The sequence below is a fragment of the Wolffia australiana genome, chromosome 7 (assembly GCF_029677425.1).
Source record: "Wolffia australiana isolate 7733 chromosome 7, ASM2967742v1".
NCBI lineage: Eukaryota > Viridiplantae > Streptophyta > Magnoliopsida > Alismatales > Araceae > Wolffia > Wolffia australiana.
The window spans coordinates 10,024,604-10,096,459 of NC_135841.1; the positions used below are offsets into that span (position 1 = coordinate 10,024,604).

Here is a 71,856-nt window from a genome sequence, read left to right on the forward strand (position 1 = left end):
AATACAATTATTCATGTGCATGAATTAAAAGAGGGGGAAAATACAAAGCTATCCTGAATTTGTTGAGGTCATTCCAAAGTTTGGACCCTGAGATATCATGTCGCGAAGTTCAAATGTTCATCGTTCTTAGATGTATTACTCTCTCTTCAATGCCACCACCAGCTACTTAGATTTTGTACTTTTTAGTCATCCAAAAATGATGTGCCCTGGTTGGCATGTAAATTCCCATTATTAAGCCCTGTAGTCATGAATCTCATGTGTACACATGTCCCTACAAAATTGGGTCCAAATTTGTTTGTGAATTAACTTAAGATACATTATCCTCCAATTGCAGTGTGATTCACGCTCCAGTGATTGGAGCAAATGGCACCGTATTACATGAAATTAAGTTAAAAACTTTCCAATGAGTCAGCATCATTACAGATTAGCATTCATTTATTTCAAAAAAATACATCTTGATTTGTGTGTTCTTATTGCAAAACAAATTATACAGTTTTTTTTTCCATTATGCTGCTTTGTCAGGTTTGTAGTTCCACTGAATGAGGATCTTTTCTTCCATTTACACATCCCAGCACACTTATTAACATCATGATTAGTCTTAGATTGGTCATTTGAACTTTGTAAATTGTGATGTTAAAATGACTTGCATCTAATAATCAGTAAAAACCAATCATTGTTAGAAAAAATTGCATTTAATCATGACACAAGGTGGCATGAGAATAAATCAAATAAGAAACCTAATAAAAAATCCAAAACCACTAGAATAATTCAATAAAAATATACTTCGACATACAAAAATCACTTCAACATGGATGCTTTCAAAACATTGTACAAAAATTAAGATAAAATCAGAGTCATCCTGAAGATACAATTTATCATTTATTCCATGATATAATGCATAAATAGTAATTTAATTTCATAAGTTAATTTAATATGAATCATTTACATAAGATGGATTGTATGTTATCGATGGGAAGCATGAGGTCAATAATAAGTATCTTGATGTTTCATGATTTCATATCTTGAAGGCAAATAGAAGGATGAGCGCACCAAGATGGAGAAAATGAATTTTAAGAACAATAAAGATGACCTTCATGAGCTCTTAGTGTATCCGTGGACAATACACTTTTAATGATAGTCGTATTTATTATATTGTGTGTTACAATGATGCTTCACATGCATTCATACACTTCATGGTGTACCGGTTTTGTGTTTTTTTAAAGTTTCATGGATCTTATAGACTAATACCACTTGAAATCCTTAAAGTAACACTATCGTAAATTTATATTTTAAGTTTATGTGAGAACTAAATGTTAAGGCTTTTTTGAATTATTTTAGCCACTTGGAGTGTCAATAGTAACTTGATGGCGAGGACGCCAATGCATCAGCCTGGGACACGTCACCGCAGGCAGTCGGGGTCAACACAGACGTTACGGATCCAAAGATGAAGTCAACAGAAGTCAACCCACCTCGGTCAACAGGAGTCAACGAAGAAGTCAACACGCCACAACCGTCGTCCGCCACGTCACCACCCGCGCACGTCTCCACGCGCGTCATGACACGACGCCAAAGGCAGATCCACAACTGCCCTTTGGCGTGACGTGATGCACGTTTTCCCTTGCGTCTTATTTTCTAGTTATTTTCTCTTTCCTCCAAGGCCTATATAAGGTCATTTGTTTCAAGAACTCATTAGGCAATCATAATTCAAGAATTGAGTTTTCTTTCTAACTCTTCTTGGAGGATTGCCTACCCTCATCTTGCCCTAACCTTCCCGTCGCCGCCGTCGCTGCCGTCATCACCGTCGCCGCCGCCACCACCGCCGCGCCACGCCGCTGTCGTCATCACCGCGCGCGCCGCGGTCACACGCGCGACCGCCGCGCATCGACGCCACCGCGCGCCATCGCCGCGTGCGCCTCCGCACGCCGCGTCGCTGCGCGCTGCGCGCTGCCGCCGGCGCGCGGCGCTGGCGCCACAAGGCCGCTGGTGCGCTCGCGGCACTCCAGACTCCGCGCGCGCAGCGCCTCGCGCGCTCGCACCGCGCTGTGCGCCTCGAGCTCCGCGCTCGCGCCCGCGCCGCGCTGCTCCGTGCTGCTCCGGCGCTCGCGCACTTTCGCGCGCCGCGCGGAGTTCGTCGCGCCCACCCGGCGTCCCGCTTCATAACGCCCACCAGGGCCGGACAACGCCCGAGCGCCTGCTCCAGTCACGCCTTCGTCGCCACGAGCAGAATTACCTGCAGCCTCTACACGCACCACGGTGCTGAGGTATACCTGAACCCTGTGGTGTCGACGTGTTCTCCGCTCAGTATTTTCTCGGGAAGTTTCCACCGCCGTCAGAATTAGACTTGGATTTCCTCTTCTTCTCTCCTTTTCTCGAGTGTTTCTTCGCGACGTGAATTCGAGGTATTGATTACGGTGCTTAGGCATCGTCGCGGTGGGGGAAGACAGTACTCCCGCCCTCGATAAGGGTCGGAGCTGCACCACCAGATTTCATCGGTTTTAAGTCCGAGAATCGACCGTGATTTCTGTGGATTGCTTCATCCCTTAACCCATTCCTACCCATAGCCTCGTCATCCGCCCTAAATCGTCCATCCCATAGTCGTCCTACGTCATAACTAGTATGAAATATGTAAGAAGTGCTGGCATACGGCTTATTAGGCCAAATGACAGAACGTGGGCTCAGATCCACCGGTAATGCACATGGAATGTTCTATTTTAAATATTTGAGGCTTTTTATTGTGCTAAAAATAATAAGGAAGCCCCAGGCCCTGTTAAATCCATTCATTAAATGAGATTTTATTCAAAACCACAGGGCCTATGCATGGACTACATGCACTAGCATAGAGTCAAAAAATTTAGTATCCTGAATTTTACAGTACATTTGAGAAATTATGTATGAATTGATATGGAAAATTGAGTAAAATAAGATATTGGAAATAAAGTTTGATTTTTTAGCCCTATAATATACATATGATGGATTTTATCATTTTAAATCAACAAGGTCAATTAAGTACTTTTTTTATCGTTTAGAGGTGAGGACGAGCAACAAAGTTACATCACATTCCCACTTCCCCTATTTCCTTCTATACAATTAGAATTCTACCTTCCTAACTTCAGTAATTTTCCCTAATGCATAATCTCATCTAATTTATCATCCTAATTCCATGTATATGTTGGGTTCTAAGGCTTTGAAAATAGTTTTTCATCTAGGGGAAGATGGGAATTTAATTCAAAATTTATCTATAAATAATTTGTGACCACATCGCCTTGTGTGGAACTAATTCTAAGCTTGGCTTGCTCCTTAGAAGATTTCCTTCAAGCAGTTTACTTCTTTGACCTCTAGATGTATCCATGTAATAGATGTGATCATGGATATCTTCTTATTCTTCTCCAAATCTTCTTCAAGATTGTATAGATCTCCTCACATCAAGTCTCACAAGTGGAGTGTGAGGAATGAGAAGAAACGAAGAAGGAAGGGGCCACTTAGGTTTGGCTTGTATGGGCACCTGAATAATTTTTTTCAAAATTATTTAGATAATTTTGAAAAAAATCCTTATAACTTAAAGTATATCCTCCGATGTTGATGGAATGTGCCCAAACAACATCGGTGAAATGTCATCGGAGCCATTTTTGCCATCATCAGCATCACCGTCTATCTGTGTCCAGCCCGACCGGCTCGCCAAAGCATCTGTAAAGACGCCCGGATTTAGATACCTCGGGTAGAGCACGTCTGTGTACATGTTCGCATTTTAATTATTTGTTTTTGTTTGTCCAATTTCATGTTCCGTGTTTGTCACGACGAGTTCACCGTACTTGTCGTGACGCATCTGTGTCATTGTGTTTTGTCTGTCATTTTATTTCAAACTGTTTTAAGATTTCTCCTGTGTTTTTCATTTTAAGTGTTGTAAAAGGGGTCCCTTATTGGGCCCCTTGTGTGAACTTTGTAATGGGCCCATCATGGCCCTATATAAGGCCATGATGGGGCACGTTTTACTCAGATCTGGTTTTATTGTGTAAGTTGTTGTTCAATTATCAGATCTTGCCGTGAGAAGAAGAGAGGAAAAAAGATAATAAAGGAGAGGAGAGAAGGGAAGAGAAGGAGCCATACCTCGCCAGAACGTTGCTTGCTTAGACAGTGCCAACGTCAGCCAAAGCCAACGTCATGATTTCTTCCCGTTCAATCGCATCAGTCACACAATTGAGGGACCCGCCGTTGGTTGCCGTTCTGATAAACAACATTCACCGGGCCATGCATTGATCATGTTCGGCCGCATCAAGGTAATCCTCCCGTCTAGGCCATTAGTTGTGCCTTGTGCAAACGGAGAGCGTGTGATCTCCTACAAAGCTGTTTGCACGCATGTCGTGAACAGCTCCAGAGCAGCGATGTAGTCGATTCTTCTTTGCTCAGCCACATAGAGCTGCATCACCGCGTGGTACTTTTGCCATTCCCCCGATTGGTCAATGCGGAAGTGGATGTGACAGTCGCTTCTGCATCGGATCGATTCGCGATCCCCTTCCCAACCTACACCGAAACAATTTGAGCGACACTCTACTACTTGCTCTACTTTGACCTAGCACGATTGCACGAAGGCGGATAGATAGCATTCATTAGCGACATCTATACAAGTCGACGGTTCCATTCATTGGATGATGTGGTCGACGGGATTTGTTGTGGATCTGCACCCTGGCCGATCTATAGATTGGTCATTTTCTATGTGGGAGAATTGCTCAAGGCCTGAGTTGCTAAGCCCTCGACGTGTGGGCAAAATCTGCAAGTGTCTCGACTGCACCTTTCCTGGTATCACCAACGGCACTGGGCCCGCGAGGCATTACTTCAAGTGTGGCGATTAGTGGCCGAGCCGCACCAACTCTCATGGATGATTCCTCCTGCTCACGCGGTCCGACCACCTGGACCGAGCTCACCGTGCTACGTCTACTTGCACATTCTCTGGCCATCCTCTCCCTTTTCATCCTTGAAGCTTTCGATCTTCACTGCTCTACTCCTGCCCCGGCCGGTAGTCAAACTACACTGGATTATTTCTCGACCCATCCCCATCGTCAACCCACGTTAGCTGCTGCATTTCTAAAGATCTTGACGATGAGCGTCACACCGACGAGGTACATTGTTTCCCTTGCTCTTTAGTTATATTACTTTCTTCAGTATATTTTTGACTATGCTCCACTGCGCTCGGGTAAGATTAGGTGAGAAAATATTATCAACGAAACCACAAATTTAGAAAACTCTTTGGTACGGGTCGAGCCCATCAGTTACGTGCGAGTCCATACGTAAATATTCTGTTTGGCATCGTAGTCACTTTTGTTGCTCCAACGACGGTCAGAAGGTCACCGTCATCGTCATCGGTTGATCACCTTGGAGCTCAGAAATTGGCAAACTCCTACAGGTCGGACTTGCATGTACATTCATCTAGGGATTCACATCATCACGTAGTTACATTCACCTTAGTGAATTATCCATCAAACGACACCATCGACGATGTCCAACATCATCTTGGTATCAAAGCCAGGTTGTGGACGCCCACAGCACGACTATGTACCCTCACATCATTACATCTGCATTCATCCGTTTTCAAAAACCCATCTAGGTACCCCCCGAGGAACTGGCCATGGTTGTCGAGACGCGATCTAGCACAAGGATGCATCTGGAAGGTTTGACTTGCCTTCGACAAGACGACTCACCGCCGCTCGAAAGAGTCAGCCCTATACAACTCTTAGAGCATCGTCCCCTCCCGCTCGAAGGTGGCACTTCACCATCTCCTTTGGAGCTCAAACGAACCGCACCCTTCAATAGGGGTGTCGACAGATCACTCGGCCCATGCAGACATGACCGTGGGGGATGTGGACGAGCTAGATCCCACCACAACGCCTCACGATCATTGGGTTCTACCTACCTTAGTGACGTCGAGGAGATAACGATGCCGAATTGTCGCCCACACGGGAAGGATCTCATGGATGAGCCTACACCCCAGGCTCCCTCCACACGTGGTCGAGGGAGAATGAAGCATCAGCATCAACCCCAAGAGGATTCAAACGAAGAATGCGGAGTGTATCTCTGCACCCTGACCATCGTCGCCAAATGCGTGGAGCAACTACTAGCACAACCCACGGTACTTTCGGTACCCATCACCGTGCCTCAGCCTGTGGCACTAGAATGAGCCCGCTATCCCCCTAGGGTTGCGTAACCCCTAGAGCGACCATGGATGCCCATTGAAGCCGATGAGTGCCCTAACGACCGATGGCAGGACGAGATGCGTCGGGACCGATGTCTCAACCGATATCCCACACGTGACCCACAGAACGTTCATGTCAAGGATGGACGATACCCACATGACGACTATGACCGTGGGTACGAGGCTGCCCTAACGGCATGCCAAGATAACTACGTCTGGCTCTATGGCCGCCGGTCCGACGAACCCGACGAGGTTCCTCAATACCCGCCGCGCATGATACTTGATCACTTCGCCCCATACGATGGTCAACCTTGAAGATTGGTTGATCACAAACGCTACCCGACCCCACCCCGATGACATGTCAGACTGCGATATGGAGGATACCCAGTACCTAAGCAATGCCCATATGACTATGAGCGCCGATGAGAGGAGCATCGTCCCAGGATCCAGAAGAGCATACGAGCCGACGTCTCCATCTTTGAAGGGTTGAGGAAGTTGAAGGAATTCATTGATAGGGAGTCGAGCATGAACTCCTATTTCTGATGGTACCGCATGGACGACGACTTATGTGTCGAATATGCGGAGACAAGACTTGGCAGACAGGCCAAGATTTTCTGAGAGAACGAGCGTGTCGTAGCTGAGCGACGAGGATGACTCATCACATCATGGACCAAGATGGCTCAGAAGCTGAGGAGAAAGTACGTGCCTCAACATTACCAAATGATGTTATTCCTTTCATGGCTCAACCTACGACATGGTCGACAATCCGTGACGGAATACATCGAGGCCTTTGAGGAGTGTCGGATGTAGTGCAGGTTCGTGGAGGACCCGTGAATCATCATCGTCCTGTTTGCTGAGGGGTTTCAACCGACCTTACACAGTGAGATGCTTAAGTGCAACCCTACTAAGGTCAACGACGCCTACCCCATCTAGATCACTTAGAGCATTCGAGAGAGGAGACCATTACCCATGCTACCCTAGCACCACATCGAGCCACACCTGCTCATACCACTCCGTCCTCGTTTGCTTGGACTTCATAGAACGCCGGAGGGCAAGGAAATACCCCGGCCACTTTAGGGGGATCAGCCCCCCCCCCCTCGGGCCATCACGATTGACACTACGACCCGTAGTGCTAACGTGAACCAAGCACATAACATGTGCTTTAAGTGCCAAGGGAAAGGGCATCGAGCCAGCTAGTGCCCGTCATCGGCACTATTAATCGACGTTGGAGATGTCGACCAAACCTGATGGGCGAGATGGAGCCCCTACTAAATATCGTGTGGACGAGGAGTTCACGCAAGAGTATGAAGAACCCGATGGACGAGTCAGGTACATTCAGATCATTGAACCTAGACCGACTCCACCACCTGCCCCCCAACCCACTGGTCGATAGTTGGCCAATATCATCGTAGATCGCCCCGGCACTCGAGGTAGTCGCCCCATCTACTCGACCTGCACCTATAGTGCAACAGTCCAACCTGATGGCTGATGCGACCCTTCACACCTTGATCTTCTATACCTATGTCAAGATCAACGACAAGGTAGGCAAGTTGATCGTGGACAGTGGGAGTTTCGTCAACACCATCTCTGATGTGATGATCGCTCGACTAGGGTTGGCAGCCATATCCCACTTGACTCCCTATAATGTGTCATGGACCGACGCTTCATCCTTGCCGGTGAAATGTCAATGTCGCGTTCCGTTGAAGGTGAGTTCCTATGATGAGAGCGTCCTATGTGACGTACTTACTATGAAAGTAGGAAGCATCATCTTAGGTCGTTAGTGGCTATATAACCACAATGTCACTCTAGCTGGAAGATGAACACGTGTTCGTTAATGTACCAAGGACAGAAGGTCACATGGTACCCATATACCATGCAACCGGTGAACAAGATGGTCTCAAGCAACCTGGTAGGATTAGTGGTCGTGCATGGCACCTTGTTCGTCTGAGACTTGGAACACGAGATCAATGACACGCCAGTGTGCCTTGCCATCGCTCTCAATGCCTCCCCAAATTCACGCAAAGTTCCTCGATGAATTTGAGTCCCTCATATCGGAGTTCAGTGACGTATTCCCCAGAGAGTTGCCCGACAAATTACCGCCGATGCATCACATATAGCATGCAATCCATCTTGTGCACGGAGTGTCATTACCGTATCTACCCCATTACCACATGAAGCCACAGAAGTACGAGGAACTGCTACGACAGGTCCAAGAGCTACTATCAAAAGCCCTCATCCATGAGACCCTCAACCCATGTGCGGTCCCCACACTTTTGGCCCCCAAGAAGGATGGCATTTGGGGTATGTGCTGCGATAGTTGAGCCATCAACAAGATAACGATCAATTACCATTTTCCCATCCCCCGCATACAGGATCTCTTCGACATGATGGCCAGATCCACTATCTTCTCGAGGATAGATCTCCGAAGTGGATACCATCAGGTTTGAATTTATCCCAAGGACGAATGGAAGACCACCTTTAAAATTAAAGACAGGTTATATGACTGGAGAGTCATGCCCTTCGTCCTCTCCAAAGCGCCAAGTACCTTCCAGCGGTTCATGAACGAAGTACTCCACGTTCATCGGAAAGTTTGTTGTCGTCTACTTTGATGACATCGTCATATATAGCCATATGTGAGACGAAGATCTCGAGCATCTTCGATAGGTCTGCACAGTTCTCAGAAAAGAACAATATTACGCCCACCTGAAAAAATGTAACTTCCTTACCCCAAAAGTTATGTTCCTAGGATTCATCATATCAGCCCAAGGCATCATTGCCGACCTAGAGAAGGTCCGAGCCATACCGTCATGGCCTCCACCGACTAACATCCATGACGTACAGAGTTTCATCAAACTCGCCACATTCTACCGGCGATTCATATAGAACTTTAGTTCTGTCACGGCTCCAATCACCGACTGCCTTAACGTGAAGCTGTTCACTTGGACACAGGCAGCAGACCGAGCTTTTGAACAAGTGAAGCTCATGATGACCGAGGCGCCAGTCCTTCGCCTACTGACTTCAAGATATCTTTGAGATTACGTGCGACGCTTCTAGCTCATAATCGGTGGTGTGCTCAGCCATGAAGGATACCCCGTAGAGGTCTTTAGCAAGAAGCTGAACAATGTGAGACTGTGCTACGTGACCTATGACAAGTTCTACGCCGTTGTCCGGGCATTGAAACACTAGAGACATTATCTCCTCTCAAAGGAGTTTGTACTCTTCTCAGAGCACGAGGTGCTCAAGTACCTTCATTCTCAGCAGAAATTGAGCTGCCACCACGCGAGATGGATCGAGTACTTACAGTATTTTACCTTCATCATCAAGCATAAGAAGGGAAAGGATAACATTGTCGCTGACGCACTAAGCCGACGAGCCCATTGCTTAAAATCATGGAGGTGAAGATCCTAGGTTTTGAGCACATTCGAGAGGGATACACTAGCTGCCCTAACTTTGGGCCTATCGTCACGGAGATTCAGCGAGGACTGTCCCGTGAGTTCAGGGACTACGTTATCACTAACGATTACATGTTCTACTGAAACATTTTGGATGTGTGCGCCACACACGTCACTTCGTGACTTCCTTACTTGGGAATGTCATGCGAGAGGTCTTAGTGGTCACTTCGGCCATGACAAGACCATAGCCGCCGTAGAATATCAGTTCTACTGACCCAGCTTAAAATGGTAATATCGTTGCCTAGTGTCGTGTATGTGCCTTGACCAAAAAGGTCATGAAGAGCGCCGGGTTATACACCCCGCTACTGGTACTTAAGCGTCCTTGGGATGATATCAGTATGGACTTTGTCCTAGGGTTACCCCAGATCGCACGACGACATGACTCTATCATGGTCGTTGTTGAAAGGTTTTTGAAGATGGCACACTTCATGCCATACGCGAAGACATCCGACGCTACACAGGTCGCACAATTATTCTTCCGAGAGATTGTGCGACTGCACGGCTTTCCCACTTTAATCATCTCTGACCGAGATGTCCTCTTCAAGAGTTACTTATGGAAGACCTTGTGGAGTCTCCTCAAGACAAAACTTAAGTTTTCGACAGCTTGCCACCCTCAAACCGACGATCAAATGGAGGTAGTTAATCAAAGCTTAGGTAACCTACTTCGGTCCCTAGTAGGTGAGCACCTTACGACGAGGGACTTGATAATTCCCTGCGCCAAGTTTGCTTACAACTCCTCATTGAATCAAACCACTGGGTTGAGTCATGTTGAGATCGCTTATGGCCAGGCTCCCCATTGACCCCTTGACTTATCACTTGTAGATCCTCATGTTATGGTTTTTGAGGACAGCCTTGCATTTGCCCAACATGTTTCTTCGTTGCATAAGCATATTTGATAAGCCAAAAATAGGGGTAAAAGTTATGCAATTTTAACCCTTGTCGTTGTCAATTTTAGCTTATACAATAAAATTTATAAAACCTCACTTAAGATGCACAATGATGAGTGAAGGTATCGTCCAAGGGAGGCTAGTAAGGAGTTCAATTCGATGATTTTTTTAATAATTAGGACTAACTTGATCTTCAAAGAAGATCAATTTAACCTAATTAGAAAAGGGAATTTAGAGAGGGAGGTAGAAGAGATGGGAAGAGTAGAAGAATTTAGGGAACTCTAAGTTGAATTAATTGATCCAAATGAGAGGATCAAGGAATTCACTTTAGAGGGATTTAAGAAGAAAGTTTTGATTTGGTTTGTTTGTTTTGTAGATTTGATAATTCAGAACTGACTACAATATTACATAATAAAAATAAAAAACAAAGTTTTAATACCCCAGAATTTTTTTTAGAGTTTTCTTTGGGCATGCAGTTGAATACCTAGTTAAATCTCTCAATTTCTCCTCTCGATCCTAATCAGGGCTTGTACATGCCGCTCAAGCCAAGCGATTTAGAATTTCAGACCAGAATCAAGAAGAACAATCAAGAAATTGAACTAATTTCATTCAAAATGCACCAAAATTCAAATACAAAGAAGGGAAATGTACCCAACAGGTTGATCCAGGCTGGGGCTCCTCTCTATCTTTCAGCTTTGATAGAGAACCATCAAGAATGACCCCTCCTCTCGAAATTCGACTTTTATACCTGGGTAAAATGGCAAAAAATTACCAATTTACCCCTAATGAGTAATTAAATTTTATCTATCAATGCAGGCTTGATCTCAATAATCCAACCATATAGTTAGAAGGAGGGGATCAAGACGAGCAAATCTATGAAAAAATCATCTCAATCGGACTTATGGATCGAAAGTTATGAATAAATGAATTTAAACCAATATTAGCCATTGGATTAAATCATTTATTTAATTTTTTTCTTCTTCTAACCGCTCGCTGAGGTCTCGTCTTTTCATTGGCAGTGACGTTTCAACTTCTTCAAGCGGGTGCCTTTTCGTTGTGCCACGTACCCCCTGGAAAAAAATAAACATAGACAGAAAAAATGTAAAACAAATCAGGAGTATAAATATAACACGCACGTGGCAATGCCTTTCTCGTCGCACGGGCGAATTTGCAAGCGCCATGTCAGCGCCCAGGCGTGCGCGTTGTACATGCCGCGCGGGTGGTGAACATACTTCCCGGCGCCGACCCCTCCTGATGTGAAACGACGACGGCCGGGATCGATCGGTGCGTTTCACGTCACAGGATTGTGATGCGAATGTATGGGATGTAAGCCGAATGATGAGAAAATACGAATGAGCAGATAAGAACTTGACGGATAGCGACGTCGGCCTTACCGGTCAACGAGAGAGGAGTGATCCTAAGATCAAACTCCCAATGACCCGCTGGACCTACTAGACGTCTACTAAGTGAGGGGCATCTAACAGCCCTGGAACGTTCGGCGTCCAAGTCAGATGACAGTCCGTCTACCACAAGAATCCCTACGCTCGACAAGGTGGCTAGTTCTATCCGATGGTGTTCGAGAATATCGCGGTAGCGGACGCGATAGGGGAAGACGAGACTGTCGAAGATAATAATACTGGAGTTTATGGAGGGGAGACGAGACTGACCTTTGTATCGCTTAGTCCAAGGCATCCAAGTCGTCGAGCGGATGCTTAGTGTCGGATCGTGCGGGCGAGTGTCGTTGACGAGGACGAAACCAGGTGTGGACGACGCGATCATAACTACCAGCAGAGAGCTGAGTCCACGGGTGGCGTGTAGCAAATATCGGAGCAGAGGGCGCAGAGGGCGCACAACTGGCGCACGGCGCAGCCGTGTGGGCGGGCAAGACAGCGAACCAAGTATCGTGGGAATAGTCGTGTGGGTGGGGCAGAAAACCAAGAAATCGGTTATGGCGTAGAGGGTGGGAGTCAAGAAATCAAGAAAGGTGAGGGCGATGGGAGGGCAAAGGGGAGGACGAAGGGGAATCAAGGAGATATGGTGAGATCAAGAAATCAAGAAATCAAGAAATCAAGAAATCATGAAATCATGAAATCAAGAAATCAAGAATTCAAGAAATCAAGAGGAAAGAAAGGTGGACGATCAAGAAAGGCAAGAGGAGGCGGTTGGGAATCAAGAAACGATGGGAAAAAGGAGGGTGGGCGATCAAGAAAGGCGAGAGGAGGCGGTTGGGAATCAAGAAACGATGGGGAAAGGAGGGTGGGCGATCAAGAAAGGCAAGAGGAGGCAGTTGGGAATCAAGAAATGGGGTTAGATGATCAAGAAGCAAGGGTGAAGGGGTGGCGTCCAAGGAGATGTGGACGAGATGGGCTGGATGAAGGAGAAGGGGGGGGGAGGATGTGGTGGAAGATGGGCAGGGGGGGGGGGATAAAGAACCTGGCTGGCGTCGGGTTCTTGATGGTCGGGGCAATGCTCCCTCGACGGAGCGGATTCCCAGCTTGGTCACGACGTCGATGACGTTCAGGAACCTCCAAGAATTCCCGGAGTGATCTCGACGTAGACTCTTCTCAGCCCTAAAGGACAGCGACTTCTTGAAAATCTTTAACCCGTGCCGTAGTGATCTCGACGGCAAGCTTCAGCACGATCCTCCCAGAGTGATCTCGACGGAAGAAACGTGGGCTCTACCCACGGAATGATCTCGACTTGGGGTGGGGCTAGCCAAACCCCCCTACACTAGAACTATGATAGGGGGAAGATCAATTGCAACTCAATTTTCAACAATGACTTCCAAATGTTCCTTGGGCATGCCATCCCCTTATATAGGGAGGATGGGTGCCAAGAGAACGTGGGAGAGGATGAACCGTCGCAAGACGTGGTTCGGCCTCTCCTTACAAATTCAAAATACAAATGAAAAAAGGAAATGAAAAACGAAGGACGGGGCCCAACATTGGCCCAATCCCTAAATCCAGAAATATAAGAAAAAACAAACATAAATGAAAATGCATACTTACCCGGAGTACTTAAACCCCGGGTGGCGAGCGTCGGCGCGAGCTGCTCGTCGTGGCTGTTGTCGTCTCGTCACGTCATCCTTGAGATGGGTCTTCATCTTCGTGGCGTCGTCCTTGGGATGGTCCTCCATCACCTCCTCAAGCGCCGTCGGATTCTCATCCGAAGGCCACGATGATGCCACATCGACATGCGAAAAACTCTTTGGCCTTTTTGCGGCAAAACCCATTTTAAAACATGCAATTACGGATGGACGACGCACAAAAAATATTTGTGTATATGCCCTTTGCACATTCTCTCTCCTCCTGTTTTTTTCCTAAAATATTAAATTATTTGCAATAAAACCCTAGAAAATTATAAATAACATCCTTACGCCTGCAACCATGACCGAGAGCTGTTTTGAGGGCATAATTGCAACAAAAATTTACAATAAACCCTTCAAAGTTTGAAAATTATCTTAATACTCATTTGTTTCCTTACAAATATATCTTTTTTTCTTAGAAAAAATGCATTCCTAAAAAATCTCAGAAAAATCCTAAAAAATCGTAGAAAATTCTAGAAAATTCACTGATTCATCCCCGTACAGATAAATCTCGAAATCAAATATTATACTTGCCATTTTCATTCAAAAGTAATTATTTCAAGCTCAAATAAATCCCTTAAAATTTATAGAACTAACAGAAAATTAGGAAAAAATTAGAAATGACTTGAAAACAGTTTTTTCATGTAAATGGATGATAACAACCCCATTTTAAGCTCTTTAAATGCATAAAATTGTGCTAATAGCATGAAATAAAGACCGAATTTAGGATGTTATCAATATTCATGATAGAATCACGAGTCAAAATGCATTGTACAAGCAGGCTGTCAACTTGCATCGCCGACCCTGAGTGTTTGACGTGGGAGATCGCGTGATGGTGAGACTTAGACTAGAGAGATATTCTCCTAGGATGACAACTAAGCTACATGCTCCTAACACCGTCCCATTCTCGATCCTCCGAAGAGTGGACAATAACGCTTACATCGTCAAAATCCCTCCTACGTGGGGGATCAGCTCCACGTATAACATGGCGGACCTGGCTCTGAACCAAGCCCCTTCTCCCCCCTTTGACTCAGCCTTTCTAGAGCCCTTCAATGTGAGTGAGTTTGCCGCGACCACTCCCCTGATCATTTCACTCGATTAGATACTACAAAAGGTAATTAACTAAGCTAGGGGATGACGTATCGCAGAGGTTTTTGGTATGTTGGCAGGGACGCACAAGTGTCGATGACTCGTGGATCACGAAGGATGATCTACGATGCCGATAGCCAGATCTCCTTCAGCCATTGTCGTTCGCCACCACCAACTCGTCGAGGCCGAGTTCTTTTGACCCTTGGAGGATTGATAGAGTGTGCCCAAACGACATCGATGAAATGTCATCGGAGCAGTATTTGCCATCATCAGCATCACCGTCCATCCGTGTCCAGCCTGACAGGCACGCCAAAGCATCTATAAAGACGCCCAGATTTAGATACCTCGGGTAGAGCACGTCTGTGTACATGTTCGCATTTTAATTATCTGTTTTTGTTTGTCCAATTTCATGTTCTGTGTTTGTCACGATGAGTTCACCATACTTGTCGTGACGCATCATTTTATTTCAAATTGTTTTAAGATTTCTCCTATGTTTTTCATTTTAAGTGTTGTAAAAGGGGTCCCTTATTGGGGCCCTTGTGTGAACTTTGTAATGGGCCCATCATGGCCCTATATAAGGCCATGATGGGGCACGTTCTACTCAGATCTGGTTTTATTGTGTAAGTTGTTGTTCAATTATCAGATCTCGCCGTGAGAAGAAGAGAGGAAAAAAGAGAAGAAAGGAGAGAAGGAGAGAAGTAGGGTTCACCTAACCAATATCCATCCGTCATCCGATATCAGACAACTGATACCCGATGTCCAAGAAAAAATGGGACGGTGCCAGATATCAGATATCGGATATCGGATATCGGATATCGGATATCGGATATCGGATATCGGACGATATCCGTCTCTGAGGGGTAGACGGATATCGGTACCAGATACCATAGGTAGAGGGACGCGACGAATACCGGATGCTGTATATCGGTTTTCGATATCCGAATAGCGGAACTCGTATCCAGATCTCGGTACCGGTATCGACTGAAAAAAATTAAACTATCTATCTCACTCATTGGTTTATTTAAATCTAACAACTTACGTTTTGATATGTTATCAACCTTGATTAATATTTACAGTGTAATATTTTTATTTACTTCCATATGGGATAACAGGATTCGCAGTTTACATTAAAATTCGAATCATGTTATCCCATATGGAAGATATATAAAATAGTGTGCTGTATATATTACACAAGGTAAATATATTAAATGATTTAATATTATATGAATAAATTTTCTTTATATTATAATCGGCTTATATATAATATATATTTATGATATTAATATTTCGTCTAATAAGTACATGCCAAAATTTCTTTTATCTTTCGTATGGGATAATGTATTCAGAGTTTGTTAATCTCGGAATCCTGCTGTTATCCCATATGGAAGAAAAAAAAAGTTCAACTTGTATATATTATAGTGCCAATAAACAAATTAAAAGCTCTAAATACCCTCTACCGCAAGTTGATTCACCTAATCGCTCTGTAATAATGAATGAAATATATTTTTATTAAATATATTGGTGTTGGATATCAAAAACCGATATCCACACCCGATATCTGATATCGTCATGCTTTCCCTTGAGACAAGGACGGATCTCGACATCGAGACAGATATCGGTATCAGATGTAGGCACTATAGCAACCTATATCCAATACCGATATCCGATATCTGGATATCGAAATGAACAGATACCGGAAATTGCCTTTCCGGTATGCGATACAGCATTCGTCCCAATACCGTCATCCGGTACTGGTATTGGGACGGTCGAACACTAGAGAGAAGGGAAGAGAAGAAGGAGCCACGCCTTGCCAGAATGTTGCTTGCTTAGACGGTGCCAACGTCAGCCAAAGCCGACGTTGTAATTTCTTCCCGTTCAATCGCATCGGGCACACAATTGAGGGGCCCATCATTGGTTGCCGTTCTGATCAACAACATTCGCCGGGCCATGCATCGACCGTGTTCGGCCGCATCAAGGTAATCCATCCATCTGGGCCATCAGTTGTGCCTCGTGCAAACGGAAAGCGTGTTATCTCTACAGAAACATAGGGTGAGAGAAGGAGAGAGAGAGGGAGGGAGATAGAGAGAGGAGATAAATAGAGAACAAAGGAGAGAGAAAGAGAGCGATAGATAAATAGAGAGAGGTAGAGAGAGGAGATAAATAGAGAGCAAGGGAGAGAGAAAGAGTGGGAGAGAGAGAGGGAGGGAGGGAGGGAGGAGGGGGGGAGAGAAAGAAGAGGAGATAAATAGAAAGGGAGGGAGAGAAAAAGAGAGGGGACAGAGAGCGAGGAGGAGAGAGCAAAAGTGAGAGAGAGGAGGAGATAAATAGAGAACAAGGGAGAGAGAAAGATAGGAGACAGATAACGAGGAGGTGAGAGCAAAAGTGAGAGAGAGAGACATAGAGTGAGAGAGGTGTAAAGCAAGAGAGATGTCTACATCGCGGGCCAACAGTATTGAGGATGAAGCATCAGGAGAGTCTAGTTAACAACTTGATAAGCAATCCAAACTTGAATAAAAGAGTAGATACTAAACTCCTGACACGTACCCTATGTCGAAAAAATACACTTATTAGAAGTCAAATAGATGAGAAAATTTTATGAGAACAGATAATAAGTGTGTTATTAGCCCAGGGACCCCCTCGTATCATAGGCAGGAAGGTGCGGTTCTGTAAGAACAAAACAGATCATATAACCAGGATTTTAGAAATAGTGATAACAACCTAAATCAAAGAGAGAGAGAGAGAGATGCAACCCTATCTAGCTGTTATAATATGTCACAATGGGTAGATTATAATGGCTAAAACTGGATTTCAAATGTAAGTGTATGAAAGAATAAATACAAATAAAGATGTGTACCCAATTTATTCTTTTCTAAATTTCTTGTCTCTTCAACCACATATTCTTTTGTGTTCACCTCTCTTCTTCTATCACATATTTCTCCTCTTGTATTCTCATTCTCTATCACATTGAAGATTGTCGTTCAAAGAAGCTTTGACATGGTATCAAATCCAGGCCCTTCTCGAAGTATTGCTGAAGAAAGGCACCTCTTGGCCACCCCTGGCTCAAGCATGATGGGCGTGAGTATCTTCGGTCAAACGCCGGTTGCAACTCCACCTGGAATGTTTATCTCTATCAAGTTATATCCCGACAACTATCAGATATGGAAAGGCAACATCTTGCCACTACTAAATGGGCATGATTTAAATAAGTTCATAGAATGAACACATCCTCCCCTATCTATTGCAGATCAGCAAGGAAACACCGTGGAGAACCCTGATTTCAAAAGCTGGTGGAGAATCAACAAACAAGTTCTGGGATTTATACATTCCACTATTTCAGAATCAATCATTCCATGTTTCTCCAAAGCAAAAACATCAAGGGAAGAATGGGAAAAGTTGGAAAACACATTTTCAAGCAGGACTCAATCAAGAGTCATAGAGCTGCAGAGGCAATTCCACAGCATGAGTAAAGGTGCAATGATGACAGAGATTCAAACATTTCAGATCTATCATAGAAGCACTAAAAGTTGTTGGACGCATTGTAAGTGAAACCTTCATTATCTTAACCTTCTGAAGTGAACAAGGCACAGAATTTTCTTAATATGTGATCAGCATAAATGAAAACATTGATCACATGAAATTTCAACAAAATAATCATTAATCTTAAAGCCCATGATGCATCATCAGTAAGAGAGTGGAAGTGGATTTCTTTTGATGGCCAACTTTTCTCAGAAAAAAGCGTATAAACTGCCTACCTCAAATCAAAATTTCAACCCCAAAAGAAAATATTATCTAAGGATATATCCTCAGAATCGGGATTACAACCAAGGAAGGGAAAGGAATCAATGCTTTCAACGTCAATGCCAAATCTGCTCCCAACTCAGGCATCGAGCTAGAGACTGTCAAGATCTAATCAAGCACTCCAAAGGTGGTGCTCAAGGTTCCTTGATCTACATTCAGAACCAGACTCCACATGATCCACAAGCCTAACTCTGCTAAACATCAAATTTGATACCTGATAGTATCACAACTCATCAGATCACCATTAACCAGAAGGTTCTCCTGCAAGCACAATAGTACCACAAAAACGATCATCTTCAAATCGGTAACAGGACAGGTTTGAACATTCTAGCTATTGGATATTCCAAAATCATTACTTCTGATAGAACACTCTATCTTATAAATCTTCTGCATGTACCAGAAATTACTAAAAATATGTTTCCTATCCATAAAGTAATGTATGATAGTGATGTTTATGTCGAAGTTCATGCTTCTGATTGTTTTGTGAAGGACAAAATCACCTACAAAATTCTCTTCCATGACACAATTATGGGCTCCACCTCCTAGTTCGTTCTCTAATCAATTCTGCACACATTGATGAGCGTTCCTCAACTCCAACTTGGTGCTTAAGACTGGTTTATTCCCAACTTTGCATCTTGAATGCTATTATTTGTGATTCTTGTCACATTTCTAAGTCGCATAAGCTTCCTTTTTCTTCTACACAATATGTCTCTACTCATTCTCCTGAACTTAATCACTCAGATCTTTGGGGACCTTTGCCCGTTATCTCTCATTCTGACTACTCATACTATGTTGTTTTTGTCAATGATTTTAGTTAGCATTCATGGCTTAATCCCCTTAAACAAAAAACTTATCTATTGGCCACTTTTATGAACTTTTACAAACAGGTTGAAAATCAACTTTTTATATGAAGCAATGATAATTGCATTCTATCTTATTAACTGACTACATCTATCAGTGTTAGATAAAAAATCTACTTATGAAATTCTTTATAAACACAACCCTGACTACTGTCTTCTTAAAAATTTTGGTTGCTTATATTATAGGTATACACGACCATATGCAAAAAGTAAATTAGATCCCGGGTCTTAGACGTGTCTTCTTGGGCTATAGCCATCTTCATCTTGGCTACCATTCTCTCACTTCTTACATGTAAATTCTTTATTTTCTGTCATGTCATTATTTAAAACAATTATTTTCCTATGGCCAAATTCTGTGCAGAAACCCATGATAAAGATCTTCTCGACTCCTTTCCCACTGATTGGCTGAGTAAGATTTCCAACACTTCAGAACCTTCACACCCAAATGTTGAATTCATCTATCAAAACCCAACTGCTTCAACATCACCCTTTGCAGTTCTACCCGATGCCCTTTAGTATCATCTTCTCCCAATTTTCATCCCAATCCAACAGATTCTACAATCCTCTCTCCTGTGTTCCTGCCCAAGTGTCCAAGTTTTATCTCCATAACCTTATATAGTTGGACTGATCACTCTTTCCCACACTTGACCACTCAAAAAAACCTAGAGAAATCCTAAAAACAAAACATCTGCAAGCTGCCTACTTAGAAGATGGTGTGACCCCTCTCCAGCCCAATGTTCTTCTTCCACAACAACACTCCAAACGCTTAGCCTTCACCACCATCAAGCATCCTCTACCACTATGCCTCACTACCACCACAACTAACATGGACGAACCTACCACTTTCTCTATTGCATCCGCCAATCCTGCATGGATGGATGCGATGAGTCTTGAAATTTATGAATTACTACGCAAAAATACCTGGGTTTTGGTTCCGCAAAATCCCAACATCCATGTGATTGGATGCAAATGGGTCTATAGAATCAAATAAATCCCCACTGGTGCCATTGATAAGTACAAAGCCCGTCTTGTTGCCCAAAGTTTTAACCAACAAGAGGGTTTTGGTTTTACTAACACATTCGGCCCTGTGATCAAGCATGCCACCATTCACCTCCTTTAATCCCTTGTTATAAGCTGTCACTAGCACATCCACATGGCTTTAAAAATCTGCATGGAACAACCACATGGCTTTAAAAATCTGCACTTTCCAACTCATGTGTGTCAACTGCAAAAGTCCGCACTGTTTAATAAATCAATGTCAAGAAAGTGATGAGCAAGATCAAGATCTTTAATGGCAAATGCAAACTGTAATTGAGATACTAAGCAAGTAATTTTGATGTTTAAGGTGAGAGGAGAAGAATGTGATCCACATAGATCAAGTTAAAGATAGGACGGACAAATGTACATGGAACAACCACTAGACTTCAAAAATACACGCTATCCAACTCATGTGTGTCAGCTGAAAAATATGCATTTATGGCCTTAAGCAGTCCCCTCACATCTAGTTCACATAACTATCTACTTTCCATCATAGCATTGGCTTTGTGGGGTCCAAAACAAACACCTCTATTTTCTTAAAAACAACATCCGTCTGTCATATCTTTATTTGATCTATGTGGATGATATTCTTCTCCTCTCACCCCAAACGTCTGAAATCACTCATGTAGTATCTGAATTAGAGTCTACATTTGCCATTAGAGATCTTGATCCTTCTCATTACCGTCTCGGCATTGGATTTCTTAAAAATGCAAAAGACTATGTTTTTCCCGTTCGAAGAACACTTCTCAGCTTCTCCACTGGCCCTACATGGCCTTCAATAAACTTATTTCCCTATCCTGTAGAAAATCCAAACCTTCTACTCTGGTCAATCCTACTTTGTATCTTCAACTTGTTGGCTCTCTCAAAACTTAACTTTGATACACCCTGATATAGCATTTGTTGTCAATAAGACCAGTCAGAAGATGCATTCTCCAACCTTTGCCGATTGGAAAATTTTAAAACACCTCCTTCACTACTTAAAAATGACCATTCTTCATGGTCTATTTCTCCGTAACGACTCAAATATTTCAACCAGTGTGTTTAATGGTGCAGATTGGGCGGGTAATCAAACTAACCGGCACTCCACTGGAGCTTTTCTTGTCTGTCTTGGATGCAATTTGATCTCCTGAGGTCCAAGAAAAGAGCCACTATGGGCCGATCTAGCGCCAAGGCCGAATACAAAGCTCTGGCCAATGTTGCGGCTGAAGTTTTCTGGCTCCAATCTCTTCTCAAAGAGCTCCAAATCATCACACCTAGATTTCTCATCCTCTGGTGTGATAATATTGGTGCCACCTATCTCACTCCTACTCCCATATTTTATGCCATGACCAAACACATGGAAAGACTTCCACTTTCTCCGCAAGCAAGTTGCAGTCAAGACTACAAGTTTTTCTTCATCTACAGTGAGGGCCAGCTTGTCGACGTCCTCACCAAGCCTCTTCCTCATGCTTGGTTCCACTTTCTCCAAGACAAGCTCAATGTCTCCCCTCCGCCATTGCGCTTGGAGGGTATTGAGGATGAAGCGTCAAGAGAGTCGAGTCAGCAACTTGACAACCAATTCAAACTTGAATAAAACAGTTTCCACTAAACTCCTGACACATACCCTACATCGATAACGGTCTGGATTAGTCTACCCAAATCAACAAGTAATATCCAATTCTATCCAGATGTTATAATCTGTCACAGCAACTAGATTATAACGGCTAAAACTTGATTTCAAAGGTACCAGCACATGAGTATTACTACGAATACAGATGTGTGACCCAATTTATGCTTTTCTACTTTGTTTTTCTCTTCAATCTCACATAGGTGTATTCACCACACTTCCTCTCTTCTATTCCCATTCTCTATCCCACCGAAGATTATCGTTCAGAGAAGCTTTAACAGAGAGTGAGGGAGAGAGTAAGAGAGGAGACAGAGAGCGAGGAGGAGAGAGAGAGAGTAAGAGAGGAGACAGAGAGCGAGAAGGAGAGAGAGAGAGAGAGAGAGAGAGAAAGAAAGAAAGAATTAATGAGAGACAGAGAGAGAGACAAAGAGAGAGAAAAAGAAAGAGAGAGACAAAGAGAGAAAAAAAGAAAGAGAGACATAGAGAGAGAGAGAGAGGCAAAGAGGGAAAGAAAGAGAGACATACAGAGAGAGAGAATGAGAGGCATAGAGAGAGAAAAGAAAGAGAGGCATAGAGAGAGAAAAGAACGAGAGACATAGAGAGAGAAAAAGAAAGAGAGACATAGAGAGAGTAAAAGAAAGAGAGACACACAGAGAGACAAAGAGAGAGAAAAAGAAAGAGAAAAAGAAAGAGAGAAATAGAGAGAGAAAAAGAAAGAGAGACATAGAGAGAGAAAAATAAAGAGAGACATAGAGAGAAAAATAGAGAGGGAAATCGGGACATAGGGAGAGAGAAAGTGAGACAGAGAGAGAGAGAAAGAGAGACACAGAGAGAGAAAGAGAGACCTAGAGAGAGAAAGATAGACATAGAGAGAGAAAGAGAGACCTAGAGAGAGAAAGATAGACATACAGAGAGAAAGAGAGACACAGAGAGAGACATAAAGAGAGACATAGAGAGAGACATAAAGAGAGACATAGAGAGAGACATAAAGAGAGACATAGAGAGAGACATAGAGAGAGACATAAAGAGAGACATAGAGAGAGACATAATGAGAGACATAGGGAGAGAGACATAGAGAGAGAGACATAGAGAGAGACATAAAGAGAGACATAGAGAGAGACATAATGAGAGACATAGGGAGAGAGACATAGAGAGAGAGACATAGAGAGAGAGAGAAAGAGAGACATAGATAGAGAGAGAAAAAGAGAGACATAGATAGAGAAAGAGAGACATAGAGCGCGAGAAAGAGAGACAGAGATAGAGAAAGCGAGACATAGAGAGAGAGAGAGAGGTCTGTTGAGTTTGATTGATCTCCGCATGTGAGCGTGACAAGAAGCGAGAGGAGAGGATATTGAGATGAAGATGTAGTGAAGAAGAAGTATGAAAGGAGATGCAAGAAGACAAGAAGACAAGGAGATACATGTATGTTCGTATGGTCGTTGTATTTCCCGCATTTGAAAAAAATACATGTATGTTCGTATTTATAGTATCCTATGTGATAACAATATATATGTTAATCTGTTCGAACAATCCTAACCCTTATAACAGATTATAACGGCTATACTGGATTAAATCCTATCCGTCTATTTTTATCCTATTATGTTGAATCCTGACCGTCCATATTTTCCTATATTTATTCCTAGCCACTAAATCTCTTAGCAAATATAGGATACGTGTTCGTTTATTACTAGTATAATATTATGTTTAATATTATGTATAATATTATGTTAAATCATGTGGCAATGAGTAGCGAGTAAGGCTCCTCAATAAGGTCGACATCGCCGGCCAGCAGATGATATGCGGGAGCATGGCCCAGACAGTGACGCCGGCCTCGGAGAGATGACCGCCGACCAGTGTCTGATATGTTGCGTCTCGCACCAACCTCTGTTGGCGCAATACGGTCCAGACAATCAGCTATCTCCTTACAAACACAATAAACTAATGAAAAGATGAGATACGCTCTATCCCACTTGACATGTGGGTTCTTCTAAGTTGGGAATCGCTTGACTGGTGACTCCAGGGTCTTCTGGCACCGCGTAGAAGACAAACAAGGGACAACTCTTAAGTCTGGTCTTCTCGCAGTTCCGGGGCACTGACCACCGGCCTTAGATTCCGACGATGTCATATTCGTACTAATTCATCCCTTTTTCCCAGCAATATATACCCCAGATTTTATTTACAAGGCATGACTATCGTATCAATGGAGAAAGCGAGACTTTGAAACATGATATGAAAATTGCCCGGAATAGAATCGAGGAAATTATCCAGTACGCTGTGCGGTTGAGGAAATTAAACGAACTTGTAACTATTCCCAAAGGGGAAAGGGTCATTTTTTGGTTGGTATCTTTCTATTTTTACATCTGTCAAGTACCTATATAAAACTATATTTGTTTATCTACAAATAAATCTCCAAATCCAAGTGTGCGCTTATCTATATTTCGATCTACATATCGTTTTATCTAACTTGGTGCTCCTACAGAAAAGTCCAAATTGTATCTTTTTTCATGTTAATGAGGTAATCGGGAGACAGCAAGTGGAAGACAGATAAAGGGAGCAGTGCCCTGGAGGGAGGGGAGCGCCGTCCGGGGAGCCATATCCTCCCTTACCGACCAATTACCGGACGAGAGGGTCTCGCGGCCAAACGTCTCTCTCTCTCTCACACATCATCTTTCTCTCTCTCTCATATCGTCTCCCTCTCTCTCCATATCCTCCCCCTCTCGCCCATATCCCCTCTCTCTTATATTCTCTCTCTCATATCGTCCCCGTCTCGCTTTATTCCCTTTCACTCTCATATCGTCTCCCTCTCGCTCATATCCTCTCTCTTATATTTTCTCTCTCTCTCAATCGTCCCCCTCTCGCTCGTATCCCCTCTCTCTCTAATATCTTCTCTCTCTATCTCGCGCGTGTGTCATGTCAAGAATTTCGCTGTCTCTTCCATTGTACCGTCCTCTTGCTCGCCCCGAGCCCTTATATACGGCGATTGTGCGCTCCTCTCGTCAATATCGCCTCGAGAGAGCTTGCAGCTTCGCGCCCAGAGGCGGCAATGGCGACGAAGTTCTCCATATGCTCCGTCTCCAACGCTTACCTTCTTCGGCGGCGAAGAAGCGGCTCGACAAGGACCCCAGCGACGGTATCCTGCTCGGCCGCAGTCGCGACGCGCCAGCCCCGACCGAGCCTGGCCCGGGTCTGGCGAGAGATCCAGGGCGCCAACGACTGGCGCGACCTGGTCGCACCTCTCCACCCTCTTCTCCGCGCCGAGATCGTCCGCTACGGCGAGCTCGTCAACACCTGCTACGAGGCCTTCGACCCGGACCCCACCTCCGGCGATTACCTCGACTGCAAGCACGACAAAACCGCGCTCTCCTCCGACACGGGCTACGAGATCACCAAGTTCATCTACGCCGGACCCGGCCGGAGCCGCTGGATGGGGTACGTGGCCGTCTCCTCGGACACTGAGACGCGGCGGCTCGGCCGCCGCGACGTGGTGGTCGCGTTCCGGGGCACGGTGACGGCGTCGGAGTGGCTCGCCAATCTCATGAGCTCGCTGAGACCCGCCCGGCTCGACCCAGTTCGGCCCCGGCCCGAGGTCAAGGTCGAGGAAGGCTTCCTCAGCGTGTACACCTCCCCCGCCGGCCCGAGCCGGTTAAGCTGCAGAGAGCAGCTTCTCCGCGAGCTTGCCAGGCTCGTCGAAATACACAGAACGGAGGAGATGAGCGTGACCTTGGCGGGCCACAGTATGGGCAGCTCGCTGGCCATTCTAGCCGGGTACGACCTCGCTGAAATTGGCCTCAACCGGGGGATAACCTCGACGGTTTACTCCTTCGCCGGCCCGCGAGTGGGCAACGCCGGGTTCAAGGCCAGGTGCGAGGAGCTCGGCGTTAAAGTTCTCCGTGTCGTCAATGTAAACGACCCTGTGACAAAGCTCCCCGGCGTTTTCCTTAACGAGAATCTGCGAGCGTGGTGCAACAAGCACGCCCTGCCGTGGAGCTTCTCTTGCTATTCTCACGTCGGGGTTGAGCTCGCGCTTGATTTCTTCATGATGAGGGACCCCGCTTGTGTACACGATCTAGGGGTGATAATATCGCTGCTGAGATCGCCGGAGATTGCGAAGAAGCGCGAGGACAAGCGCGAGGACTTGCTCGAGAAGGCCGTGAAGCTGCTCAGCGCGAACAATCTTGACAAGAGAGGATGGCTGTTCAAATAATCTTCCGATTCCGATTCTCTGTATATGGATCTTTCCAAGCATGTACACAAGTTTAATCTCGAAGAGATTTCTTTCTAAAATCGCCCCGTTGAGTCCGTCAGAAAACTAATTTCTATATTATTTTGTCTTTCCGCTCATTGCCTCGATTGATGGACTAGTTCCCCGGAACGTCATTCTCAGGGGCTGCCTTCTCGGTCATCATTAGAATGATAATGCGTTCAAAGGAGGGAACTGTTTCATGCGTCATAACCGTAGTGATTTGGTTTTCTGTATTGTGATCTTGATCTGAGTTGTCCCTGTTGCACTTAAGAAGGGTTATCAATGTTTCTCTCTCTGGTTAACATGAACACCCATGAAACACAGGGCACAGTACAACTCGTGACGAGCCGTTTTAAAATAAGAAAGAAATCTAATCAAAAGTTTGTGACGCACGCGCGGGGGCGTCGTGAAAAGCTTGCCTGCGGTGCAACTCAGGGCGTTGAAGACATTATCAAGATCATAAACAAACATCTTCTGAAGAAAAAAACTTAATGTGACGTCCGTGCAGCACGCATGGCAGCGCCGTGACATCATTGGTGAGATAGAAATAAGGCAACTGGATGAATGATTGCCCGTCATCTGTTCCGTCGCTTACCACCATCAATCGTTCTTTTAGACCTCGGAACTGTAAATCTACTTTAGAAACTTAGGATGATAAAAAAGCGTCTGGTCTCTTAACGATCGTCATTTCGATCGCTAAATTCTTCAACAATAAGAAAGTGTTAATTAGAAGTTTGTGCAACACGCATTGCGGCGCCGAAGAAATGCTCGGATTTGACCTTCAAATAAACAAGTTTATGTGGTTGCGGTGGAACTCCACCGACAGAAGACAAATCCAAAGTTGACTTTTTCAATCTGCCACCATTGTTGATGACGTCAAGATAAATAGTCAGCCTTAGAAAACCAGCCAAACTCAGGGGAGAAGTAAGAAGGAAGAAGATTAAAAGATGGAGAGTCTGACACTGAAAGATTAAGAACGATGCAAGCGACTAGTTACGTTTTGTGCGACGGAAGTGACTTCGAGGAAAGTTCAGTGTAAACGGGTGATTCAGGTAGAGAAAATGAGAAGAAACTCCAAGACATGTTTCCACGTCTGTAAATCAGTTTTGGACAGTTTTAGGGAATTTTTATACGCTTCTAAAGACATCATTACTTGCTTAACGCGTTTAAGACTATGGGTCTGTCCCTACACCATTGACCATCCTCTTGCATCAAATGAGGGATTTGACTGATTAATCTTTGCATCGTTTTCTGCACTCTGATTAGATCGTCTGAATCCGACGTGCATGCGTTTGCTAATATTAATATATTTTGAATTGACCCATAATTTTTTTCTGCTAATTGTTTTCCTCTTCCTCTCTCTTCTCTCTCTTTCTACTCTAATTCTTCTCCTCTTGACACAATCTCCATGGATCAGTACCAGTCATCATCTTGTTCTGGTTTTTGGTGTGTAGTGTTTTGCGCCCTCATCTTGATCAAACAAATGGGGCCAATCCTCACAGGACGCGACAATGACAACGGATGATGAACAGAGTTAAACGTGAATCAGAGTTGACTTCTGATCGCCAGCTTTCTTTTTCCATAGTTGCATAGATTTCAACTCTGAGCTGGTAGACTAGATACATTAGAGCACGTTTCATCAAGGACATCCCCTACCAACACTTATATTTGAATTTTTCAATGGTTAAGAACTTGGGCATAAGGGGGAGCATGACGTGAAGATGTCGTCAAGGGCCACCATATCAAGACGTCGTGGAGAACGGGATCTGAAGAAACTTCTAGAATAGAATATTTATAAATAAGTTGTAAGTGTTTTAAGTCTGTTATTATATTTTTGTGAACTGAATATTGTATAATATAGTTTTAGGGGCAGTTCTCTGGGCCCCTAAGAATGAATACACCCCTTATTATTATTATTTTTGTTCCCCTACCAAAATCTTGTTATCATGAGATCGAGAGACTGTAGGAACCCTTGGATATCCCACTTGAATTATTGGTTGAATTGTAATTTCTTATATGGACTATAATATGCATAATTGTAGATTTAAGGTATCATTTAAGCCCCGGACAAAGTGACCCATTATGACAACTTTAAATTAAGATATTTCAGAAAGTGTTGGGATTAATTTATTTTGGTAGGGGCTAAGTCAGTCTTGACTATAAATGATGTGATAATCCAAGACAGGCAAAAGAGGATAATGCATCTCCTCATGCCTAAATATAGGTGACATCCCTTGTTTTATGTGTGTGGTCTTCTTTGAGAGATCCCATTACTCCCAAGACTAAAGTGATTTCTTGTTGACTCAAAAGGCTTTTTTGGACTCAGGTATGTTCTCAAAACTTCTTTTATATGTTCATAATTATATGTTTTATTCCTTGTGTTTTATCATCTTAATGATTCATCATTAAGAAAACAATGCAAGAGATCCTAACGTCTTTATAATTATCATCGATTATGGTTGAGGCAAGTCTATTTTATAGATTGTCTGAACGACAAGTCATCATATAAGAGATTCATCTCATGATCTTCTCATTTGAATGACAAATTATCTTGATAATTATTTACAAATTCAACATATAGTTCATAATAAGATAAACCAAGTCTTTTTTATGCCAACACCTATAAAAAAAATTCATAAATATTTGTGATGTCTTTTCATTGCCTATGTTTCAGATTTTGAAATAAGCATAAATTGCGATGTCAATGATACAAATTTTCCCTTATTAATGACCTAAAAATACTATCTTCATTTATCCTGAAGCTGATCATAAAGATATCACATATTATATATATAATGGCTGATGCAGAAATTTTGAAAGCATCCTGTCAATTGAATGTGATTGTTCATATGCATGTATTCTTAAAAGATAAAGATAATTCATATGCGTAAATATCTTAGTGATATTCAATTATTTGACCACAAGTGTCTCAATACTCTAGCAGAATCAATAGATATTATGAGTTCAAGACACTCACACTTTTATATTGTGTTCAATTGCATCGAAATAAATATTTATCGATTATAATTCTTGTGTGATGAAATGAAGTTATTGAATACATGGAATGACTGAGGGAATTATGATGAGATCACAATACAGAGATCACCAGCCTTTAAACATGTTTTATGAATACTATCATTTGAATGATACTCAAGACGGAGATTGAATTTCTCAACTATGGCTTTTATGACAATTCATGAAGAGACATTTAGGATGGAAGGTGGTTGTATTTTAGGGAAAGAGTTCATTAAATCGATCTATTTGAATCCCATAATAGTATTATACTCTAAAGACAATAAAATTTATTCATGTCTCAGTTATATGTGTAGTTATTAAACATAAGACACCAAAGACATCTTGTACATGACAGCTATACTTTGAATATAACTTACGAGTCCTTAATCATAGGATTCAAATTAGTTTATCTCAGTTATAGTAAAAATTACACAAATATGATTAGATGGTAGATGGGATCGTCCACCCTTAGTGAACAAGGACATTGACTCATGAAAGAAATGTGCTAAATCCTTGCACATGCAAGAGTTTATTTTCTGGTATGTATCTTCTAAATGATGAGGTGTAGTATGGCACCCCACAAGCCAAAAACTGAACATATCCATTGGGTTAAAGCGGCCCTTGATTAAGTAATCTATATTTTGTTATAATTAATTAATAAGGTTATCTAGTAAATCTTATTTGGCCATTAAAGTTCTTAACTAGATTTATAAATTGGCTTAGAGGGCCTTACATACGAGATCTATAGATGTTGGTGAATATTTAAGATTACAATGGCTTTTATGAAAAGTTCCAAATTACGTATAAATTGAAGGGGGCCTCATTTTAGGTGCGCTTGTTAGCCATATCTAGACAGCCCCCCTTGTCTTCTCCCCTTCTCAGATATCTCCCCCTTATATTGAGATTAATAGTAATAAAATTGAACAGATCTTTGAGGAGGATTAAGAAGTTCAAGAGGAAATTCATCATTCTAATGATGGTGTTGTTATTTATAAAGGTTAACCACGTGAATGGCTTGAAGCTACTCTTTTGTAACAAGTTGATATTGGAATTAGTTCCACATAAAGTTACTTTATCATCTCTTGTTTTTTATAGTTTAACAACATACGATGGGGCACATAAGTGATACTCCAATTAGGAAATTAATAAAAAATATGTGAATTGGTTTCATCCACATGCAATCAAGTCAGGATTGCAACTGGCTAGGAGTATGCGAGTGAACTAGTCGCAATCTAAAAGGAACTATATCACTATCAACCTCCCATTCCCAATTCCTTTATGTTGACACTTAAGCTTTTTTTGTAACTAATAGTCCCATATGGGACATTCTTAACTAGCCCATTAGGGCTCCCCTATATAAACACTTGTAATCCCCTCTTATCTTTTTAATCAAGTTGGTTTTCTCTTTCTCAAACCTCTTTCTTGGTTCCACATGGTATCAGAGCCGAAACCCTAAATTTTGGACTCATCATCGCTCCGACTCACCGACTCCTGCCGTCGTCGTGCGTCCTCTGCTCAATTGACCGATCAACCGCGATCGACCGACCGACCGGCTCTCTCTCTCTCAGTGCGCGGACCCTCTCCTTCGCGCGGACCCTCTCTTTCTTCGTGCGGAGTAGCCTCTCTGCGCGCGACCGTCTCCGCTCTGCGGACAGCCGCCTCTCCTCGCACGGTTGCCTCTCTCCGCGCGTCCGCGGGTGACCTGCTTCATCCGGGTTCTCCTGCGCCTCGATCCGTGCTGTCCGACGTCTGAAGAACAGACCTCTGCCTCTCAGACATCTGGGATGACTCCGGTGCATTCTCATGTGCCTCCGACAGCGGCTGCATCGACTCGTCTCACCAGTCCAGCACCATTTACTTTGCCCAAGATGCCGCCCGATGGAATTTTCACCGGCTTCAACCTCCTTCAATGGCGACAGTACGTGCAGATCACTCTAAAAGGACGACTAATGCGTCATTTAATGGAAGACGGACCACTAGTGACGGACCCAGCATATTATGATTGGCTCGACGTTGAAGGAGTCGTTCAGCGCTGGCTACTTGACAGTATCGCCCCTAATATTAAGGGGGAGTTTCTGTCTTTGGCGAGTGCTCGAGCCGTCTGGGAAGCTTCCCTCAACAGCCACTCCAAGAGGAACAACATTGCCATTTTGTACAAATTGGTGCATCGGGCCGCTAATCTTCGTCAAGGGGATCGGACGGTATTGGAGCACAGTAACGAACTCACCTCTTTGTGGGATGAGATCGACCATTACATGCCACCGGAGGTGAATTCGGTGGAGCGGGGGTATGTGCTATAGCTTCGTGTGTTTCAATTCCTGATGGGTCTCAACCCGGAATATGAATCACTACGTGGCCAGCTTATTCATCAGGAGAAGATGCTCACCTACCAAGATGCACTCCGGAGTGTACGGATTGAGGAGTCTCGGTTTCAGCAGGCACCTTCCCTCACCTCGGCATTTGCGGCAACACCGGCCGCAGCTACTCATGCTTCATCGCCGAATTCTTCCGCCCAAGGGACTTCATCTCACTCGGAGGAGTCTCCCAAGGGCGATCCCACACTCTTCTGCAATTATTTCAAGAAGAGGGGTCACTCAAAGGAAACCTGCTTCAAGCTCCAACGGAAGCGGACTCAACAGAGTCACCTTGTTGCCGCCGCCCCTCCTGCCAGCTCACCGAGCATGCCGAGTCCAGGACAAGTGCCTATGCAGTATACTCTGCTTCCGGCCAATGCCTCCTCATCTCCTAGCTTCACTCCTAAGGAAATGGAGCGTCTTCGATGTCTTCTTGATCCTCCCGTCGTGGGCTCATGTTCTTTAGCCCGCGCAGGTACGTCCACCGCTCTTGCCTCTCCAACCTTGACTTCCGGAAATTTTCCTTCGTCATCTTCCACTTGGCTTCTTGATTCTGGTGCCACCGCTCCTATGACTCCTAATCCTCGAGCTTTTTCAACCTATGAACCCGTTTCTAGTCATTCCAAAGTCAAAACCGCCTCTGGAGATCTTCTCACCGTCGCGGGTGTTGGTCATGTTACTCTTTCCCCTTCTATGAAACTCTCGTGCATTCTTCATGTTCCTTGTCTTGCTCATCATCTCCTATCTCTATCCCGACTTGTTCGTGATTTAAAACATGATCTCACCTTTTCTCGAAATTCCTGTTTTTATCGTGATAAGGTGTCGAGGGAGACGATTTCACTTGCTGAGGAGCGTGAGGGGCTCTATCTTGTTCGACCTTCTTCCTCTTCTCTTGCTATTGCTGCTGCTGCTGTTTCCCTCTCGGCGTCTCATGACTAGTTGTGGCTTCTTCATCGATGCCTCGGACATCCCTCTTTTGACACCCTTTATCGTCTATTTCCTAAACTTTTCCAGGGTCATGTTGTTGACCGTTTTGTTTGTGACGCATGTCGAATTGCTAAACATCATCGCACTACATATCCTTTATCTTCATCTTGTGCATCCACGCCTTTTTCTCTTGTTCATAGCGATGTTTGGGGTCCGGCTCCCCTTCACAGCACTTCTGGCACTCGATGGCTTGTTATTTTTGTTGACGACGCTACCCGTTTCACGTGGGCTTACCTTTTAAAACACAAATCCCAACTTTCCACCATCATTCCCCAGTTTTACTCCCTTATCCAAACCCAATTCTCCACCCCCATCCGTCGCTTCCGCTTTGACAATGCTAGAGACTATGTCAATTCTACCCTCACCCATTTCTTCCAACAAAATGGCATTGTTCACGAAACATCTTGTCCCTACACGCCTCAGCAGAATGGTGTTACAGAACGGAAATTTCGCTACATCTTTGATACGACCCGGAGCCTCCTGTTCCATATGCATGTTCCCAGGTATTTCTGGGGTGAAACCGTTCTCACCGCCATCCATCTTCTCAACCGCCTTCCCTCTCGTGCCCTCAACCATTCCCCTCCTATTGACTGTCTCCAGCGCTTCTTTCCCACCACTTCCCTCAAAACAAACCTCACTCCACGTGTCTTTGGGTGCGTCTGCTTTGTCCCCAACAATCAGCTCGGTTGGGAAAAGCTTAACCCTCGAGCCATTCAGTGCATTTTCATTGGATAATCCGTTACTCAAAAGGGTTATCGGTGCTACCATCCGCCTTCCCGTCGCTTCTTTGTCACCAAAGATGCTACCTTTGATGAGTTTACTCCTTACTATCCCTCCTCCACGGTACCACCTTCTTTACCTCCTCAGCCGGACCCGCTCGAGTTCCTTATCCTCCCTCCTCTTTCCTCCTGAGTCACTTCTACAACAGTCCCATCATCCTCCCCAGCCCTTCACCTCCAGCCGCACCATCGTCTCCGCCCTTCCCTGGCACCGCGTCGATTCCCATTGGAGAGCTATTCGAATCTCCTCCGGATTCTCATGCAACACTCGTGGATCTTTCTCCACAATCCTCTTCTCCCCAACCACCTTCTTCTACTCCTCATCCACTTCCTCCTCTTGTCCCTCCTCCGGGTGTTCCTACAAATCTACCACGCTGCCCTCCGGAAAAACGCTATGGCCTCACCTATATCTCTCGCCGCACCCCCTCCTCATCTCCTCCTTTGGATGCCTCATCCTCTACCTCCCAAGACACTCCACCAGAATCTTCCTTGGCCCTTGTGCCTCCTTCCCGCTCTCCTCCTTTATATCCTTTAACTAATTACGTTTCCTCCCATCGTCTCTCCAAACCATACCATGCACTGCTTACCTCCATTGACTCCATCTCCCTTCCGAAGACAGTGGGCGTTGCCTTATCCTTGCCTCATTGGCGTCGGGCTATGGAGGAGGAGCTTCAAGCTCTTTCCCTAAATGATACATGGGATCTTGTTCCTCTCCCACCGGGCAAGCACTTGGTTGATAGCCGTTGGGTCTATGCTGCAAATGAAAACTCCGATGGCACGATTGAGAGGCATAAGGCAAGCATTGTTGCAAAAGGCTTTACGCAGAAATATGGCATCAATTATCAGGAGACATTTGCTCCAGTGGCCAAGCTGAACACTATCCGCATTCTCCTTACTCTTGCTGCAGACCATGGCTGGGTACTGCAGCAATATGACGTCAAGAATGCATTTCTTCATGGCGACTTGACTGAGGAAATTTATATGGCTCTTCCTCCTGGGTATGCCTCCTTGGTCCCCTCTACTCCTTCCTCGGTTGTTTGCCGCTTGAAGAAGGCACTATATGGCTTGAAACAATCTCCTTGCGCTTGGTTTGGTCGTTTCACTACGGCCATGAAGCGTCTTGGATATCGCCAGTGCAGTGGGGACCACACCCTCTTCTACCATCATTCCACGTCAAGGGGAGTCGCTCTCCTTCTGGTCTACGTGGATGACATCATTACTACGGGTGATGCTATGGAGGCTATTACACAACTGGCGGCCTATCTATCGTCAGAATTTGCTATTTGCCACCTTGGCTCGTTGATGTATTTCCTTGGCATTGAAGTTGCATACTCTTCTGTCGGGATTTTCATTTGTCAACGGAAGTACACGGTGGATCTTCTTCATGAGCTTGGAAAGGAGGATTCCAGGCCCATTACTACACCTATTGACGCTAATCACCGCCTTGGCGCCAATGAGAATGAAGATCCTGCAGAGCCTAGACAGTACCGATGACTTGTGGGCAAGCTAATCTACCTCACCCACACGCGACCTGATATTGCATATTCTGTGGTGGTTCTCAGTTAGTTCATGCAAACTCCTCGCATGAGTCATCTTCACGCTGCTCATCGACTTCTTCGATTCTTAAAGGGCACAGTTGGTCGTGGACTTTTGTTCCGCCGCCACAGTGGTCTTCGCCTAGAGGTACATACCGATGCGGATTACGTAGGGTCCATTGTTGATCGTCGGTCTACCTCAGGATATTGCACCTTCTTGGGCGGCAATCTTATTATGTGGAGGAGTAAGAAGCAGAAGGTGGTGTCTCGATCCAGTGCCGAAGCGGAGTTTCGTGCGCTTGCACATGGTCTCTGTGAGGCACTTTGGATCACAAAGATCCTACATGAGCTACGTTGTCCGGTTTCCTCTCCCGTCCAGCTGTACTGCGACAACAAGTCGGCCATCAGCATTGCCCATGATCCAGTCCAGCATGACCGCACGAAGCACATAGAGATTGATCGACACTTCATTAAAGAGAAACTGGAGTCGGGAAAATTCTGCTTGCCGTATGTGCCTTCAGCAGATCAGATCGCAGACATCTTCACCAAAGGGCTCCATGCCCCTAGGTTTGAGGAGCTTTGTGGCAAGCTGGGTGTGGAAAACATCCACGCCCCAGCTTGAAGGGGAGTGTTGATGCTTAAGCTTTTTTTTTGTAACTAATAATCCCATATGGGACATTTTTAACTAGCCCATTAGGGCTCCCCTATATAAACACTTGTAATCCCCTCTTATCTTTTTAATCAAGTTGGTTTTCTCTTTCTCAAACCTCTTTCTTGGTTTAACACTTTAATATCAAATATTTTTTGAGAGAATGAGCCATATGCTTTTTTTGGGTTTAAATCCTGAATGTGAAACTTTTAGAGGTCAAACTTTAAGTAGCCTAGTAAGGGCTACAACTAAAGATGCCATCATGTAATCAATTCACATGGAAATTTGAGTAAAGTTATTGTGCAAGGACAACATGAATATGTCTAAAGGTCAGACATATGTGCCACTTGAGATGACTCATTCAAGGAACCAAACGATAGCAGATTAGATGCTACACTAGGTGATTTTGATTATCATCTGGTTTTGCTTTTGATTTTTATTAAAGCTCAATCATAGTATGTGAGGTTATATGATAATAATGGTGATTTTTTTCCTTTCATGTTCAATAGGGTCTCTTTGTTAAGTTTGGTTCATGATCAATGAACGGAAAGAGTATGATAGTACTTGTACAACAGAATAAAATAAATTGAATTGTGCCATAAGTCTAACAAACAAAACCACAAAATCAAAAAATAACCTATTATCTCCCATAGTAAAGTTTTGAATCCCTACCAATAAAAAGAAAAAAAAATTATATGTATGTGTCTGCATTGTAAACTTTGATCTCCACTAATAACTCTATCCAATGACTCTCCCCTCTTAATTCAGTAGAGAGTTCAGCGTGCTTTTTCATCATCAATGACCATAATCATCATAATGATCCAGACAATCATGTTCAATAATCTCCATGATCATGGTGATACTGATCATCCTGTTCTGTCTTCCAAAAATTATCAACAATTCATAGAAATAATATCAGGGTCAAGATCAACGGCAACCATGCTTATTATGTAAGCCATCCATCATGAAAATTGATTGAAGGCATAGGGAAGCAGTCCCAAACTCTTGATCGGGTTTCCACTGATAACCTGCAAATTAATACGATTAATTAATGAATTTTATATTGTATTGATGTGTTTTAATGATTTTATTTGCATGTTATCATGTTAAAATAAAGATAAATCACTTAAACTCTCACATTTTTTATCATTTTTTACATGGAATTTAACATCATTTTAGTGAAGAAATATTTTTTACAGGGCTTTAAATACTTGGCTAAAGGTTGGTAAGTGTTTTCATGATTTTTCTGGAATTTTTCCATATTTTTATATAATTTTTTTACCATTATATGGCCAAGAAATGATTTTTACATATTTAAATAACACATATATTATTTATTTGGCATTTATAATATATTTAAATATTTACTAAGGAGTATCCACGTCATTCGCCCGAAATTCGGGCGAATAAATTGATATATTTATTTAAATAAGAATATATAGAGAGAGTGAGAGAAAGAGTGGTTATTATTATATAATAAATAGAGAGAAGAGAGAGAGAAGAATAGTCAACATAAGCGGCTATGATTTAAAATATATAACAGAGAGAAGAGAGAGAGAAGAATAGCGGCTTATGATTTAAAATAGGGGTTGAATCACCAAATGTCACGATATTTCACCGTTGCTCACCGTATGTCATGTACTTTCGAAATATCACCGTATGTCACAAATTTTTGAAAATTATCACGGTGTGTCACGAGGCTTGGCCGCCGGTGACGTGGACGATGACATAGGTGCCACGGGTGAAGCCGAGCCTTGTCATCGGCCATGTCATCGTCCACGTCACCGGAAGCGAAGTAGGGGCTCCGATTCTGGCGTTTTTGGCGATTTTGGCTGGATCTTGGCGATTTGGGTGGATCAAGAAGACGAAGAAGATTTCCGGACGATTTGGGTGGATCTCTGCGGTAAGATTTTGCCGTTTTTTTTTTGTCTTGGATTTCTTTCTGCGATTGATCGCTGAGAAATGAAGAATCGGGGATACAGGTGGAGAAAGATTGTTGGGTAAGAGAGAAGCAGATGCGGTGAGATTGATGCAGGTATAGTTGTATAAAGATGATAAGAAGAGGATTGATAGAAGAGGATAAGAAAGATGGATAGAAAGATAAATGGATTCCCTTTCTTCTTCCTCTTCTCCTTCTTCTTTTCTTCCTCTTCTCCTTCTTCTTTTCTTCCTCTTCTTCTCCTTCTTCTTCTTCTTCTTCTTCTTCTTCTTCTTCTTCACCCGATCAAAATCTTCCGATCAAAATCCTCATAACAATCTTTTGATCGCAATCTTCTTTTTCTTCTGTTCACGGTGCTCACCAAAGAAAGGGTTTCGATTGAAAAAATCACGATCGAAATCCCCATTCTCAGATTCACGATGAAGAATCGGGGATTTAACATCCCCGATTCTTCATTTCTCAGCGATCAATCGCAGAAAAAAATCCAAGACAAAAAAAAAATGGCAAAATCTTACCGCAGAGATCCACCCAAATCGTCCGGAAATCTTCTTCGTCTTCTTGATCCACCCAAATCGCCACCCAAATCGCCAAGATCCAGCCAAAATCGCCAAAAACGCCAGAATCGGAGCCCCTACTTCGCCCGTGACGTGGGCGATGACATGGCCGATGACAAGGCTCGGCTTCACCCGTGGCACCTATGTCATCGTCCACGTCACCGGCGGCCAAGCCTCGTGACACACCGTGATAATTTTCAAAAATTTGTGACATACGGTGATATTTCGAAAGTACATGACATACGGTGAGCAACGGTGAAATATCGTGACATTTGGTGATTCAACCCCTTTAAAATATATAAAAGAGAGAAGAGAGAGAGAAGAATAGTCAACATAAGTGGCTATGATTTAAAATATTTAAAGAGAGAAGAGAGAGAAGAATAGCAGCTTATGATTTAAAATATACAAAAGAGAGAAGAGAGAGAAGAATGGTCAAAGATTGCGGGTAAGAGAATAAATTTTTTTTTTTTTCTAAAAAGACCTTTTGTCCTTTTCTTTTGTTTTTATTATTTCAGGCTGATGTGGAGCGTTTTGAGCCCTTCGAATTTCAGAATCACACGCCAATGATTGCGCGCTTTTGACGCACAACGACGTGTCAGGACGTGATCCGAGGAGGCAGAAAACGAGAAATGATTGTGCGGGCCAATCAAAAAGCGTTTTTTCCAAGCTTCTTGGAGGAGAGATAAAACGATCCAACGGCCTAGATTTCTCATCACTAAAACCTTTATATCTTGAGATCTAGATATCGGATTGGGCTGAAATTGTGAGGGTAGGTTCGTCTTTTCCCCTCTACAATCCAGACGGTTGGATCTTTAAATGGAGGTCTGAAAAAGGGCGAAAATCACTTTTGGATGCTCTCCCCCAAGCAATTGGCCAGGAAGGACACAAGAGGGATTCTTGAAGTCGACAGATCTTGCTTCTGAACTCAAATTTGTAAGTCTCTGATTTTTATTTCAATCATCTTCATGAACGATTCTAAAACGCCAAGGCATGAGCGAAATGTACATGCCCTAGAAGTTTGTTTTGAATGAAATTAGCACTTCGTTTTGATTCCGATTCAAGATCTGACTTTTTATCCTTAATTCTACATCAATTTAAAATATTTCTGCTTCATTAGATTTTTAATTTAGGGTCGGATTTCATCTTTTTCCTAATTTCTTCACTTTCTCTCTCTAGGTTAATTTGTTTAGTTTCTCTCTCAAGATTTCGATTTTTATTGTTTAAGAATTTAATTTAATATATAAAAAACCTAAAAATAAAATTTGAATCGAAAATTCATCTATCTTGAAGTCCAAATTAAAAATCCCTTTCTTGATCATTTAATTCCCAATTTTAATTCATAAAAAATTGTTTTAAATTTTTTTAATAATTGCGAAATTAATAATCTGAATTAGTCTGATATTAAAATTAAAATATTCATATCTTGAATTTTCTGACCGAAATATCAAAAATCAAAATTAAGTTTTACTTAATTTTGATTAATTAAAGAATATTATTAAGAATAATTAAGATTTATTAATTGAAAAATTAAATCATCTTTGAATTAATTCATTGAAATTGGATAAAAATTCTCATTTGTTGCCTCCCTGTGGTTCGACCCCTTACTTGCTCTGTATTTTATATTTAGTGAATAAAGAAAATTATAAATTTTATTGAATAAGTCTAAATCCAAAATCAACGACATTTTTACGTGCATTTTTTAGGCTTATCATCCACCAATCTAAGGACAAGATACCTTAATTTGAAGAAACCAAAATCCAAAAGGAGCTTGAAGGATAAGGATGAGTTAATCCCGAGAAACTCTTTTGATGTGCTCATTACAAGATGAGGAGGCACAGTATAGGAAGATATTAGGAACTATTAGGAATGTTAGAAAATATGAGTTAAATGATTTTTAAGCATGATCTGACTGAACAGATCAATTATCAGAGTACTGATATAAATCAGCTGACTGGAAGATCCCAAGAACCGTCTTGGTTAATTAATCTTGGCTGAGCCCTACAACACAAGTTCATTCAACATGACCCTATTCAACGGAAACAAACTAAAGCACCACTATGATAGAGTAACCTCAGTCTCATACTATGATTGAATTTTGGTAAAAAATGAAAAACAAAATGATGCAATGATCAAGTCACTGTCATTCGTCTACTAGAACTAGTCATCACAAACCTGGCCAATATCCGGCCTCAGAGACGTATTCACATGGTCCTTAGCATGTTGGGGTCTCATCTAATAACCACCATTTATCTCTCCCTAATTCAGTACAATAGAGTTTATCCGTCCCCATCTTGTGGTTCATGGTGTTTGGTGTGCTTTATCATCCATCATCAATGACCATGATTATGATAATGATCTTGACAAAGCTTGCATTTTTGTTGTGGGCCACGATTTATCTCAACAGCCCATTGAAGGTTGATCAAATTCAGCGATTGCTCTGCCCATCGCTATCAACTTCCTCCTGCGACCACGGAAGATTTATCAAATTCCGCGGAGAAGAAGAAAAAGAAGAAGGTTTGATCTAGATTTGTTTTTTAGGGCTTCGGAGATGAACACTTTAAGGGCATCCATGGTGTCCACATCCGGTTTGCCTCTCTTCTCCGATCGATGGGCTCCTCTTCCTTCTTCGAGCGTTCCGGGAAAACTTCTGTGGCTGACTCTGGGGTCGGCTAAGTGCAATACGAAGATCGCTTGCGCTTGCTCCGCTCCGCCGAGAAGACATGAAGAGGGACATCTCTCCATCGAGAACAATGTGAGTGGAGTTTCAAATTCCGTCTTTCTCTTTTTGCCTGCGCTTGATCATTCAATCTGCTAATTCGAAGATTCCCGGCAGCGTTTGACGGCGTCCGAGAAAACTAGGGTTGATGGGGAGATCGACGACAAGTCTGATGTTCTCATAGAATGTCGCGATGTTCACAAAGCTTTTGGAAAGAAGAAAATTCTCAAAGGCGTGAACTTCAAGGTAATCTCTTCGCTTCTCCATAAATTGAGCGATCTAAACAGTGATTGTTATTTGTCTAGAGGATTTCTTCTGTATAAAAGGAAACCAGTATCAGTTTGATATAATCATTTGACAACACAGAGTTTCATAATGATACACAGTGATCAGTAATAACTATAAAGCTGTCAACGAGAAGTCCTGGTGACGTGAAATACGTATGGTGATGAAGAGTAGTGCCATGTAGTTCTAGGTTTTTTCCTCAAAATCTCTATTCTCGGGTTTATTTTTTGCCATTATAACGTCAATTCATTTCAAAAACGTCACAAAGAACCGTAGCAAATACTCAAGGAAAATCAACAATTGAAATAAATTGACGTTATAATGGCAAAAATAAAACGTAGAATAGAGATTTTGAGGAAAAAACCTAGAACTACATGGTACTACTCTTCATCACCATATAACGTCATATATCCGTTGTTAGCTTCAGGAATTCATCGTTAAACTATTGAAGCTTCAAAAATGCAGGGTTTAGCACTTCCAATTGCTATTATTACTCATCAACTTAATCAGTCTGTCTCGGCATAGATGATTTAGAAGTTTATTCCATAAAAAAATTATTTTTTGTAAATCTTACTCCCAGATCAGACATGGAGAAGCTGTCGGTATTATAGGGCCTTCTGGCACTGGGAAGTCGACTATATTAAAAATTATTGCTGGACTTCTTGCGCCAGATAAGGTCAGTAAACTTATGCTATTTTAGATTAATGAAAAACTATTGAGCCTTCTTGTCTACTGTGAAGGGTGAAGTTTATATCTGTGGCCGAAAAAGGCAGGGTTTGATCAGCGACGAGGCGGAGGATATTTCTGGCCTACGCATTGGCTTGGTGAGACCATAATTAAGATATTTATAATTTTGGTTAATTTATTTCTTACAAGCAGTGGGATTTAAGAACCAGTCATAGTTTATTAGCTTAAGTCAGATAACGGGATTAATATAAATTCCATGAGTTGCAATTAATGCGGTCATTTTCTTCGAAATCACTTTCTAGATGATCGCATCATATGGTCTTTCTGGTCATTATCGTTTTTATGATGATTACAGGTCCGAAATCGTAGAATAATATCCAAAATGTATAATTTTCCTTGAAAACTCCAGTCACTAAGAGTTCAAGGACGTTGACGCTGAAAAGTTGAGCAATTACCGGTGAATGCTATGTGGGCCCTTTTAGACTTTGTGGTGTCATATATCTTTCCTCGTATCTTGTTGTGAAAATCGTTCAACCCTTTGTCTCTGCTATCTCCTCTTCACCGTCCTTTGTCATTTCCTTTCCAATTGATTACTCATTATCATCTTATCTTGTGGATTGTGGACAGAGAAGATACCTTGTGGTAGGCAGCTGAGACAACTGTTTATCCCTTGATAAACTTGTGAGCTAATGTTCTTATCAGGAGGGCCCCTAATTCATTATATCATATGAACTGAAGGGATCCTTCATTTACTGCACATGAAACGCCTTACAGATTGATGTCTTGGGAGATTGTGGTAGGCAACTGATACAACTGCTTCTACCAAAATATCCTGGATCTAATTCGTGTTATCCTTCTTTCTTATAATTTAAGCCTGTATCCATATCTCGAAGGAGGCCCACTCATTGGGACTGCCATTGTTGGGGTTCGTATGGAGAACACAGAGTGGCAGGCAGTACTAGAGATGGTAGAGCAGAAGCTAGAAGGCTGTCAGGCCAGATAATCATAAAACTACCTCTTGGTCTGAAAACCACCGGTTGGAGTTGGCAAGCGCCTAGAAGGTACAGTGAGAAGATTCCAATAGGAAAGCTCAAGGTCAGGTGATGTAGTGTGTAAAGTGGTCCGTTTAGGGGGACATGAAGTTTTGAAATGCAAGGATTAAACATTAGATTGGTGGCCAAGTGGGGCGGCAGACTTATGGGACTGGAGACAGATTTGGTAACCCTGATCCTGATGGACAACTAGGGTTCTAGCTTGGACTGGGAGAGTTGTGCGGCTCTTGTCTGAGTGTTGTCTGCTTAAAAGTTACATGCCTGACCAAATGCTTTTCGTCCTTGCATGGACCCCTAAGGCCACAGTTCAAAAGTGGTGTGATGTCTTATGGAATCCATGTTTGGTGGACACCCATCCAAGCAGAGAGTAGAGAACTACATGAGCATGCAGAAGACCTTACTACATTTATGTCCAATGAGAGGGAAATATAATGAATGGGAGTGGACAGGGAAACCATTCTTTGTCGGAGATGCTTACGCGAGCCTCAACTGCAGATACATAGTGGAAAAACTGTGGACCATCCATGCATGGTATGCGAAAAGGAAACAAAAGATCCCCCTGAGGTGCGGTTCTTCGGCTAGGTGTTCCTTTTATGAAGACTATTAACAAAGTTTGTCAGAAAGAGCTGGCTCTCAAAGGCCTCGACAGAATGTTTTATGAGGGTGAGCAACGAAGAAGACTGGCCATCTCTTCTTTGAATGCCCATTTGCCAGAGCAGTGTGGGCCCACGAGCCAAACACAGGATTGGATGTCTCCTCAGGGGATGAGAGGGGTGGTCGACCCTTCGCATTGCCATGAGCAATATGGCTACAGGAACAAGATTATCTTCAATAAATGTGAGGCTTTGTTGGACAGTGTTGTATAAGCTGTGATGAGTCTTGCCTCTGCATGGTTTTGATACAATCCCCATCCTATCCTGGGTTAGTATGGTAAAGTTAGGGAATGGCACGTCCGGGACGTGACGGCCCGGACGCGACATGACGATGACGTGTGGTGACGGACGGGGACGTGACGAGATGTTCATCTCGTTTCCTGTCCTGTCACACATCCTAGGATTTTAGGAAAATCTGTCACATTTGCGTCACATGTCACCGACTCCATCGTCCTGTCTTCGTCACATCACTGGATGGCGTCATCGTCACACGTGACAGAAATATATGATCTGCAATTAACTGATACAATATAATTTATTTTTTAAATATTTTAATAATTTTTAAAATTTTTAAAATTTCCACTTTCTTCATGCTATTAAAGTTCCATCACCAGCGTCATCCGTGAAGTCTGTCCCGTCACGTCACCTTTCGGGGAGCCTCCGTCACCGTCACGTCACCCGTCAAGGGTGACTGCGTTATCATCACCGTCACCGTCATGGAGCAAGATTTTGTCACACGTCACTGTCACGTCATCTGTCACGGGTCTGCCACTGTGATAAGTGACTTGACGGACGATGTTTGCCGCTCCCGAGGCTGAGAACCAGGCATGAAGTCTGTCGTCAATTTCCAGGCTGAGAACCAGAGAAAGTTGTCCATTAATCAAATGGGTGGCAATTAAAAGAGCTTCACATCATAGGAACTTTAATACATGAATTTGGAATATGAGAACTTTACTGATTGCCTGTGTTTGTTGTTTATTCTCTACCACATATTCAGCTGCGTACCAGCACCAGATGACTGGTAGATGACCCTGAGCTTGAAAAATATTTAATTTCTTCTGTATTAAGGTTTTTTTGCTTTATCAGGTCTGAACCGGAGAATCCTCCCATCGATTTGTACTGCAATCAACATAAAAAAGTCCTTTAAGAACTCCTGCAACTTCTTATTTCTATTTTTGTGGGTACACACGCGTCAGGAGTGTACAATCATTTGGGTTGATCACCGATTCTGGGTGATCTTCCCCTTTCCTTTCAAAGAAAAAGGAATGTACAGTCATCTGTAAATGTGTCAAGTCAGTGCAAGACTGTAGGTTTTTTCCACCAGTGATCGACCGATTCTAATACTGTGAATCAGTTGAAATCAGAGTTCCTAACTGAGAAGCATTTCATCCGAAATCAACTTAAACTAGCCCTTGCATAAGGCTAAAAACAAAATTTTAAGATTTTTGAAAGAGGAATATGTCAGCCGTTTGATGAGCAAGACAAAGGCGGAACAAGAGTGAAAAGACAAGAGTACAAGAAAAGACAAGAGTGCCTTACCCGATCACCACTCCCCTTATTTAAAGGTGATCTGTCTCTCCCCTCTTTTCTTGGTCAACAAGTATGGTCAGCGGGCCGTTTACCCGGCCTATGCTTATTCCTTCTTCTGTATTTCCTTGAATATAATCTATCATGATACAATCCGATACATTCTTGTATCATAATGTTAGAAATTCAAGAATTTAAATATGCCACTTACCGTATGGAATCAGTTCTACTATGTCTTTCAAGCAGAATGTCCCCCCTCTTTGTCTCCAACCTTCGAGGTGGCCAAGAACCTGGCCGGGCGCCTAGGCCAAATGCAACTCTGCCCTCCAAGCACTCTTGCGCCCCAAGAAAGTATGATGCCAAAGTAGCCCCATCCGTGCAGCCCTTCTATTTTATTTATATTCTCCTTTATTTCCTCTCTAAACTACTGGGCGTGAACCAGTTGTCATTTTGCCAGGTCAACGCCACCTGGACCTGTGACCCTTTCCAGGACATTAAACCTCCCTTTTTCTCGTCGACGTGTCCTCCTGTCATAGACTCTTATAGGGATCATATCACAATCCCGCCCAAGACGTATTGGAGGCGAGACGGGAAAGGGAGAATAAAAATGAAAGAAACCAAAGAAATATCCCCAAATCTCTACAATTTAGGCTTTATTTATTCTCCTACGACCCAGAGACATTCTAGGGTTTGAAGGAAAGCAACCTCAATTATCTCAAATTAGGGTCTGGTATAAATACCAGGTACAAGGTCGGGCCCATTATGGTAATTCATAAAATGCCCAAACTAAGATACATAAAAGAAAGGAAATAACAGTAAACCGGTATGGACTGATTTACTAATGGCCCAATACTGGGTTACAAAGACAGAGAGGGTACAATGTAGAAGCTTCTGTTTATCTGTATGCATCAGATGGCATTTTTCTTAATAAAACCACAAATTCTTGTGATTGGAAAACCTGACATTTCAAGTTTTGATGCTTAGAATCTCTCATTTGAGGATGGTGTTTAATGAACTGCTCTGTGTCCTTATCATTTTTTCTGGTACAGAATGATAATAATCTATGTTGCGTCGAAATATTGCGGATTGTTCTTTTCATTTTTTTGGTAATGTTGTTGTTCAATTCTTCAGTTCATCACCTTTGTATGCCTACTAGCTTGCGAATGCCTCCACCGGTTACATAGATTGTTGGTAATGTTGATGTTCGACAGTTCTTTTCATTTTTTTGGGCGCATGCAGGTCTTCCAAAGTGCAGCACTCTTTGATTCCCTGACTGTTCGAGAAAATGTTGGCTTCCTTCTGTAAGATTTAATTGCGTTCTTGAATCTTCAAGCATTTTCTCGTGAAAGAACTTTGGCCTACTCCTAATTTCTCGTGTTATGCAGGTATGAGAAGTCAAGGATGCCAGAAAATCGGATAGAAGAACTTGTACGAGACAATTTAGCGGCTGTTGGACTGAAGGTGGGCTGTTACTGGTTGTGCAGACAACACGATCCATTTCCTCTGCCAACGATGTTATTACTCCGCCGCTTCCTATCAAAGCTTCTTTCTGATCCCCATCTTTGGATTACCTGCTGCGCGGTATTTGTAGGGTGTGGAGGACCTCATGCCCTCAGAACTGTCCGGTGGAATGAAGAAACGGGTTGCGTTAGCGCGTTCTATAATATTTGACAACACCCAAGAGACTCATGTACCAGAGGTACTGCCTTCTCTTTTCCTATTTCCTTTTGTACATTTTCTCCACCAGCTTTGCCAATGTATCTCCTGTTTTTTTCATTTCTCTTTTCCTGTTTCTCTCTCTCTCTCTCTCTCTCTCTCTCTCTCTCTTCACCACATCTCACTAGAATCTCTGTGTGAGGACAGGTTCTGCTGTACGATGAGCCCACAGCCGGGCTCGATCCGATCGCCTCTACCGTGGTAGAGGATCTGATCCGCTCAGTGCACTTCAAGGGACAAAACGCGCTGGGGGAGCCCGGCAAGATCGCGTCCTACGTCGTCGTCACCCACCAGCACAGCACCATTCGCAGAGCTGTCGACAGGTGCCCATTTCCGACACCCGTTAAAAGTCAACGTTTTGACCCCCCCCCCCCCAAGTTGACATTTTTACCCCTCCCTGCAGGTTGATCTTTCTCTACGAGGGAAGGGTAGTCTGGGAAGGAATGACCCACGAGTTCGCCACATCCTCTGAGGCCATCGTCCGCCAGGTAAGCTGACCCAAGACGCCATCCCAAGTCAAAGTCAAAGCCAAACTCTTTCATTGATTACCGATGACGTTCCCCAGTTCGCGTCCGGGAGCTTGGAGGGCCCCATTGGGTACTGAAACATGGGTCAACTCTTGTTCATCGCGCAGTCAAAGCCAGCCCTTTTGGGCCATGAAAATCTGGGTCAACTTTAGTTCCTTACCAGTCAAAGTCAAACCTCATTCGGTCAGATGGGAGCCCGGGAAATGCAGATGTATCTTTGGCTCCCTCCGGCAGTTCATTCATTTTCCTGATTTTTTGTCTAATTTTTTGCGAAGGATTCGTTTTTTTTGCTTAATAAATCACGCCATTATTCTTCTAAGGATGGCCTTTTTCGAACGATGTGTTGTGCGGTCGATGCGCATTGCGATGCAAATAAAAGAACATCACGTTATGCAACCCCCAGAGTGAGTGTACCGCTCGCCGGGCTGGGCTTTGTGCAATGGGGTTGTGCAGCTATGTACTGTTTTTTATTAATAAAAGTATTCACTCTCTCTCTCTCTTTCGTTTTTCATCTCTCGTCTGTATCCTTCACCGCCGATCCCATCTCTCAGTGGTTTCTCACTCTCATTCTAGTTCATTTCTCTCTCTCCTAGTTCATCGCTCTCTCCCTCTCTCTCTCTCTCTCCTTGCTCATCTCTCTCTCCCCCTTGCTCATCTATCTCCTCTCTCTCCTTGCACATCTCTCACTCTCCCTCTCTCTTCTTTGCTCATCTCTCTCTCTTCTTTGCTCCTCTCTCTCTCCCTCTCTCTTCTTTGCTCCTCTCTCCCTCCCTCTCTCTTCTTTGCTCATCTCTATCTCCCTCTCTCTTCTTTGGTCATCTCTCTCTCACCCTCTTTCTCTCTCTGCTCATCTCTCTCTCCCCCTCTCTCTTTGTTCATCTCCCTCTCTCCTCGCTCATCTCTCTCTCTTTCTCTCCTTGCTCATCTCTCTCTCCCTCTCTCTCCTTGTTCATCTCTCTTCCCCTCTCTCTCCTTGTTCATATCTCTCTCTCCCTCTCTCTCCTTGTTCATCTCTCTCCCCCTCTCTCTCCTTGTTCATATCTCTCTCTCTCCCTCTCTCCTTGCTAATATCTCTCTCTCTCTCTCCCTCTCTCGTTCATATCTCTCTCTCTCCCTCTCTCCTTGCTTATCTCTCTTATCCCTCTAGTTTCCCCATCTCTCTCTCTCTCCCATTCATGACATCTATAAAATAGTCATTAATAGCAGGAGTTAAGAAAAAACCAATTCATTGTAAAAATATTATATAAACAGAATATCTACAAGACCGCATAATTTTAAATCTATACTTTTCGAATCATAAAAATCACACCCCCAACAGTAATCGGCGCGAGTTTTTTTCACGGCAGGCGGCAACCAATCCTAGGCACTCGGTGTCCCCATTCCTCAAACCAATAAAATAATCCCAAGGATAATCTCCATTTTCTGGGTAAAAATTGACACCCCCCCACGACCCGTCCCCATCATGCAACGCCAGGCTATCTATCCTCTGACCGTTCATCCGACAGAGAGAGAGATGCGTACAAAAGGCTATCCTCTGACCGTTCATCAAGCAGAGAGATGTGTACAAATCTCTCCCGGGGTTTCCTCCTACCGAAAAGGGAAAAAAAAAATCCTAGAGAGAGAAACCCATTGATATCAATTTTATAAACGGGTCGATCTTAGCCGGAGCCATCCAATTTTTCTTCTTCCGTGGGAGAAGAAACTACAGGAGAATCTTCCTCCGCCATGAACATGTCACAGCCCGGCGGGGGGTTTCCAGGCCGGCGACCCGCCGCCCCGGCGAGTCTGACTCGGTTCGGATCGGCCCCGAGCTCGCTCCTCGCCGCCCTCGCCGACTCGGCCGGCGATACCCACTTCTCAGAAACCATGGCCGGGAACTTCTTCTCAGACGGGTTACCCAGTCTGAGCTCCGAGTCGAGCTGCGGCAACAAGAGAAAGAGCAGCGGACTCGGCCTTGACCTCATCAGACACCGCAGCTCCCCCCCCGGGTTTCTCTCTCATCTCCTCGTCGATAACGGTATGACCCGTCATCTCTCTCTCTAGAATCTCTCGCATGGATGTGAGAGACATGCGACGTGGCAGGGTTCGGTGGCGACACGTATCCGGCTCTGAAGCCCCAGCTCAGCTTCTCCTCCCGGCAAGGCTCCTTCTCGCAGATCTCCGAGCTCGGCGTGCCGGAGATGGGCGAGGCGAACAGCTCCGACGTGTCTTCCGGAGGCCTCGCTTGGGACGAGGGCAGCTCCGGCGACATCATCGCTAACCTCGGAAACATTGAGTCTAATCAGGTGCTTAATCCTCCCCTAATCTCATTTTCCAAACGATGATGTATCGTGATTAGACATGGTTGTTCTGTTCTGTTCGTTTGAAACGATCATGTATCGTGATTAGACATGGTTGTTCTGTTCTGTTCGTTCGAAACGAACAAAAAATCGCACAAAAGAACCGCACAGGGCCTTGTTCTTTGTTCTGTTCATTTTTATTTTCAAAAAAACGAACAAAATTCACACATTCGAACAAAAGAACTTCACACGGGTCTGTGCGATGTTCTGTTTGAATTCGTTTTTGTTCCGTTCGGAAAACCGAACAGAACGAACAATTGACACAAATTCACAAAAAAAGAACGGAACGACCACGTCTAATTGTGATCGCGATGATGTCCCGCAGTTCGAGATGGAGAAGCTCTTCCGATTGCAGCAGGACTCTGTTCCCTGCAAGATTCGGGCCAAGCGAGGCTGCGCTACGCACCCGCGAAGCATCGCTGAAAGGGTCTGTAGATTTTGATGGGATTTGTGATATTTTCTTTAGTATCATGTCATGGGGGTGATAATTAAGGAAGACACTTAATTGCAGGAGAGGAGAACTAGAATCAGCGAGAAGCTCAAGAAACTGGAAGATATCGTGCCGGACGTCGACAAGGTATTTAGAGAAGGAGCGAGATGGGGCCTGGTTTTGAATATATGTTGTTCATGACAAAATTGATTTGATTTCTGTCATGGATTTTGTCTTATTTTTTGTGGGTGCTGAGAGAAGATATTTTTCTCCAGCAAACGAGCACCGCAGACATGCTTGACTTAGCAGTGCAGTACATCAAGACGCTACAAGGACAGCTAGAGGTACGCGTCAAGTTTTGCAGATTACACATTGAATTAAACTCATGGAGAAATCGTTTGAACTAAACTAAAGTTTCAGCTTTTTGTTTCTGTTTAGCTATCTAGTAATTAAACTCTCATCTATACAAGTTTCAAAAAAATAAACCCTCTCCCAAGGGAGACATGAGAACTCCAAAGAAAAGTTTTGTAAAAAAATTGAGAAAAAGTTACTGAATCTCCAAAATGTTTCCTATTTTTCTCAAATTTACGGAGAGTTTTCCGACTTTTATTCCTAATTTTCTCCTAGTTTTACGAAGAGCTAATCTCCTATGCCTTAGTGATGAGGTATCTGATAACTTGATCTTGATTGCCAGAAACTTAAGGATGACAGCGAAAATTGCACTTGCAAGGCCCAGAATGGAACATCCTAATGAAGGCACACTTGACCGGCGCTCAATTTTTTCAGTCCGGTTTCTGTGTGGGTGAGTTTTGTTACCTCTCTCAATCCCCTTATTTATTGTGTTCTTCAGGATAGGCATCGGCAAACGGTAGAGTTTGCCGCATGATCAGTGGTATGAGGATTATCATTCCTCAAAGGATAATATTGCTGTTCATCATACTGAGGTGGAAAAAAACTACAACAATCTTAGATGGAATTCGCCGTTCCTTTCGACTCCTGATTGGCAAATGCCTTCTTCCTCATCATCTGTTCTGTGAAAATCAGAATTATTGCTACTAGCTCCTCGTGTGATTCTATTCTTTTCCCCGGTGTATTGGTTTTTATGGGATTCTTGATGTAATAAATCTTCATTAGTATTTTGTAGCGCGTAGATAGCCGAAATCAGTGCCTCACTACTACAGACTGAATATTCATGCGATTCTACAGATAACGAACGAGGTAAGGAGCTTGGATTCTGAGAATGAACGAGGGTTAACATACATCATCTACCTCGTCTAAAAGCCCCAAAATCTAGAGTTTCTTAAGCGGAGGAAGGCGTTGAGCGATGCCATCAGAATTGCTGCCGATGCCCTAGTAAGCGTTCTAGATTCAATTTTCTTCGTCGAAAATCCGACAAAACTGCAAACTGGAATAGAAAATGGCGTGGAAGAATCCAAATCTTACTAAATCAGAATAAGACGAACCAATCTGAATCAAATAACAGAATCTCTGAACAATCTTGATGCGAGCTTACCAAGAAGACTAGCTGAAGAACGTCGTTTACTCGATTTCAACTCGAATTCGATCAAGGAAGAGCCGCGAGCAGCGTTAATTCTTGTCCAATTAATTTGAATGACGCGCCTGGTTAAATACTAAGCTCGTTGACGGACGACGGAAGACGGACGGGGATGGACGGATATGACTATAGTGCCAGAATCGGATGGGACGGTAATTTCGTCCGTGCACGAAAAAATATTCAAGTCCAGAGTTCAGAAGATTGACTTGACGAATATTAGTATTTACTATTAGGGACGGGATGAACTATGAAGGGGACTATTCAAATGAACTTCTAAAAATTGGGACGTAGGACGGGGCGATCTTTGTCCCGTCCTGTTCTGGACGACTGTGCACCTATACATATGACTTTTATACCCAAATTCAGATGCAAATATATTAATTAAATAACTATCTAATTTAATTGAATAAAAATAACAGTTGCATTTTTTGCACAGCCCTCATCTTCTTCACACTAACTTATCCGCATTTTTTTTCCAACCTTAAATCATGATTCAATCATTCTCCCCAGGTCCTCCCATTCGGATCTTTCCCAAATGCAAACTAAATTATGTAGAAAAAACAAGAAGCAAAATAAATGCAAGATCATTAATTCATCATCAGGGAGAAAAGCCAAACAGATGGACAGTTGGTCTCCATTGATCCGCTTTCTTCAGATTCAAAAACACGTAAAAAGATGGAAAGAAAAGAGGAGCATGTTGATCATACTCTAACTCACACTCCCTAACTTTATGGGTCCAAGGACCAATAACAAAGCTCAGTTCTTCAGCAAAATAAAAGCAAAGTTTGAGAAAATAAGAAGGTTAATCAAAGAGACATCAGAGAGAAGGTAAATAGAAAATAAAGAGAGAAGAAAGAGGAAGGGGAGAGTATGAGTCAAACAAAATAGGACGAACAAAGGAGAAGAGGAACTAAAACCATGGGAGAGAAGAGAAAGGTGATAGAGATAAAAGATCGAGAAGAGTAGATAGTAAGTGAGAAAGATGACAAGAGGAGTGAAAAGTTCAAATCTGATCAGTTTTCACCGGATGAGAAACAAAATCTAATCAGGTCAAAATGTCTGCAAATGTGAAATTGAATAAGAACTGTGTTTTGGTTAGAGCAAAATCTTATTCCAATTTAAACTATTATCATTTTCTACCTGATTAGAGTCCAAATCTTATCACATAAAAAACTCTACAAAAATAAATTCCTATCATAATTCAGTTCTGATCAGTGTGAAATCTAATCTGACTTGTTCTCTGATCAGATTTTAATTGTGATCAAAGTCTAACTCTGATCACAATCAAGCTCTAATCCAATTAGAGTCATCTTGCGCGTTGAGTCAATAATAGACATTTTAAACTTAGGGCATGTTAGAGTTCACCTCAAGGTATTTGTGCAAGATATTTGATTGAAATGGATTAAACAAGATATATAGAAATGGACAATAATAAATTGCAAATATACTGCAATGATGATGTACATCCCCTCAGTTATCCAAGAAGTGTGTGACAGGGGAACGAACAGGATGGTTAAAGATATATAGAAATGGTTTATACATCTTTATTTACCAACCTTCTTGTGGAGGTTCATCGTAAAACTCTACTTTTTAATCTCCAGAACAGGGGGTCATTTGACACTTAAGGAATATGTAGGTAGTTATGAAGTTCATCCTCTACTATAGTTTTGTCATTGATGTGACATCGTGAGAGCTCCAAAATCCTTGTTACAATTTCAGGTGTAAAGTTTTTGAAGAGCCCACCCTTCTCTAGAGGCCAACAAGGCTTGCTTTCATGTCATCCCAAACAATCCTCATCACCAACGTCATTCAAAAGTCGACAAACTTTTGCCACCTAAACTTCAAGATCTCCATGAAAGGTTTTCGAGCCATGATTGAAAATCTGAAACACTTATTTTTGTAGCATAAAAAAAATTCAAAGGTTGATCATGTCACTATAAGTGCATCAGATTCCACTATCATATGGTTCATAGCAATGTTGAGTTGTTCATGTATCTGGCCTCTAAATATGTCCGCACAATCACTTGAACAATGGGTCTCTTCGTGAATATCTTCCACGCTTCTTAAAGATCTAGTATTCTTATCACCATTTAGCCTCACTAAAAGAAGAAATTTGAGTAATCATAAAAATGATTGATCACCAATTTTATTGGATTATTTAAATTTATCATGACCAAGCATTACAATGGATGACAATTATTCCGCAGTGTCATCATGTGTCAAGCCGTCAAGCATGGCTAAGAACAATGTTCGGATAGAATGCATGACAGCCTCAACGGTTGAGCAGGAATGTTATGCAGCCTTCACTTGTACATCGGAAGTCTAATTGGAGTGCGAAGGACAAAGGGATTGGCCTTTAGCAGAACACCAAGACATTTTATTATTATGAGTAAAGTTTGATGTAATATGTGGGATGCCGGGATCAGCGATGCGTATTACGTCACAGTGAGGAGACGAGTTCGATAATGTTTTTAGTGAATGATGCAAGTTTTAAAATGACTTTAAATGAGCAATAGAAGGGCGTCTGGCTAAGGCGAACGATACAGTAAATCCTCGAAGAGAGTAAAAGGCCAAGATAGACTCCCAGTGACCCTCTGAACCACAAGAACACCTTTGATGAGAGAGGCACTTTACGGCCCGAAGGAGTTCACTTCTTGTGTCAGTAAATTCTAGTCGTCTATTGCAATGATTTTACCTACCTCTCGACATATGGTGGCTATCCCATTCGACAATTCAATTTAACGGCAGAGGAATCGATAGCGGAAGACGGTACTGGAAGAAGTAATTATACTGCAAACGAAGGGGTGAGTTGTTAGAGAGCCTGGCAGGAATCATCGTTGATTCGTAGATATGACGAGGGTGAAACTTTGAGGGTTGACAGCGTCCCGTGGTGTCGACCGGAAGAAAAGCGGTGGCACCGCTAACGTGTAGCACCAACAAGACTGATCAGGGTGCACGGCGGCACAAGTGGTGGGGCCGCGAGGGCTGGCAGGTGCGGCGCGCATGGTCAGCACGGAGCACGCGCGCGGCAGGCTGAGTGGGCGCAGTGTGCGCGCGGTTGGCGTGGCGCGCGTGTGATGTGAGGGGAATGAGCATGGCGTGCACGGGCAAGGCGGGGTGCAGCGTGTGTCCAGAACAGGGCGTCAGGGTGCGTGGGGCGCGGAACGTCCGCGAGATCTTGCAATGCAGGGTGGCGTGCGATGGACTTGGCGCGTGGTGCTCTGCTCGCACGGGTTGGCGATGCGGGCAGCGCACGATGGCTCAGGGCGCGAGGGATGCGTGCTGGGGGGTCGATGCAAGGTAGAAAAATCTTGAAGCTATGGATGAATAACCGCCAAGAAAGCGGATCTTGAAGACCGGTTCCGTGGTGGACAACTAGAGGGGTCGATCAGTTGCGATGCATGACACGGAGTGATCTCGACGTGGGCAATGGCGGCGTCAAGGGACACGATCTCCACGCACTTGGAAGACTACAACTATCTAATCTCTCTCTAAGGCAAGAAGGAAAAAAAGAACATTCAAATTTCAGATTTCAAAACAGGTCTGTCCCTCAATTGGGCATGCCATCCCCTTATATAGGGAGGATGGGCGCCAAGTGGCCATTCATAGAGGAGGAAACCATCGCGAGACGAAGTCCTCCTCTAAACAAGCGTTACATTGACGGAAAGTAACGGACGAGGCCCAATACGACGGCCCAATCCGATTGTCTAACGAAATTAAAATTACAATCAAACAATAAGAGAAAACTTACAAATGACTTTACGCCGGATACTTGAAGTCGGGATTGTGAGCGTCGGCACGGGCAGCTCAGTACGGTTGAGTTTGTCCCGTGTCGGTGTCGTCATGATGGTCCCCCATCAAAGTTACATTGAAGGCCATAGCCGTTACATGGGCCGAACACCAGTATGAAAATGTAGAGATGGGGAATAGTCCATATCATTGGGTAGTGGCAGTCTAGCACATTGAGGCCTGCAGCCCCACTAGAATGCCTGATGACATTATCACTACGAACCTTGCCCTAGGTCTGGCTTTGCACGCACGTGGGGCATGGCCCTTGGCACATAGGAAACAATTCTGAATAAAATAAAACTGGTTAAGTTTGATGCGGGCTGGAGACCTTAGTCTCATGGTTTTGCTCATCAGCGAAGATTTAGTTACTCTATATCAGCTCCCATGCACAACAGAACTGGTCAACTACCATTTTTTTAATCACGTATGGCCTGACAAGCTAACCATAGATGAACTTGTCTCTGTATTCAGATATGGGTGAAAACTCCTGAAGTTCTGGCCTGAGACCATCTCCTTGGCTCATTTTCTGTTGGTCTTGGCTTTCTCTGCTCATTGATAGATTTTATGTAACTTGATGTTGCATATGATTATAGGATTAGTTGTGGTTGATTACAATGATCTGAATATGATGACATGTTTTCATCATTTTCCTCTTTTGTCTGCATCAGTATGATGATAATGGCACTTGTTATTGGCATCCATCTGCTACTATTAATGGTACCTGGTCATCATCATCCAAGCCACAAATCAATTTGAGGATGATAAGGAGGATGAGGCTGATGATGGGTGACGATATAATATTTTCTCCTAAACAGGACTCTCTTGACATTTTCCTCATCAAATAGATGGCAATCTGGTGGATGATAAATTCACAATTATACTCCAACTCTACAAGTCATTACCCTTCATCCCTGCTAGGGGGGGAACATGGAATCAGACTTCGCTTGAAAAGGAATCATATACTCCAATTTTTGGCTTCTATATCGTTATCTATTTGATGGTGTTTGGTCTTCTTGCAATGACATTTTTTTCCTTGGCAGGTCAAGCATGCACTGCGTAGAGTTGTGGATGTTGAGGATCTTTGCTTAATGAAGCCTAAAGTGTGTATCCAACCGAGCTCAAGAATCCACCAAGAGTACAGGGATGAGAGTAAACAAAAACTCACACACTGATTTGGAGAAAATAACCTTCTTGAACGGGATTATAAGTGTTCACAATAGACCTCCAAAACAGCAAGTACTAAAGGAAAAAAGAGAACAAGATCACCATAAGGGACTAACCAACAAGAAGATACACACTTGGTGTCACTTTCTACCAAAAGCCTCTTTACTATGTTGTCCCCAAATTTTCTCCAACTCTCCAAATAGCTGAGCTTGAATCCTCCAAGGTTGCTCATGAGATGCTCTCGATAGTTCCGTCTTGAACTCAGGAATTCCCTCACAACAAGATGCACCTCCTTTTATAGAGCTCCTTGGAAGCTTCTAGATACCTCCCTCTCTAGAAGGTTTCTTTGACTTTCTAGAACCACTAGAAAGACCCACAATATTCTAGAAGGATCCATTAGCTTCTTGAGTAGTCTAGAGGATTCCATATGATTCGGAAGCATCTAGAAGTCTAGAAGAATCTTGAGTGTTCTAGAAGCATTTAGAAGATAGTCTAAAAAATTCAATATCATTCCGAAGCTTCAAGAACATGAGAGTTGAACAAGTCAATCCTCACAAAGATCACATTGGTCCTTCTGGCACAGTCATTGGCTATAACCATTGCTTTTTTTGTCAATGTCAACAATGGCAGACAAACATTGCTGGACGAGGGCGGAGGAAGAGTCATAGCTGGAGCTTACCGCGATGAGGCAGTAAGATCTTTTGAACCTGAGACCTTCTGTGGGGGTGAAGGGCTTCCCTCTTCACCCTATTATCATCTCAACTGCGATGTTGAACTTCCATGTTCACGGTTGGAGGATATAATTCTTCTAGCTAGGGAAATTTCATTTCTCCTGTAAATGTCGTCCATTTATACATTTGTGCTTAATGGATGTAACTAATATCTTACTTTCAATGTATGACATGTGAAATGTCTCCTCAACGTTTTTGAAAAATCATGTCAAGCGGTGCAAAGAGCTCTGAAATTTTAACATTGTAATTTCTTCAATGGCATAGGCTCTTGAAAATCCTTGTGACATATTGAATGGACAAAACGACATATTGGTTGCCAGCCCAAAACATAAAACAATATTATGACAACAGTCTCAATTCTTATCAATGCTACACATTACTTTACACCTTGTATCATTGTGCTTACTTCATTACATAATTTGACTGTTTATTTTGCATTTTAAAGAGATTCATAGTCTTGTTTATGACCCCATGCTTGTTTCGGTGATTACTTCATGTCTTCAAGGATTATTCAACATAGTTTCGGTTGCCCAGCTTAAAAACCTTAATAAACTCACGAAATCTTTAAATATTATTAAACCATAATGGTTTAAGCCTACGTCTATAGGTTGGCTAAGTCAACAAATAATGTACGTTGATGAAATTATGGAAAGCATATGTTTGGATGCATTTTTTATACCTTGTGAAATTATTCAAAATGTATCAATCAAAATAACCATTGTAAAATTACCATATTATATTTATTTAAATACGAAGCATCATTTTTTGGAATTTGAAATATATTGAAAAATCCTTTTTGACTTCTAAGGATTTTTCAAACCCAGATGACGTTTTGGCCCATCTATTGTGTCAAGTAGTTGCATATTAAAAAATCATTTATGTCAAGTTTCTATGTAGAATCTGACCGTTATTGAGTTTTAAGTAACTAATAAGAGTCTTCTTATTGATGCCACTAGGCTCCGGCTGACCCGAACAACGGGTTGAGGGCAGACGGTGCCAGTACGACTATTGCCGCTTGATGTAACACGAAGGTCAAAATTAACACCTCTTGTTACGCCAAAAAGGTAGACTCTAAATGTAACAAAATGAAGTGAATTAACATATATGATTTCAGAAAGTAATAATGAGAAATATGTCGATCATCGATGATGCAAGATGCAACTCAATTGGGCAGCATGTGAAGGGTTTTGTCATAATGCAAGCTCCTAATGATCCGCGTGAGTGGATTTGAGCGACAACGAGTGGGGAAAGATCTCGTCCAAGAGCGTCAAAACCGCCAATGTAGTCGTTCAGCTGACACCATCAAAGAAATTCTATTCATACAATATGGTGTCTATTCCTAAACTCCACTTGTAAATTCACTCAAGGCAATGAACAGTCAAAATCCGTACTAAAAAAAGATAATATTACTGTGAAGTGAGAGGGAAGGAGGATGATTGACCTGTGGCCCGATCAGATGTTCCAAGTAAGTTGTGAATTGATCGTTGGTTGTGAAGTCCTCTGACCAGGTCGCATGACCCAAGTGAGTTGTAAGTTGGTCGTCAGTAAGAAATCAATAGGACCGCATCGGCCGTCATACAATGGTAGAGGCGGTGAGCTACTGGGTAATCCGGATCGGCGTAGACTGAGAACCACGAACAGTGGGATCAGGGAGCATCAATGTCAACCAGAAAGGCCGCCGAAGAATGTCCTTGTTGCGATCGATGGGGATGGAGAGTTGAGAGCCTCTGTTGTTCAGTGTGAACAACAATCATCGTAGAGATTTGGAGGCACACAATCCCGTCCGTGGAGAATGATGTTGGATTCACAATCGACTCCATCTCATTCGTGGAATGACCCTGGTGCAGAGCCCACCGTGACGACAATCTTCCGGGTGCTTTTGACAGCGAGGCGCTTTCATGCGGAAAAGTTGATAGGGGGGAAAAAAGACAGCCGGTAATGCCTTAGCAGCGGCAACGCTTTGGCGACTTCTTTCTCCACTCCAGCATTAGTCCTACAACGGCCAGGACGTGATTTCTTCCCACAATTCTATTCTTCTTCTTGACCCGATCGCACAATGGCCCTGGCATCAGTTCTCTCCTTGATCCATAGATTCAATTATGCTGGTTCAATCAACAACAGAAGGGAACCACGATGAATGCAAGGAATCCCCTTCAAGAATTCTCCTCGATAAACAAATTCACCCCTTTCTCCTTTCAAAAAATAAAATAGAGAACAACAACAACCAAAATTTTATTTTTCAAACGATAACTGCTATGAACGAAACGTAGATCTGAATTTCAACCAAGACAATGACTTCCTCTAACTTCCACTTCTCCCTCTTCTTAAAAGGTGGGGGAAGTGGCAGTTATGGAAGCCCGATTGGGCCCCCTTTTAAAGGAAGGCCTATTGGGCTTCCCCTTAACAGGAATTCTTTAGGGGAGAAGAAGCCCATTATGGATTTCCTCCCCCTAAAGACAACAATTAAACACGAATGGCGGGGGAGGCTGGTACTCATGCAAGAGGGGCCTCCAACAATTCAGAAATGATGAAAAGGAAAAAGTACACAAAGACGTCTCGGCACTCTCCAAGACGACGTGCCTCTTTCTTCAAGCTTGATAGTGGAAGTTTTGGTTCTTCACGTCGGCTCTGGCTTCGCGAAAATGCTGGCAACGAGTCTGGGCACGATCAGCTGGTTGGTCTTCCATCACCGCTCGTGTGTGAGGATCGTTTGACTCACCAACCAAGATCATATGAATAGAAACGTATTCCTATCTATCACTAACCTAACCCTAGCAGTGGAGACATGATCGGTAGGCACTGAAATAAATAATATAATGTCTAAGAAGGATTTTATAAGCGGTCCAGAAGCAGCAGGCGAAGCGATGACTGGTTGGAACACAGCGGGCCGCATGCAGGTAAATGCAACAATACGAGGTGTGGTAGTGTGACAATGCGATGACACAGTGGCGAGGCAACACTATAGCATGGCACCAACAGTGTAGCGGTGGTCAGTCAGTGGCAGCTGTAGGAGCAGCGCGTGCGGTGCAAAAATGTGATGGCGATCAGGGGAGTGGTGATTACTACGTGAAAGCTGCTAGGGCAGCCACTAGAGGCTGTGGGAGTGATGAGGGAGGGCGCTGGAGAAATAAGGGCGGCTGCTAGTGGCAAAGGAAATGGCAAGAGCGATCGATGATGGCTGTGGGAGTGGCGAGGGCGGCCAAGAGAGGCCACGCGAGCGGTAGGGGTGGCTAAGGGAGGTCGTGCGAGCGGCGGTGGCAGCCAAGGGAGGTCGTGCAAGCGGCGAGGGTGGCCGCGGGTGGCACGGGCGGTAGGGGCGGTGCGCGATGGGTGAGGGCGGTGAAGGTGATCGCGGGCAGCACTAGATGGCGGTAGGGAGGCCAAAGGAGGCTCGAGGTGGCTTAGAGCATTGGAGGGCGACGAAGGGCGGCCAAGGGAAATCTCTAGGTTTTTCCCTCTCTCCTAACTTCATAGTGACATTTTCATAAATATGGAAAAACTCAAAATAACACTAAAAATCAGGAAACAAATCCTTAAAACTCACATTATTTCAGTGTCTTTCTTCTATTCTCTTCCTATGGGGCAAATATGGGGCTCCCACTTAGAAATAAATGGGAGAAGGCCCAATTACGAGTAACTAGTGGGGCCTGCTCGGAATGATCGCTTTGGGTGAAGAGAGAAGAGGGAGAAAGCAAGGCCGTACTCATTTTGGGAGATAAGAAAAAAATATCATCTTAAGTCACTCAGATGAGCCACCCAGATCTGAAGCTCGTAGACGAACGACAGAGAAGGGAAAAAATGAAGGCTCTTTCGTTTGGATTACATGTTGGGGGTAGCATAGAGGATGGGTGACAAAGCAGACCTCACTTGGTCCAAGCTTCTAGCCTCCACTGCCGCTAGCAAAATTCTGTAATTTAGATCCCCTTAGGGAATTATCCAGTTGCCACGGTAAGAAAAATGATTCGATAAGAAATAGAGTATAATATTACATTTTGTATCATGTTTTGTTTGTGTCTTGATTTAGTGAATGTTTCTCACTCATGGTCGAGGGGTTTCCTTGCCCGTTGGTGGAGGAAGGGGGGGGGGAGAGAGGATCTTGGTACTTAAATATCAAGATGCATGCAGCATCTTGGCGGTGACACGGTTGCACTCTCGCTCGTCTCCAACGGCCCCATCGAATGACAGATGGAAGTGGACGAAGCAGAAGCTCTTTATGTGATGGAAGAAGGTAATAAAGATGGCGTCCTAGTAGGGAAAGATGGGATTGTGTATAGAGAGAGATGAGGAGGGGGAAAAGGTAAGGGAGGAGTTTCTTGCCTTGTTGCCCATGAAGCCCATGGTGCCCCATTGCCTTCTGTAGGCTTCCTCTAAGGTACACAACCAAAAGGATTCCACCATCTGTTGGCTCACCATGATGAACTCCTTGGCCTGGCCCTCTTTCACAAGGCGGGTCTTCTGCCTCGACAACGACGATGATGACGATGCTGACGATGGAGAAGATGACGACGATGACGATGATGATGATGATCGGTTTAATGCAGCGTGGATGTTAGAACAGCTTCCTGGAAGCTGAAATTAAAGGGATGTTAGTTTTGGAGGATTTCAGCAATCAGAAGAGAGATAGAGAGATTGAGGGTGTACCAGAGACGGTAGACATAAATATCAAGATGCAGCCAGCATTTTGGCAGTGATGCGGTTGCACTACCTCTCATCTCCTATTGCATTGGCAGACGATAGATGGTGTCAAACGAAGCAAAAGCTCTTATTCTGATGGATGAAGCTAATGGAGATTGTGCCTTGGTAGGGAAAGATGACATTTTATATATAGAAAGAGATGAGGGGGGAAACGTAAGGGAGAAGTTGCCTGCCTTGTTGCCCAGGAAGCCCATGGTGCTGTATTATGACAATGGAGAAGCTCATATGGCGAACATCCTGCATCATGTTGTCTCTTAGCCACATGATCAAAAGGATTCCAACCATGTGCTGGTTCTCCATGGTGAAGAACTCCTTGGCCTTGCCCTCTTTCACAGGGTGGATCTTCTGCCCCGACGATGATAATGATGATGATGATGATGATGATGTTGTCAAGGATGATGATGATGGTGATCATGGTGATCAGTTTAGTGTAGCGCAGATGGGGGAACCACTTCCTGAAAGCTGAAATTTAAAAGGATCTTAGCTTTGGAAGATTATGATGATGAGAAGGTAGAGAGAGATATTGAGGTTGTACTTGAGAACGTAGAAGCTCTTCTTCTACCACCTTCTACCTGACATCTCCTAATGGAAAACCTCTGTGTAAACAACGTTAGTTGCAGTCCGCCGGTTCGCGCCGCCATCGCAGAACACGATTCCTGCTTGATTGATCCGTGTCTTTGAGAGAGAAACGCAGAGTAGGTTGTGAGTGAAACGTGGGTTCAGGAGATATAACCCCATCGTGTCGAGAGTCTGAACTTGGGATTTATTAATCATCATCACGAAGGCCAGTCAAATGGGAACTGAAGGCGCTTGAATCAAAACGAAAGCCTCAATTGAGACGGGTATAGCGTAATCTGTGGCAGGAGATGGAGTTCACAGTAGAAATTTCCTTAGCTGACGATTGTGGCTTGTAGCATTGTCGGAAAAAAGCTGTCCACTCAAAGCCTGGTCTTGTTGCATAGATCTTATAGTGTGTTGAAGTTTTGAAGAAGCATAACTATGCGCCCGATCTTGAGTTGGAGCTTGTGGATTGGCATTGTCACATCATCAATCATGTTTAGGAACTCTGTTGAGTAGAGGGATTCGTTGATGAATTTACCAAGAGGGATTTCATCAAAACTGAAGTACTCCATCACTTCACCTGGAAAGACGTCAAGCACAATGTTGCTGACCTTTACCACATCATCGTGGAGAGGCCTCAAAAATCGTCTTTGCTAATAACTGAGTTGCACCATCTTCAAAGGTGCCATAAACCTGAGAATCAAATCAGACAAAGAGGAGGCACACTTAATTTCAATTGGAAGATGGATATCAGGGCCACCACATCCTTCTATGACGGCAATTAAGAACTCGCTCCACACTTGTTGGTTCGGCGAAATACGAACGTTCGTTCAGAGGGGAAAAATGGAGCAATGGCACCATACATCGCTTCGATTCGTGAACAAATTGATGATCATTGAGCGTGAGCCTTTTGGTATGACTAGAAGCATTTGTCTAAAGTTGTCCCCCATCACGACGACCTTACCGCTGAAAGGAACACTTTCCAAAGTTGCATCGATGGTCTTCATCACATCTTAAATAGATCGACCAAGCATCTCATGAATGATAACATGCATTTCTAGTACCTTATATTATTATATTTATGTGTCTTTATGCATTAAATTACTCATATTTGCATGTTATGAAGTTTAAAATGATTAAATCTCTTTATAGAACAAATTTCTGAATTTTCTGTATTTTTTAGGTTTTTTCTAACAATATATTTTAAACGAATATAACTTTTGAGACATAATATGATTCTTCTGGAATTTGTTGATATTTTGGAAAGATAGTCAAAAATATATTATAAATATTCTTTTGGGCTTTTATTTTATTTAATATGAAATTTTAGGTATTTTGGTTTTTTGTGGCATAGGGTGACATGCCGCGTGATAGGCCTAAAATTGCGGGTAAATATGTCATTGATTTTACGTTTATAATTATACAATAAAATTTATAAATAGCCTTAATCGCTAAATATATAATACAGACCAATTAAGGGGTCGAACCACAAGGAGGCAGCAAGTAAGAGTTTTATCCAATTTTAATTAATTAATTCCAAGATGAATAAATTTTGCAGTTAATAAACCTTAATTATACTTAATAATGTTTTTTAATTAATCAAAATCAAGTAAAACAATTAAATTTTGATTTTCAATATTTTGGTCAAACATCTCAATATATAATTCTTTTAATTATAATATCAGATTAATTTGAATAATTAATTTCCCAATTATTATAAAACTTTAAGACAATTTTTATGAATTTAATTACCAAGAAATGGATTTTTAAATTGGACTTCAAAATGGATGAATTTTTTAATCAAATTTTATTTTTAGGTTTTTTATATATTTAATTAAATTTCTTAACGATAAAAATTCAAATCTGGAGAGAGAAACTATAAAAATTAACCTAGAGAGAAAAAGTGAAGAATTTGGGGAAAAGATGAAATCCGATCCTAAATAAAAAATCTAGAAATGCAAAAAATGTTCAAAATTTCTGTAAAAGCAAAGATTAAAATCCAGATCTTGAATTAGAATCAAAATGCAGTGCTAATTTTCTTTCAAAACAACTTCTAGGACATGTACATTTCGTCCATGCCTTGGTGTTTTAGAATCATTCAAGAAGAAGATTGAAATACAAATCGAAAACTTGCAAATTTGAGTGCAGAATCAAGAGCTGTCGAAAAGCAACTTTTGTGTCCTTCCTGGCCAAATCCTTGGAGAGAGCTTCAAAAAGTGAATTTCTCCATTTTCTATATCTCTATTTAAAGATCCGACCGTATGGATTGAATAGGGAGAAAAGACAAACCTACCCTCAAAATTTCACCCCAATCGGACATCTAGATCTCTAGATATCATCATTTTACTATAGATTAATCTAGGCGGTAGGATCATCTTGTTATTTGGAAAAATCAATTTTCCTTATTGGCTGACACATTGTTTCCTCGTTTTCTGCTTTCTCCGATCACGTTTTGACACGTGATTGTCTGCGTCTGCTGCCCACAATCATTCGATGATTGAAGCTCCTTTTGAATGGCTGAGAAGACGCCACTTCACCCTCATCGTTGCCCCTTGGAAATAAAGAAATGAAAAAAAAGGTGAGTGACCGCTGTTTATTTGATATACATGGCGTTGATTTCCGCGTGCATTTAATGCACATGGTGAATCAACGCTGCATATATTTAAACACTTTTAAAGTCTCTTTTTTTACGTATATGTCGGTTGCCTCGTGCAATCAATGCATGTATCTAACCGACTAAACGTATGAGGAAGTAGGTTATAAATGCACACGGAGATTGATTCTCTGTGTGCATTTTTTTGTGCAATCAATGCACAAAAAAATATACCTTATCGCCGACCGTGCCACGTACTTCCATTGGATACACTAATTTGCTCATTATGGCATTGCGAATCCCGATGCCATAATGACCCAATAACGCTTTCTCTCTCTTATTATTATAAATAACATGCATCAGTCATAAATATAATAAATATACGTGGATGTCGTTTAATAAATATAAAAAAATAAAAAAACATTTTAAAATGTCATATAGATAAAATATGTATTATTTAAATTGGAAATTTTCATTTCTTGGCTAAATATTGGTCAGAAAATTATATAAAAATCTGGAAAATTCCGGAAAAATTATGGGAGTTCTTAACAACCTTTAGCCAAGTATTTAAAGCCCTGTAAAAAATATTTCTTCTATAAAAAAGGTTAAATACCATGTAAAAAATGATAAAAAAATTAGAAATAATAATAAATTCAAAGTATAAGTAATTTATCTTTATTATTATATGATAACATGCAAATGTAGTCATTAAAACAAATAAATATAATGTAAAATTTATCAATTAATCATGTTAATTTGCAATTTATCAGCGGCCGATGCGCTGACATGTCAGCGTCAAGAAAGAGAGTTTTTCTTTGTTTTTTGTCCTTTTGTCATGTACATGTGGCACGGAATGCGAAAAGGTACGAAATGTGAAAAGCCATGGAATACGAAAAGCCACAGAATATGAACAGCCACAGAATATGAAAAGCCACGAACAACGAAAAGCCACAAAATACGAAAAGCCACCGACTACCAAGTGCTTTGACTTCTAAACTAGTACAAAACTGATGACATTGATGAGGAGAGAGAAGAAATTAAAGGCTACGATTGCTTCAACTTCCAACACTCACAACTATTGATCTTCCCCTCCTCTTTCTATCCATATCTTCTGATCTATAAATAGAGGCCTGGATCATTGTAAAAATCATCTTGAAGGAGAGTGAGTTTTGAGATCCCTCAAGATTGTTCTTGGTGTCTTGGGTGTGTGGGAAGAGATAAAAGAGAAGAGGAGGAGCTTACCGGCACTCGCAAATCGCCTTGATCCTAGCGGAACGTAAGGATCTAAGGTAAGTGTCTTCACCTTTTGTTTCTCTCCCAACATCATCGTTATCCTAGTTATAGTTTTTTTTCAACACTTGATTTATCACTTCACTTACATACGCCCCCATTCTCTCATCTCTCCATCCTTGCCATCGTACCACTCCATATTCAACCACTATCCTCATTCATACCGTCGTTCATTGTCATATCCATCACAATCACTTATTTTTTTCTTTAAATTAAATTAGCTTATAATTACGTATCTTTTATCTATATCACTAGCTCACGTCCTCAAATCTTGCTTTCGTCGATCTTCTCGTCCATCGCCACTAGTATAAGAAAAGTAATTCCTTAACCATCATTCCTTGTGGAGACGATTCATACTCATCACTAACTAAGTATTTTTAAGCACGGTTAAATATATTTTATTGAATAATCTAAATCACCAACTACAAAAATTTAACCCTAAAATTGAGATTATCAATGAACATGGTGGTGCATCATTGGAGCTTTGTCCACAATTATCACACTTGCTTACTGAATTTGGCGGTCGATCTTGGAGTCAGGTGAGATCCCACATGTTGAGATGTGAGTGACTGGAATAGGAATCTTGAATGTGGAGTGCAACGTTCACCCTCCTTCAAGATGAAGCATCACGATACCACTTTTCGTAGTCGATATGGCGTTGAGACAAGAGGCCTTGATCTGGGCGAGAATAGATGAGTAGAGAAACATCTTACCCGATCCCCCATGCCCGTCAACGAAGAAGACCTTGGCCTCCTTAGCATGTTGTGTTGATTCAATGGCTTCGAATAGTGCATCGTAGATGTCATTGTTCTACATTCAGCATGCCTTGTAGGTGTTATGCCATGAGGATCACATGCAGGATGTTCTTTCCTTGGCTTGGCCCGCATTCTGTATTTGTCAGTTGAAGTTTGACTACTTGGGGCAACCTTAAGAATGTTGTGTGTGAAGATCCATTGTGGTAGAGGATTGACTCGAGTGCGCTCAACACTTCTTGGCGTATCAGATTAGTCACTTGCGACGTGCCTTTTGTGAAACAGATGTCCTCCGACATGGCGTCAAGGTACTTATTGAGAAGCAGGTCTGGTTGGGAGATTTCACAGTACAATAGCATCGTCGCGAAGAGCTCCCAAACTTGATGGGAGAAGCAACACCTGATGCCAATGAGATATTATTATCGAACTCTACGTCGAGTGGAGTAGGCCACAAGCTTCAACAGCTTTTTGATAAGTGTTGCAGATAACAGCATCAACGGTGTGCAAATATTTGTAACATTTTGCTCCTGGAACGTGATGAAGCATCAACTGGAGGTAGTATTGCATACTATTGTGAGAGCACACGAAGTGCACCCTTCCAATACACTACAGTTTGGTGACGTCATGACCAACGGTGAGTAGAACTATTCCACGTGTATTAAGATGGGACGTCATAGTAGAATGTCTATTTGGCTAATTTGTTTTCTAGATGCTCCTTTTTGTATCGCATCCACTCTGTGAGTGGCGTGCATGCCGACCTGTCTATGACTTCACTGACCGGTTCACCTTCTACATACACCACAGATTGCATATTCTCATCGTGAACTTGGAGGGCGTTCACAATTTGATACATTTTTTGTATGCTGAATTAGCAGATCTGCCAAAAATACTCTGATGTAGATACGTATCGGGCATTGAGATATTGTTGGGCTTCATCGTGTGACTAAGGGTTTTGAGCTATACCAGTGATGGCACAGTCTATTGGAGCATCCTTTGAAGATACTTTGGCTTGATTGCGATCATGAACCTTGTAGACATTCTTATACATGTACTTCATCGACTGGATGGAAGAGTAGATTTCCACATTGATGTGGCAGTTGAACACTTTACACAAATACGGAACAACCCACGTTGTACAGAACAACCCAGTGGTCATCAATGAGATGTAACCCTTATGGATATGCGACCATTATTGCGGCGCATGTAGGGAGGGTACCCATCATTGTTTACTTGTGTTGAGCCGATGAAATCCTTGGGGAAGTTCTTGGAGCACTTTCTGTCCTTCGTATACAGGCATCTTCGGTTTACAGAACCGCAAGAGCCATGAATCATATGTGTGGCCAAACAGTCAAACAACTCCTCATTGGGAGCTGGTAACTCAACACACACGATCTTGTCGATGTCTTCGTGGGTCTTTGGCATGTACAGATCATCTAGTATCCAGAGCATGTGTGCATGTGGGAGACCACACTTCTGAAACTCAACAATGTACACACGACCTTTTACTTTGTCAAATATTTCCTGGTCGATGGTCAAATGGAGGAGCTCCTTAAGTTTCAATCAAAAAATGCAACAATAGACGTCGAATTGATCTTGTGACTTCTGGCCAGGTGGTAGAGCTTCCGTGATGTGGGGCCATTTTAGGTTGCAAGTCATCATGATGACTAAATCTGGCTTTCCCATCTTTCGCATGATGGAGGAGCTCCTTAAGTTCCAATAAAAAAACGCGACAATAGAGGTTGAATTGACCTTGCGACTTCTGGCCAGGTGGTAGAGCTTCCGTGATGTTGAGCCATTTTAGGTTGCAAGTCATCATGATGAACAAATCTGGCTTTCCCATCTTTTGTATGATGCCCATGTCATCCTGGTACATCCCTTGCATGTAACACGATCCGCCAGTGAAGGATGGAGGGAGAATGATCATCCTCCATGCAGGCTCACCATCCCTCGGTAGAGACTTGCACGCAACGTTGCTTGGTTGCAGAGAACCTAGTGCAAGCAAGATTCTTCAACCTTGGCGTAAGCATCCACAACATATTCTTGAAAAAGCTGGCCAAAAAGATGAAGCACTCTTGATGGGTCTCGAAACATGAAGTGGTAGGCATAAAACAGATTCATTGCCACTTTGCTTCGTTCGTTTAGTTGCAGGCTCCACCCTGGACTACCATACGAAAAGAGCATCACGAAGTGGAGCAGATCATAATTTCTGTTGAGCTGATTCATGAACTGCGGGCCCCGCCACACTTCTTATAAATAATGGTGCGCCTTCCATCACCTTTGTTTTCATCGCCAAGCATAAGATTAGCGACTTCAGAACCTGTGGGTTGATCATAACGGCACTCCAAAACATAAGGCTTGCCAACTGATATCTCAAATTCTTGGGTGGATGCAGTGAGAAGTGCTTCTTCAATGTTTGCTTGAGACTATCAAACAAATGGATTGGCCACACGCAGACAGTAGTGGATCTTTTCATTGTTGCTGCAATAGAGATCAGGAAAGATTGATCTTCATCATTTGATCTGGTAGTCCGTGTCGTAAATGTAGATTTTAAAAAAGTAGGGAGCTTGACTAATAGTGGAAGCAGAGCATTTGAGATCTGATGGTAGACGTAACCTTGGATTCAGTATGTGTACACGCTGGCATTGTTTACAGTAAGGGAACGGTCCAAATTTTCACCTCTAGACAAAAACGGAAGCTGAATGGTAGGCTTGAAGAAAATTATGGTAGTACTTTGTCTCCTTTGTCGTTCCCTAAAGCAGAGCAAGAAGCGGTGTCGGCGGGGTTGAGAAATACCGACAACACGACCTCGCCATCATTGCAGCATAAGTGGAATGCTGGGTTTCGCTGGCTGGAGCTAGGATTGTATTCTTGTATCCACATATTTGAGTGGCACGAAGAACATGTTGCATTCATGCCTCTGAGAGAATGTAGTTGAATGTTTGCCACATTGTGAGTGGCTGCAAGGAGTGTTCTCACATTCGCTGATCCTATTGATTGACGGTACGTAATTCGCTTGGCCTGACAGTTGCCCTCAATAGTGGGCAAAATCATAGTCCATAAGGGTAAACCAACCTACTAATAATAGTATAGATTAGAAGTAAAGATAAATGTTTAAAATAAAATACCAAAAATAATACGGGGGATATAATATTTCATTACTCATACATTAGCGCTGTAGAAGGGCATTTTAAAAATAAATCATAATTTTTACACCCATTTAGTATATTTTATTCAGGAAAATATAAATATACCTTCCCGTCGTAATCTCTCTTCTTTAAGACGTGAGGAGCGATATAATAATGCATACCGACCATTGACTTCCGGTGTGAAGACTTAATTAGAAGGAACAAAGAATACTTAATTAGGAAGAGATAAATGAACGGAAGATTGGAAAACTAAATATACAATGTCAACGATGTCATACATTGGAATTTCAGAATCTTTAGGATATGAACTTCTCAATCAAAATTTCCAAAAAAAATAAAATGATGGAAAGAGGGCATGGGAATCTCAATCCCTTATATTAGCCCATCCAAGTCGTTGAACTGAGACGTCAAATTCATCCAAGATCTCGATCCCGTGAATCGAACCATCCAATTTGTGCAAACTTGCCTCCAAGATCTGTTCAATGGCGGGGCGAACATCCAGGTTGTGATCGAGAACCATCCATCGGGCGATTTTTTGTGCTCCTGGGGCGCAACTTGATCACTCTCCCTCTCCATCTTCTCTCACTCTCACTCTCTCTCTCTCTCTCTCTCTCTCTCTCTCTCTCTCTCTCTCTCTCTCTCTCTCTCTCTTCTCTCTCACTCTCATTTCAGCCAATCAGAGGCCAGAAGGGTACATTAATTGAAGGTGTTCATTATGTATCATTTTTTTCTAATTGATCATCAACTATAGAATTCACACCAATCTACATAACCATCTTGGAACAATCTGCAAGGGAGCCTAAAAGATCGATCTTCTTTATTAATCAAGGGCGTAATGTTCGATCAACATAGGATATCAATGAGTAGGCTTTAACGCATCCTCTTTCGATTTCACATCTAGGATTTCCCCATGAAAGTCCTTGAATGGATGCAAGCAAGGTTTTATTCTGCTTACTGTGACCCTAGATCGATTTGATCAACTAAATGCCATATTGATTAGATCGGCCTCTTGGCCGCCATCAGGATCCTGCCAACCCCATTAAATCAAATGCATCTTTCGATTAAGAATAGAATTCATTGACGAATCAACACACTCTTTGAATCGACCATGAACTATCACAGATCTCTGTCTCCCAATCAAACCAAAAAATACAATTTAAGAATTTAATTTTTCAAATTTCTCCAATATTTTTTAAAATTAGAGACTAATTTTGATTTAATAGAGATTTTGCGGGGCCTGGACAGCTTGACGGCCTTCCAGATTGTGAACGCTCTTCGACAGTCGGCAAAAATTCTCAACAGAACGACAGTCATCGCCTTCCTCAAGCCAGAGACGTACGCCCTCTTCGATGACATCATTCTCATCTTCAAAGCCAAATCATTTACCAGGGCCCTCGAGAGGCTATCATCAGCTTCTTTGCATCTGTGGGCTTCAAATGCCGCTTGCTGCGACCTGTGATTAATTTGATCAACTAAATGCCATATTAATCAGATTGGCCTCTTGGCCGCCATCAGGATGCAGCCAACTCCATTCAATCAAACGAATCTTTCGATCAAGAGTAGATTTCATTGATGAATCAATCAACTCTTTGAA

General features: G+C 42.8%; 4 protein-coding genes and 2 long non-coding RNA genes across 8 annotated transcripts; 5 read left to right on the plus strand and 1 right to left on the minus strand.

Moving 5' to 3' along the window:
- Positions 1 to 24,554: 24,554 nt before the first annotated feature.
- On the plus strand, positions 24,555 to 26,334 carry LOC144705654 (phospholipase A1-Ialpha2, chloroplastic-like). Its single transcript, XM_078578426.1, has one exon. The coding sequence runs from the start codon at positions 25,043 to 25,045 to the stop codon at positions 26,201 to 26,203; it is 1,161 nt and encodes a 386-aa protein (XP_078434552.1). The 5' UTR covers positions 24,555 to 25,042; the 3' UTR covers positions 26,204 to 26,334.
- Positions 26,335 to 31,125: 4,791 nt separating this feature from the next.
- On the plus strand, positions 31,126 to 31,557 carry LOC144705999 (uncharacterized). The gene has a single exon (XM_078578883.1). It carries the CDS (start codon positions 31,126 to 31,128, stop codon positions 31,555 to 31,557), a length of 432 nt encoding a protein of 143 aa, XP_078435009.1.
- Positions 31,558 to 37,184: 5,627 nt separating this feature from the next.
- LOC144705672 (uncharacterized) lies at positions 37,185 to 37,648 on the plus strand. The gene is made up of 2 exons (XR_013582078.1): positions 37,185 to 37,464; positions 37,544 to 37,648. It is a non-coding gene; the product is annotated as an uncharacterized LOC144705672 (long non-coding RNA).
- Positions 37,649 to 40,499: 2,851 nt separating this feature from the next.
- ABCI13 (non-intrinsic ABC protein 11) lies at positions 40,500 to 47,553 on the plus strand. Its single transcript, XM_078577705.1, has 10 exons — positions 40,500 to 40,806; positions 40,888 to 41,016; positions 41,636 to 41,731; positions 41,796 to 41,879; positions 46,214 to 46,275; positions 46,360 to 46,435; positions 46,566 to 46,673; positions 46,838 to 47,013; positions 47,094 to 47,178; positions 47,256 to 47,553. Exons 1-10 carry the CDS (start codon positions 40,603 to 40,605, stop codon positions 47,292 to 47,294), a joined length of 1,059 nt encoding a protein of 352 aa, XP_078433831.1. The 5' UTR covers positions 40,500 to 40,602; the 3' UTR covers positions 47,295 to 47,553.
- Positions 47,554 to 48,812: 1,259 nt separating this feature from the next.
- On the plus strand, positions 48,813 to 51,417 carry LOC144705156 (transcription factor bHLH128-like). 3 transcript variants are annotated; one of them, XR_013581989.1, is made up of 7 exons: positions 48,818 to 49,234; positions 49,300 to 49,502; positions 49,882 to 49,983; positions 50,068 to 50,133; positions 50,262 to 50,330; positions 50,681 to 50,788; positions 51,193 to 51,417. XR_013581989.1 is itself a non-coding variant. In XM_078577707.1 (6 exons), exons 1-5 carry the CDS (start codon positions 48,943 to 48,945, stop codon positions 50,290 to 50,292), a joined length of 708 nt encoding a protein of 235 aa, XP_078433833.1. In that variant the 5' UTR covers positions 48,813 to 48,942; the 3' UTR covers positions 50,293 to 50,330; positions 50,681 to 51,136. The 3 variants fall into 3 exon arrangements, 2 of the variants coding, with proteins under 2 accessions (XP_078433833.1, XP_078433832.1); XM_078577707.1 differs by lacking the exon at positions 51,193 to 51,417 and having other exon boundaries at positions 48,813 to 49,234; positions 50,248 to 50,330; positions 50,681 to 51,136; XM_078577706.1 differs by lacking the exon at positions 51,193 to 51,417 and having other exon boundaries at positions 48,817 to 49,234; positions 50,681 to 51,136.
- On the minus strand, positions 49,718 to 52,558 carry LOC144705157 (uncharacterized). Its single transcript, XR_013581990.1, has 2 exons — positions 51,500 to 52,558; positions 49,718 to 49,985 (listed from the first exon to the last, which is right to left on the minus strand). It is a non-coding gene; the product is annotated as an uncharacterized LOC144705157 (long non-coding RNA).
- Positions 52,559 to 71,856: the final 19,298 nt, after the last annotated feature.

Coding starts and splice junctions, on each gene's coding strand:
- LOC144705654 (XM_078578426.1), top strand. CDS start 25,043: ATGGCGACGAAGTTCTCCATATGCTCCGTCTCCAACGCTTACCTTCTT.
- LOC144705999 (XM_078578883.1), top strand. CDS start 31,126: ATGCCGCCCGATGGAATTTTCACCGGCTTCAACCTCCTTCAATGGCGA.
- ABCI13 (XM_078577705.1), top strand. CDS start 40,603: ATGAACACTTTAAGGGCATCCATGGTGTCCACATCCGGTTTGCCTCTC. Junction 40,807..40,887: donor ATCTCTCCATCGAGAACAAT/GTGAGTGGAGTT, acceptor GATTCCCGGCAG/CGTTTGACGGCGTCCGAGAA. Junction 41,880..46,213: donor CTGGCCTACGCATTGGCTTG/GTGAGACCATAA, acceptor GGGCGCATGCAG/GTCTTCCAAAGTGCAGCACT.
- LOC144705156 (XM_078577706.1), top strand. CDS start 48,943: ATGAACATGTCACAGCCCGGCGGGGGGTTTCCAGGCCGGCGACCCGCC. Junction 49,503..49,881: donor GAAACATTGAGTCTAATCAG/GTGCTTAATCCT, acceptor GATGTCCCGCAG/TTCGAGATGGAGAAGCTCTT. Junction 49,984..50,067: donor CGCGAAGCATCGCTGAAAGG/GTCTGTAGATTT, acceptor ACTTAATTGCAG/GAGAGGAGAACTAGAATCAG.